The 55234-nt window shown below is 45.6% G+C and overlaps 1 protein-coding gene across 2 annotated transcripts; it reads left to right on the top strand.

The window, feature by feature from the left end:
• The first annotated feature begins 462 nt into the window (after positions 1-462).
• LOC111082289 (transcription factor Sp9) lies at positions 463-27648 on the top strand. 2 transcript variants are annotated; one of them, XM_022378477.2, is made up of 3 exons: positions 463-657; positions 25262-25608; positions 25824-27648. In XM_022378477.2, exons 1-3 carry the CDS (start codon positions 544-546, stop codon positions 27505-27507), a joined length of 2145 nt encoding a protein of 714 aa, XP_022234169.2. In that variant the 5' UTR covers positions 463-543; the 3' UTR covers positions 27508-27648. The 2 variants fall into 2 exon arrangements, with proteins under 2 accessions (XP_022234169.2, XP_022234170.2); XM_022378478.2 differs by having other exon boundaries at positions 25839-27648.
• Positions 27649-55234: the final 27586 nt, after the last annotated feature.

The following is a 55234-nucleotide window of genomic DNA, read 5'->3' on the forward strand; positions in this document are numbered from 1 at the left end:
AGCAAACAGCATACAGCATACAGAATTAGAGCAACAGTAAAAGAGTGAAAAGTGCCAGGGAAAAGCCTAAGAAAAGTATCCGTCGGCAATTACCATCCGTTGCAGCGGAGATACTTTTCAGCCTTTTTGTTGCATATTTTGTTGATTTTTCTTTTGTAAGCGACGTGCGTGCGTGTGTCCTGTGTGTGTCCTTCCACTCCATGTCCCTCTGTCTCTCCCTCCGCCCAGTGTGTGTCCAGCGATAACAATAGCAACAACAGCAACAACAGCAACAACAACAGCAACGATACAGTTTTCCCATTGTGTGGAAAAGCCAAGAAAAAAAATCAAAGAGACAACCAGACAAAAAAAAAGCAAAGAAAAGACACCATCATTGTGCGCCTTAAACTGACAGCCAGAGAAGCAGCAGCAGGAGTAGGAGCAGCAGCAGCAGCAGCAGCAGCAGCAGCAGCAGCAGCAGCAGCAGCCGCAGGAGAAGATACACCAGCAGCCGCAGCAGCAGCAGCAGGAGTAGATACAGATACAGCAGCAGCAACCGCAAAGATGCTCACGGACATGACGCCGACGGCCGGTCAGTTGTATGGCTCTCAGATACCGGCCATGGGCATGAACATCAGCAACATTGCCACACACTTGCAGAAGCCACAAGTTAATCCGGTAAGCCGCACACACAAAAAGATACATACAACTCCCATACAGTACGAACTCCCTTCAGATACGGCTGTATCTGCTTTGTAGCTTTGAATAGGGACAAGACAACAATTACCTCAGCTCAGAGTTTGTTGTTTGTTGTGGGGGAAAAGTAGCTAAAGTAATCGCTTTCGCTAGATCTCACAGATAGATGGATACATTTTCAGACGATTTATTTCAAGAGATACATCTATAAAGAGGTTAAATACAATAGATACAGCTGATAGATAGATAAGCAGAAATAACTTAGCGTATATCTCGCTTGCATACTAGTTGTAGTTGTAGTTCCCATGGATACAAATTAGTTTGCAGCACAAGTACACAGCCACTTGAAATTCCCCTTGGTGGGTTAAGGGACAAGGAGGCCTCGCATTGCATTGCACACTTGAGCTGGCATTTGTCAGGAATTTGTGTCTGCCAGTAGCTCCGAGATATATTTTAACTAGAGCAATCCGTTGCTTCGTACATGAGCAGCTGGCAGCTGACAGCATACATAATTTGCAACTGCATCTGAAAGATACATTTGCAAAAAGATACATATTTTAACCCCTAAATCGATTAGATACTTATGTTCTGCGGCGACAGAAATCTGACAAATCTGGCAAATCAACCACTTACATGGCATTATCACGACAATAACCTCACGGGTTAAGCAAACAATAGCAACAGAAATCGAAATCTAGACGCCGCCCCGCAGCGGATGCATGGATACACGGATACACAGCAGATTCACGGGATTCGCCAACAGCCAGTAGCCAACTGCCAGCACAGTAGTTGTAGTTCGACCCTTCGGAATGTGAATGTGAATCAAAATCAAAATCCGCTTCGGAATCGTTAACCGAGGCTCAGCTGGAATCCTTTTGTCTGTCGTCGTCGTCGTCGATGATTGAGCTGAAAGTACGAGTATCTAATGCTGGGCGGCAAACGGTAGAGAATGCTCACAAATCGATTAGATGCGGCTTGTTCAGTGCTCTGTGTGCAAACGAATTTCACGCTAAGGCTTAGCAGATACGCAGGCCACAGCCAGAGATACGGAGATACAGAGATACAGATAGCTGTACTAGAGGTTGGCCCTTCAGCCAGGTAAGCGCCGCCTCTCTCTCTCTGTCTCTCTCCATTTCGGTCTGAAATCAATTATTCAGGCTCACTTGAGGTGTGAAGCTAACGATTGAATGATGCCTTTCCTTGCCTTTCCCTGGGATTATTTTTCGCAATCGCAATCGCAATCTCTGGATCGTATTACGAATCCCTAGCTCCGACTTTGACTCTGGAACTGACTTTTCAACACATATTGTAGTCTTCCCATTGTGGCGGCTCTGGCTAATTGTTTCGATGGCCCATCGATGGCTCTTATCGAGCGGAAGCCCACACTTAAGGCCTAACTGAGATCATAATGAACTGGCCTCGATCTGAATTTCGCTCTTTGATCCGCGCCGAAACTGAAACTGTGGCATTTTTTGCCAAGAGATTTCCAGCAGAAAAATTTCCTGGTGCCAGCCGCTTAATATTAATGATGATTGTGAGGGCTCTGGGCCAGTCAGCCTGCCTGCCTGCCTGCTCTCGATTTCGGTTCAATTTTCAATTAGCGGCCCGAAGAGTTATGCTAATTTTTTCTCCAATTTCTAGCACTGAAATGCCCGATCGCCGCCATCTGTGTCCTTGATGATGATGATTGCATGACACTTTTAATAGAGTTAGCAAACGCCAAAGAGATTGAGGCTAAGGTAATCTACAGCTCGTACTCGTACATGTACTCCCTGCCACGCCTTGAGCGGCAAACTGCAGACGCCACCACGCATTTGCGTGTGCCCATAAAATATGGTAGAACCGCAGAACCACAGAACCGCAAAACATACTACTCAGAGTTGGGTCTAAACGGGTCCGAACTGGCCAACAGACAGGCCAGAGCAGCCCCTGTGCTCTGGCTCTGGCTCTGTCTCTGGCTTCACATCTGCATATTGATGGAGCTGACCGCGTGAGAGAGAGAGAGGGAGAGGAAAAACGTTTATTAAAATTAATACCACATCAATCATTTAACAAACGCGCCTGTCGGCCAAGTTCAAAGACTGCCACGGAGTTCGAGACTAGACTACGTCTATGAGGGATCTATGTGGCTGTAGCTGTGGCTAAGGCTGAGGCCCTGCTTAAGAAAGTTACACATGCGCATTGATTTTAATTAAAAGCGTTTAAAGACATCACAAAAAGATACAGCAGCAGCCATAGTCAGAGCTGAGGCTGAAGCTGATGCTGTGGCAGAAGCAGAAGAAAGATGATAAATTACCGAGACAAACTGAAATTAACATTTGTGCCTGGAAACAAAAAGCCAAGCCAGCACACACAAACACACAGAGAGATACCGGCCCAGAGAGAGGGGCAGGTTTTGTCAGGGGGGAAAAGCTTGAAGAGGAGATTATTGAAAGCCGCTGTTAAATTATTGAAAATCATGCAACGATCCCGTCCGTTTTTCCCATGAACATCTCTCAGTTGGCAGTGTGAGGCAGGCTGCGGCTGGCAGCCTCATTTGTTCACTGTTCACTGTTCACTGTTCAGTGTTCACTGTGTTCGGTGTTCGGTGTGCTGCTCGTCGGCATAATCAGCATAACAAAAGGAATTAAGCAATAAAATATTAATGAAAATACACTCACACATGGAGCGATGGGCAATGGGAATGGGAGAGAGAGAAGATCGCCGCGTCATTGACTAATTTGTTTGTGGTTCTCGGGCTTCTTTCTACCATTTGCCGGGACCGAGCGTCCACATCTCCCCAGAAGAGAAGAAGGCGCCAGGGCGTCGCTGAATAGCCCAGTGAGTGAGTGAGTGAGTGAGTGAGTGAGGGAGAGAGAAAGAGCTGGAGGGAGAACAGTGGACGGGGAGTGGCCAGCGGTAGCCCTGACAGGGCTCGAACAAAAGCAGCAGGCGCACCATAGATACAACGCTGAAAGAAATACCTTTAAGCAAATTAATGTAAAGGAAAATGTACTGAAAGATACTCCAGGGAATGTCCAGGCAGAAGAGGGAAGGATATTTTTTAAGGATCTTTAAGATAAGATACCTTTAATGTAGATACTTCGATGTATCTTTTAGTACAACTATCTTTTGGTTGCCTTTTATTTCTCTCAGTGCAGCTCTTACCTCCTTCTGCTGCTCGACATATTTACTTAATATGATTTGGCTTAATGAATGCGCCTTGCCTTTGTGCCCCCCGCCCCCAACTCTTCTTCCTCTCCTTCACCATCTCAATGCAGACAGAGAGCATTTTTCACCTTTGACAAAAGGCTGAGCCCAAAACGCAATTAACTTGCGTCATTTGGAAAATTAGTTGCCATGATGCTGCAAAAAAAATAAGAGTCCATCGAGTGAGTGAGAAAAAGAGCAGCACGAGAGAGAGAAAGAGAGAGAGAAAGAGAGAGAGAGAGAGCGGCGCAAGGTCGCTGCTGGCTGGCTTCAAAAGCGCCGCTTGAAAAAGCATTTTTCAATTTGGTTTTTCCTATTCTTTCCTTTTTGTTGTATTTGTATTTCAATTACAAAGACCACGCACCAAAAATACGTGTAGTGCAGTGTAACTGACTTGCAGTTTTCGACACATAACAAATAAAAACGGAATTTAATAGGCCGTCTGTCGGTCAGAACGTCAGTCAGTATGTCAGTCAACGCATTGCCTGTCACACGGTGCGTATACGCACCGCACTTGGGTCGCTTGAGGCCTATTTGGGGGGATAATTTGCATGCGAAAATAATGCGAAACCAGCAGCAGACCCTGACCAGAATTTCAAATTGAAATTGCGGTCACCAAATCAATAAATGAACTAAATAATTGATTGGAAAATTGGAAATAGAACTGCCATTGGGGCTTGGAACTGAAAGGAATATTGAGGGATTAGGAAGAGAAATGAAAGTCTTTAAGTAAAGAAAGTACTGACATTCAGTTGATAGATGTAAATAAATGGCAAAACCTTCTCAAAATTATCCACATGGATAATGGATGAAATGTTGGCCCTTCTTTGGCTACCATGAGGCTGCCTTGTCTGCTCCCTAATTGAGATTGCAACACGTGTTGGCTGCCATTCAAGTGGCCTCCCCATTGGCAGGCACATTGAAAGGTATTGTAATAAACAATTTAAATGCCAAATAGAATTTATGCAAATTAATCGCTCTTTTAAAATGAGAATGTTGCAAAAATGCAAATACTAATTGAAAATTGTAGCCGTATGTAAAAACATATGTGCGCAGGCCTGGTACTGGTACTGGTACTGGTACTGGTATGAAAATTTCCCTTCTTTCGCTGGCATTTCATACGGTCTGCTAATGAATATGAATTGGAATTTGAATACTGATTGACTGGAGTCCAGCGAGTGGAATGAGTTGAGGAATGGAATGGAATGGAGTGGACTGCCTGAGTGAGTGAGTGACTGACAGAATGACTGACTACCGGCCAAGTGCATATTAGATGGCAGGGCAATTATCTGCAACAACACCGGCCAAATGCCAACACCAACACACCGACACACCAACACACCAACAATACTCATTCATTGGTGAATGGTCTGAATGCGCTTCTAATGAGCGACGGGGGACGGGAGCAGCCGAGCAACGTGTGCGCTTTACACCTTACACTTTGAACATTTTCAAAGTATCTGTGTATCTGTGTATCTCTCCAGCGTGTGTGCGAGTGATGTGAATGTGAATGGGGGTACCCTTAAGCCTCGCTCTTCGACAGCACCCTCTGCTCGTTCTATTATTCACGACTAATTTGAACTGACATCGAATACGCTGCAGGTGACAACCGCTGACAATCGGTAGGAGCCGCCGTGTGAGGGTGCCAGAAGAGTGATAAGTCACGCCCCCCCAGGTAACCCAACATACATAGACCGTATCTCGGGGAAAAGTGTATCTAAGTGGTACAAAATGTAGCCCAGAATGGAAGTATTCATGGGAGTTCTAGGAAGTAGTACAATTTAAAGATCAAAGATATGCAGATACTCCCATTTATGGGTAAAAGATACTTGGATACTTCTATTTACGGATAAAAGATACTCAGATACTTCTATTTATGTATAAAAGATACGCAGATGCTCCAATTTATGAGTAAAAGATACTCAGATACTTTTATTTATGGGTAAAAGATACTCAGATACTCTCATTTATGGGTAAAAGATACTCAGATAGTCTAATTTATGGATAAAAGATACGCAGATACTCTTATTCATGGGTAAAAGATACTTAGATCCTCCTATTTATGGGTAAAAGATACGCAGATACTTTTATTTATGTATAAAAGATACGCAGATACTTCTATTTATATGTAAAAGATACGCAGATACTCTCATTTATGAGTAAAAGATACGCAGATACTCCCATTTATGGGTTAAATATACGCAGATACTCCAATTTATGAGTAAAAGATACTTAGATACAACCATATAACATCAAAGATACTACAGCTCCGAACTCATGTGTTAGATGGTTTGTTTTTGTGCAGTAAAATAATCAATCCATCTATTAAGCTGAAGCATGCAATATGTGGATAAAAAGATACTCATTTCAGGGCATATTTATGTGCATATACATACATCTGCTGAATATACATATGTATCTTCGTCCATTTGCCAGCTGCAATTGGAAGCTCCTTGTTTCACACCTTTCTACTGCCTGACTGTCGCTTAACCCCTGCTTGGGCTATCCCTTCGGTTTGGGGTTAATCGTAGCCCGCATTTGCAGCCAGCAGCTGGCCCAAAGAGACGAGAGAACGTGGGCTGGGGGAGTTCCACGCTTCATTTGCGTGGCAATTTTCATCTGGTTTCGGGCCAAGTGCAAAAGCGACGATTGCACAACCGGCAAACCGGCGGCTAACAGCCAACCATAACTCGTTATAAATTTTGTTGACACGAAGTCAAAGCGTTTTGAGGCAGCGTTGATTTGAATGCAAGTTCATGAGTTAATCAATTTTAATGCCCCGGCAACGGCAACGGAGCTATAGAAGCGGAGGCTATGGAGGGGGCTACGGCAAGAGTAAACCACATCAAGCAGCTCGGATCTGGGCACGTCTACACATCGATCGATGCCAGATCGATGCCACCTTCTCGTCGCGTCGCGTCTCGTCTCGGCTTGTCTCCTCCTTGTACCCTCTCTCAAGCAAGCAATCAATCGATCCAGCCTCGCCTCGCCTCGCCTCGAACAGCATCGAATTGTTTGATCGTGTTGTAAATTTCTGCTTATACGAGTACACCACAGTATTTCCAACTTGGTGACGGCAATGGCGATGGCTATGGCTATGGCTATGGCGATGGAGTCTGGTCTTGAGCTGGGGCTGGGCGCTGGGGCTATGCCTTATACGGTCTCCAGTACCCAGTCCCGCAGCAGTCTCTCCAGTCCACACAGCCGAGACATTATTTATTTATATGTATTTTTTATAAAGCCTTGTATAACTTGATAAAAAAGCAACAATGATGGAGGGGGGGCACGGTGGGGCATGGTGGGGCAGGCACAAGATTGGGTTACGTTTAAAAGTTTTGTGCGCTTGCAGAATGAAATGATTTATGGTCTGAATTACAGATAATTGTGATAATCATACCGAAAAGGTTCGGGCGCAGTTCGCATTTGCAGATATTTCTCCGAGTTGTCTGCGTTTTTTTTTTTTTTTTTGGCCTGAAATCGATATAAAAATCGGGCTAAAACACTCAAGGAGTGAGAGTGAGTGAAGAAGAGTGGAGTGGAGTGGTGGCAGCAATATAAAGCGGGAACTTCTTCTTTCGAGCGAGTGAGTGAGTGGGGGATGCGTGTCTAAAATGCATAAAAGATTTCATTTCTCGGAGCAAAAGGGTAGCCAGAGGCTTAATAGTTTTGGGATATATGATGGGGTTTCTGATCTACTTTGTTGTATATTTATTAACGAAGTCTACGGCACACAGAAGTATCCAAAAAATATCCTAAAACATTGCAGATACTTTTTGGGAGTTTTGTAGCTTGGATTCTGGGATTATTTCTTTGTGAATATTGACTTCATATATTTATCTACATCCCTCAGCTTAAGTGCGCATCGGGGGAATGGGGGGATCTCCTCTGCATCACATCAATGAGTATCATTTAGTCCGATTGTGCCTTTTGTGGGCCCTGCTGCCATTCTAAATAAAAACGATTTTTGCTAATTTCCCAACAAAAAAGCAAAAAAAACAAGAAAAGAAACAAAAAGGGAAACGGCAGAGAGAAACCAAATTATAGAGAACGAAGGGATGGATTTTTGTTGGGCCAGGGAAGCAGGGCAGAGATTTCGGGGGGGATTTCGGCAGGGATTTTCGGCTCAGAGGCAGAACTTAACAAGGCACACAACAGGGCCACAGCCAGAGCCACAGTCAGAGCCACAGCCAGAGCCAGAGCCACAGCCGAAGCGACAACGGCGACAACAATGTGTTGCTGATGATGACGATGATGACGGGGCCCATTGTGGCACATCTTTGTATCCGTAAGATGCAGTTCAGTTCAGCTCAGTTCAGTTCAGTTTTTGTTTTCGTTACGGCTATTTAGTGCTTGGAACTGGGACTCTGGCCTGTCTCTCAGTTCGGTTCGGTTCGGCTCATCGCCTGGCTCAAGCGCCTTGCCTTTGGTTTATTTGCTTAGGCGGCTTAGCAACTGCCACACTGAAGTGAAATTCTTATGGATTTATTCGTATTTTACTATCCTTCCCATCCCATCCCATCCCATATTTTTCCCGTCTCTCTCTCTCTCGCACTCTCGCACTCTCTCTCTCTCTCTCCCGGTGCCCTGTTGGCTCGTTGCATTTTCAGTCTTTTTATGTGGCCATATTTCTTGCAAGTGTTGAAGTGTGCCCCCCCCCTCCACCACCGGTTCGACCAAGTGCAAGTCCAAGAGATGGAATGGCAGTGGGTGAGGATGAGGATAGGGGAGTGGGAGTGGGAGTGGGCGCTGTGGCAGTGACAGGAAACGAGCGCCGAGCCGTAAAACTCTTCTCAACTTTTCAACTCTTCAACACTTTTAATTGCAGTTAGTGGCTTATGCCTGGAACTCAGGGCTTTCTTTCTTGCTTCCAAAAAAGTAAATAAATAAATGCCATTGAGTGTCAGCTGATTTCTCGGCCTGATTTATGGCCCAAAAGGTTGTGGCTTAGATGCTGTCATCACTCCCCATGACACCTAGAATTCAATGAATCTCTGAATGATCGAATCTGTGGCTCTCAGATCGATGTTGGAACTTGTTCATTTGCCGGTCTCAGTGCAGTGCACCACATAAAAAGAAACAGCAGCAGAAATCCGAGCATCGTTATGCGGCTGTAAATATTGTGTTAAACATTAAATGAAGTCGTTAAAATCATTTAATGATGCACTCGTTAGTCACTCGCGTTGACAAGTGAAGCGATGCCTGCCTGCCAGCCTGCCCCTCCCCACCCTGCTTATGCTTCTGCTTCTGCTTCTGCTTCTGTCTTTGCCACTGTCTCTGTTGAGGCGAGGCAGAGGCAGAGGCAGATGCAGAGTCAACGGGCATGACTGCGGCAACCTGCCCCGCCTACTCGGGCGGCGGTTGTCAAAAGGAATTGAAAGGATGTTTGATGGCATGCTAAATTGACAAATGCATGCAAAACACTTTTCGGCTGCCGCATTTGCGCATTCCGCCTCATTATTCATGGCTAGTAAAAATCGCATATCGCATATCGCATGTTGCAAGCACACACACACACGCAGTCTCTCTCTTTGGTTGCGTGTAAGCAACTCCATATGGATACCAGCACTCTCTCTCTCTCTCTCTCTCGCTCTCTGCCACTGCCTCTGCCACTCTGCCTTTCGTTTTTCACAAGTTCTGCAGCAATTAGGAAGACCATCAGCCCCACATCTAGCCATCATTTCCATGCGGTAAACGTTTTGGATAGAGCTGGCTGCACTTTCCACTCAGATGCTACGAGCAGGGGCTACTTCTTGGGCAGAGAGCGAGAGATACCTCTAAGAAATCGAAGCTGGAAACTTCAACGTTATTATATTTTCATATTGAGAATTTTCCTCTGATTGCTGCCCGCCCAACAAGTGCTGCAGTTGGTGCTGCATGACGACTTGTCCCAGCCCCAGCCTCAGCCTCAGCCCCCAGCCCCACCGTCAAAGTCAAATGGTTGGCTGGAGTCTAGTCATAAGGTCAAACTGTGGGCATTATCAACGCTGCAATGGCAACGGCAAACAACTTGCAACGCTGCCTGCCACATAGTGCTGCGAGCGATTCGTGCTTAAAAGCGCGCGACACACACACACACACACAAACACACAGACAGATTCTTACCCATACAATGAGAGATGGTTGCAGTGCAGATATTCCAGCGAAACATTGTTGCTCGTCGAGAGAGAGGGAGAGAGAGGCCCAAGCCCGAGCTGGAGCCGGAGCTCGAGCCCGCCAGCAACATGACTCGCTGTTGCGCCTGCGCCTGCTGCATGCCCCCATGCACCCATGCACCATGCACCATGCCTGGTGCCTGCTTAAGATGTATCTGCTGTGATTACCACCAGGCGAGCGTGTACTTAAGCATTTTATATGCTTTTTATGCCATCTTGTCCTTGTGCAGTGCAACATCCCGGAGTGGAGTGGAGTGCAGTGCAGTCGGAGGAAGCTCTCTCTCTCTCTCTCTCTCCCTCTCTCTGGAGATGCAAGTTGGAGCTGTAGCTGTAGCTGATGCTGATGCTGGGGCTGTTGCTGGGGCTGATGCTGGGTATGGAGCTCCGAAATTGGGTTTATAACTTTGCGCCGAGGCGCGCGTTGAAATGGCGTTGATGATGTTCATGTTTCATGTTTGTGGCTTGATGAAGCGCAACGATTATCCCCGGCAAACAGCCACAGCCACAGCAACAGCAACATCCACCGAGGAGAGGCAAAACAACTGCAACAACTGCAACACGGGGCTGTAAAAATATGCCACAAATTGATTGATTTGCCACGGCACGAAGCCGAGCCGAGCCGAGCCAAGACGTTGGCCACGTTGCAAACTCGTTTCAGTTTCAATTTCATTTTTAAAGGCATTTTTGCTGCAACACAGCTATAGCCGCAGAGCCGCAGAGCCGCAGAGCCGCACAGCCCCTGCCACACAGTCACCGCCAAAAGTGGGCGTTCTTGTTGCTGGCGTGCCAAAATCTATCTAAAAATGAGAGGGGAGCCAGCAGCAGCAGCAGCAGCAGCAGCAGCAGCAGCAGCAGCAGCAGGCTGGCTAGCAGGCCAGCCAGCCAGCCAGCGACACGGCGACAAAATATGCAAAGCCCCCAAATGCAATTGAAACGCAACGAAAATTGTGCAACGCCTACTTGCCACAAAAGAGCAGGCAGCAGGCAGCAGGCAGCACAACCTCCACTGCGACTGCGAATCAAGTATTTATTTTTACATTTTTTTTTTCTTTTCGTCGAGTTGCCTTCGTCTTCGATCTGATTTTCATTGCGGAAACTGCCACACAACAATTTCCCAATTGAAATGTGTACGCGAAAATTGTTGCAGTGGCAAATGGCCGTTTGACAAATAAGTTGCATGCAAATAGCAACAATTGCCACTGCAACAGCAACAGCAGCAGCAGCAACAGAAACAGCAGCAATTTGTTTGCAATGAATTAAATTCCAGGGCACACAATTTTCTCAATGGCAAACTACTGGCAGGCAGGCAGGCAAGCAGGCAGGCAGCAGAGTTTTCTGCTTCCATTGATGAAAATCACCAGGCTCACCTTTGACCATTGGAGTTGTTTGTCAGGCCGCCTGACAGGCGCCCCGTTAAGGGAGCCCCTGGAGACCGGAGACCCGCACAGTGATGCACAAAGAAAATCAACGCTGGATGTAGCAAAATGATTGATAAAATCACATCCGAATGTCCTGCAGACCACTGTGTGCTCCTGTGCAACAAATGCAATTAGCTGGCAGACACCAAATGAATTTTGTTGGGGCAGCAGCAACAGCAGCAGCAGCAGCAGCAGCTACTCGGAAACGTTTATCAAAATCCAAATTGAAAATTCAACTCAAAACTTTCGGGCAACCAAAACGCGGTTCCCACATTCGTCAGACGAGACGAGGCTGTGAAAATATCTGTCCGTCTCTGTCTTTGTCTCTGTCTCTGTCTGTCTCTGTCTGTCTGTCTGTGAGGGGAAAGCTGAGAAAATGGCCCCGAGGGCCAGCAAGTCAAACGCCAGACCCTGGACCCTGTACCCTGTACCCGGACTCTGACTCTGACTCCGATACCGGAGAGCAAAACCTTAAACGTTGTCTGGTCTGAAAATTGTGGGTAATTTTCGGGGTTACCTTCTCCCGGTTACATTAGCGTGTGTGCAGGTTGTAATTTTCTACTTTGCGCCTCGGAAAACCGAAAACTGAAATCCGAGACCCACAGAAGACCCCAACGAAAGAAAGCGCGGGGGGAAAAACCTTTTCCATAACCGATAGATGGCTGGCTGCAGTTGGCGAGGGATCATTATGTCCCCTCCACACCCAGGGCGGCGACTCATAGCCATGGCGGAACTTGTTAACTGCTCGTAAAAGTATTGTGTTGGCTCTGCAACGATGTCAGGCGATAGATATCGTATTGCAGATCAACAGATTCAGCAGCCAAATACTCCAAAATAAACTGTGTCCATACATGTTCGTGTTTTTCAATCGGACAAAACAAATCTCACACATCGGTACAGTCCGGCGGTCCGGCAGTCGCCCCCTAATGATATAATGAGGCTATACAATCCGATCTAATCGGCACTGAGGATGGGGTGCCATGCGGCGCTCTGGTGTTGGTGTTGTTGCGTTTTGTTAATTAGCCATTTAATGCCCAATAAAAAGAGGCAACAACCACAATGGCAATGCCATTAGCCCATCTACACAGCTCCACAGCTCCACAGCTCCACAGTTGGCATCACAGCAGCAGCCAACAGGCAGGCAGTAGGCAGCATCGCAATCCGAATCAGAATCGGTATCGGAGTCACAACACGATTTTTGATTTATTGAGTCATTAAATAATAATCATAATTTTCTTGTTTAGCAGCTTTAAGCCATACAACAATACAAAACAACAACAACAACAGCAGTAACTATAAAAAGCCATAAAAAAATTATACAAAAAACCATAAAAACAAATAAAAACAAATACAACAAAAATGTTGATAATTTTGATGGGATTTGTTTGATTATGGAAATGCCTCGAAGAGGTTCCGCCAACAAATCGCCAAATCTTAGTAAATATCATTTAAATAATTCTACAAATATTTGATTGATTATTCTGTTAATTTTAGCAAATTAATTCCAACGATTGACTCAGACAAAAAGTATTGGAAAGTTGTCTTCTAGTTAGGGATGTCTTAACACCTTTCCCGGGTATCTTTCTTGCACCTCCATCCCGATTAGCTGCAGCATGTAGCATCTGTCTGCTTTACACCTTTTCGAAGTGGGCAAAGTCGAAGCCATTCATCAAACAGAATGAAACAGAAACAGCTTCCAGTGATGGCATGGCGAGATCTCTGCGGATGCTTTTCCTAAGCAGAGCGACTACGAAATTAAAACGTATAACGACGCTAATCGATAGAGAAGAGTTAAAGGCGGGTGGAGAGAGGGGGGCACCCATCATTAATCAAAGTCAGCCCCAAAGGGGTTGGCCATCTTCGTTTTTGGTTGGACAGTGTCAACCCGTGGAGCGCGAGAAATGCCGCCGAATAAAGAAATCAATAAGTCAAATTGCCAGCTTGGGCTTGGGCTTGGGCTTGGGCTTCGGATTCGGATACGGAGGAGTCCCCAGTCCAAGTCCCAGTCCAAGTCCGAGTTGCTGGGCATTTTCATTATTTATTATTAAACGAATTGGTGCAACCTTAGCTGCCAAAGCAATTGGCTACCGGTCTTCTCCACTCTTCTCCGACTGGACTGCCTGGCTGGCCATTCGCCATTCCCGCTTCCCACTTTCCCACTTCCCACTTCCCAATCCCAAAAGCATCTGAAGTCAGTTCCATTCGAAATGAATATGCAAAAGAGCAGCAGACAACAGACAGCAGACAGCAGACGGTAAAGAATAAATATAAAAAAAAAAAAAAACAAAAAGTAAAGGGGGAAGGCCGAGGAGTCGAGCTGCGGATGAGGCCCAAAACCGGCAGCATTTCGGTGCTGCAGACCAGACAGCTGGACAAGCCCTCTTCACAGCGGGAGAAGCAGCAGCAGCAGCAACAGCAGCAACAGCACCAGACAGATCCGGAGTTGGCCATGGGGTATTGGGGTATTGGAGTATTGGGCCCCATGCGCTCTTATTTAGCTAATTTAAATGAGCTGCAAACAAGCAGTTCGGGCACAGAGCGGCAGATAATGCCCCAACGAATGTGGCATACCCTGGCAAAGGTTGTGATGATTGAGAGCTAACCATGGCAAAGTGTAGAGTATTCCAAAGTATTCTCCACTCGAACGGTTGAAACTCAACCCGAAATCTCCCGAACTCGAACGGTTGAAGGCGATTTTATGGGATGCGTTTTGCAATTTATCAACATTTTGGGGGGCAGCAGCAACAAATTGATTTGCATATCCAATTATAAACACATTCCGTATGAAAGGAGTTGAAGCCCCTGCCCCCTCCCTCCCAGTTCTTCTTGGCTCCTGGGCTATTGAGCTGCTGCTGCTTCTGCTGCTGCTGCTGCTGCTCTGTGTCTTTGGCTGTCCGACTCTTTTGTTTAACACAAATTGTCGCACTTTAGCAGCACAACAATGAAATGTTCCCATGTCCCACAGTGAGATATATAAATATATACACTGGATACGTACATACATATGTACGTTGCAGATGCCCATATTTATATTTATATGCCATTGGCACGAAGAGCGTTTTTGTCTATTTATTTAGCCATTTAAGCAGCTCTTTCGGCTCGGACCCCGAGCTGAGCTGCTTATTTGCTCCGCTAAACTGCTCAGATAATAATGGGATAATGCACTGTGTCTGGTCTGGTCTGGCCCAGTTAGATATCGCTATCCAAAACAATGCCAACCATGCCATATACAAAAAACAAATCTGATTGCACATTGTACAATCATTAATCGAGTCACGCCAGTCACCCAGCCACCCAGTCACCCAGCCACCCAGCCAGCCGCCAGGAATGTCTTTTCACATGATAGAAATGCATTAGTTGGCGTCGCAGTTTGTGCGTTTAAAAATCGGAATAGCAAACAGAGATATAACCCAAGGGGAGTGCCTGTTTGAGAGGGGAATATAAAATAGAAGAAACACAGCTAAAATTGCCTTTGAAGTGCCCGTTTTATTCTGTGTCGTCTCTGACTGGCATTGGGTGTTCTTCGTACGTTTGAGATTTATTAGGCAGATCTTTGGTGGATTATCTACATACCCTCTGAGCATATGGAATTCAGTTTCTACAGACAGAAAGACGGCAAGGTGTTGCAGGGGGGGCTTGGTGTATCCCCGGCACTTATTAAACACTCGTCACTTTTAATTAAAAGTCGCCGCCTGTTCCACTCTCTGGAGCTTCCCTTCCGACCCTGCCCCCCTCCTAGTGTGTGTTTGCTTATTGGCCAGGCTGTTTCCTGGGCTGTGCGGTGGTGCGGTTGTGGTGGGGTCTCTGCAGCATTGGGGCTGCATGCCACTGCAATTTGCAATTACCACAAACACGCGGCACAGGAGCAGCGCAGCGCAGCCCCGCTGCCGCAGTCAGGGGGGGCATGTGGTACGTGGCATGTGGCATGGCAAAAGTTTTGCAATTAGAACACTTTTCGCGTGGTTTTAATGATAACACATGCAAGGGGTAGGGTCCAGGGGGGCTGCTATGTGCCACTGCAGTTGGGGCGGCTGATGGGCGTGGCAGGAAACTAGCTTTTAAGTGTGTCTGCACTCGGGGCAACAGAACCACAGAGAGAGAGAGAGAGACAGGGAGGGAGAGAGAGTGAGAGAAAATGAGGAAAATTTCGAGTGAAAAACGCTCAAAGGATTTTCTAAATATATTTTCTCTGTTTTTTTTTTTTTTGCATCAGAATTTGCAGGAATTCCGCATTGGCCTAAAGTTTCGGGCCATTGCGATGTTGTTTTAGGCCCTGTCCCGGCTCTGGCTCTGGCTCCGGCTCCGGCTCCGACTCTGGCTCTGGCACAGTTTCAGAATCAAGTGCGCCCGAAGGTTCTGTTTACCCAAAAGCAAAACGAAAGCAAAAGAATAGAAAAGAATGGAAAAGAATAGAAGAATAGCGAGAGCCAGGAGCCAGCTTTTGTGCTGGCCCATTGTCCTGGGCACCGGGATTCCATTCTGAGGCTGTCGTTTCGAGTGTTTGTGCCCGTGTGTTGTGGTTCGGTCAAGTGGTGCAGCACAATGGAGGCTTTGTCCGCGTTGAGCCGCTTGTTTTGGGCACTGTGTGTGTGTGTGTGTGTGTGTGTGCTATGTTTGTCCAGGATCGCACTTGATGATCTCGACACTGCGTACCTCATTAGAGCGCAGATTTAGAGCAAATGTCCTTGTGCGTGTGCACTCGCATTAAAGGATTTTGCAGGATCAACTGCAGGATTATTGCCAGCTCTTTCTCGCACTCGCCAGCGACATCCTGCAGCGATAATCGTTGAGCGGATCAAAGAGAGGAACAGAAAGAGAGAGAGAGAGAGCGAGAGAGGGAGAGAGCGAGAGAGGGAGAGACATCCCCCCTGATGGACCGCTAATTTGTTACAAAAATTGCACATTTGGCTGTTGGCGTGCCCAGCACGCCATGGGGTGGCGCATCCGCATCCTAATTCCTCATAGCATCCCTCTTTCTGGCTCTCTCTCTCTCTCTCTCTCTCTCTGTCTGTGGGCCATCCATCCATCATGGCCATTTGGCAGTTGCCTCCTCTTTCTGATGCTCTCCCTGCATCACATCACATCCCATTCCATCCCATCCGATCCGATCCCATCCCTTGCCTTCATTCATTGTCGGCCCTGCCCTTTGACCTTGGTCTCCTACTGCGCCATTTCAAGCATTTAGCGGCACTTAGCCCATCCATCTCTCCCTCAGCCCTTCCTGGGTATACATATCTCCTGTTCACTCCGATGATTGCACGCTATAAACGGGCCAGAAGTACAGTCAGCGATAACATTCAAAATATCAGTGCATATGTTGGGATTTTTTTGATATTTTCAGATTTAGATTTCAATGAAAATTCATGCAAATAAAATTAAAATTTAAATAGTTATTTTAATCGTACTTTTATCGCCAGTAATCGATAGAGTGACACAACTGGCATTGTGCATTATTCAAGAGACAAAAATCAATCAATTGTCTGGCCATAAATATCAATATCAATATCCATATCAAGTTGGCTTTCAATCAAACTCATTATGCTAATGAAGACACACAGCTGCACACGCCTACACACACACACACACACACACACACCGCAGATACATGCACCTTGACTGGCACACAGATACCCATACCCATACCCATACCCAGACAGTCAGTCAGTCAGTCAGTCAGTACCCCTCAGTCGATCAGTCGCTGGCTGACTAAGTGAGTGAGTGAATCGATGAGCGTTGACTCGACTTGACTGACTCGGCTCGCCTCGCCTCGCATCTCATCGGATCGATTCAACTCTTGACTCTTGACTAACTTGTCGAGTCTGTGGCTCTGGGGGCTCACTGCTTAACCATCCATTCCAGTCATCCATCCAAGAATCCACTACCAGTTCCCCCTCCATTCATTCACTCCATCATCATGATGATGATGATGATCGTCTCGTCGAATGCCAATGCCTGACCATCGACATGAACATCGAGCATCGCAGATGCTTGCGGCGACGTTTAAATTTGTTCATACTATAAACAAAATGAGCTGAAGATTCTATCTGTTCGTGTAAATATTTGTTAAAATTAAGCTTTCAACTGAAAAGTATCAAAAATTTTAATTTTCATATCGAATCGCTCCACTCCGCTCTGGTCGCTGCCCAGGGACAGGCATTCCAGTTTCTCGTACGCTTTGTCGGAGTATGGAGCATAAATCTAGAATATATATACTCGTATATAGCAGTGCACTTGGATCATTGATTGATGTACTACTCGACTCGTAACAGTTGATCGCAGGTTGATAAGTCGCCCTACCCGATGGCTGACAAACGATTAGGCTAATACTCGGCAATTTCACTTAATTTGATTTGCACTCTAAATGATCACCCTATGACTGATCATTAGAGATCAGCAGCAACAGCATCAAGCATCAGCGTCAGCGTCAGCGCCAGCTGCCATAACTCTCTGGGAAAACACACACAACACAGCGGCAATGGAGATGCTAATTTGTCAGCGGTATTATAGGGGGGGATCGGAACTCCCCTAAGTGCCTAACTACTCGTATTTGATGGCTATGACATCATCGGTGTGGCATTCCCCGAAGATCATTGGGATGATTAAAACCACTGAATGAAAGATCACATTGCAAGATCAATGGGGAGATTATTCCAGCAGAGAGCATTCTCCCAGTAGCTCATTGGACTGTTGGGAAATATTCTTAAAACAAATCTTCTGTTTAGGTCCCTTTTTTAAGGGCTTTCCACGTTCGTCTAGCTCGGGGACTCGAATGAAATGTTTTTTTGTTTTTTTTTTTTATTTCCTTACTCAAAAATACCCCATAAAGTATATATATTCTTGATCAGCGTCAATGGCCGAGTCTCTGTCTGTCCGTCTGTTTTGATTTGCGCCTAGATCTCAGAGACTATTAGTGCTAGAAAATTTGTTTCCAGTGTATTTCAAAATTTCGCACGCCCTATTCCGCCCCCACAAAGGACGCAGTATCGTAGAGAATGATCATATCTACCAGATCTGCGAATCTTAATCAGATCGGCTAGAGTAAAGAAATTTATTTTCAGTTGCTTCCACCACCTCCTCCAGCACGAGACCCGCTACTAATTTTCTTTCTCGCTCGAACACACTCGCATCTATATTGTACACAAATTTAAATACTGACTGTGTACGGGTATAAAAGTGGAGTCGCGTCCATAGAAGCAACTCACAGGTTCCTTCTCGTTTTTTTTTTTTTTGCATTTTTAATGTATCTTTAGTTGTTGTTGTTGTTGTGCCTGTGGCAAATGTTTTGTCTTTATTTTGCTGTATGGTTTTTTTTAGTTTTTTAGTTTTTGTTTAGCCCGCAGACATGACGCAGACATGCAAACTTTGCCTCATTCTCGTTGAGGCAGGGGCAGGGGCAGGCACTCAATAGCAACAGAAAAACACAACGAATAAAAAGCAAAAAAAAAAAAACAACTACAGTGGAAACCAAAGCAACAGCAACAGCACAGGAACAACACCTTTGAGAGCTGCACAGCACACACATAATTCAATTAATTTGATTTGATTTAATTGCCGCAATGAAAGCGCCTCATAAATTGCATAAATTAGCCACGAACTACTGAGTAATTATAGGAGTAATCGTTCAGGTATGCATATATGCATATATGTACCTTCATGGTAAATCCGCTATGTGCACTCGGATCTGGGGATGGCGGAAACAGTGTGGCCAGCTGGCAGTGGCTCGATAAACTTTTCGAGTGTCGAGTGGGCACACCATTTGCTGTTGGTGTTGGTGTTGGTGTAGCTGTTGTTGCTGTTGCTGTTGCCGCTGTTGTGGCAAGCTAATGACGTTGCAAATGTGTGGTTCTTGTTGCCTGTCAGCGTTTATTTGGCTTCAGGTCTCCTTGCACTTCCCCTCCCTGCTGCTCCCTTACAATGTGCTGAAAGTTGTGCGAGTTTTATGAAGTTTTAAGCAGGCTCTAAGTGTAATGTGAGTTGAACACGTCATCAGAGGGGGAGCCTGAGAGCAGAGAGGGGTGCCACAGAGCAGAGAGGAGAGCCAGAGAGCAGAAAGAGGGGGAGAATGTGTGACATGGCAGTAGGGGAGAACTAACAGTTATATTACGAGAGAGAAACAGAGACCCTATGGGGATCCCCCCAAATTGGTTATAGGAAGACACTTCCTTCTTCCTGGTTGACATGTGGGGGAAATCCTAGCTTTCAGCAAGTCCACAGCTCATATTCCCCTCATTACTCGCCACCCCCCCTCCCCACACCCACTCGATGCGGCAAACATAATCAACCCCAATTACGGCCTTTGGTCCTGAACTTAAACACCCGAACAGACCCAGGGCCCAGGTCCCGGAGCACTCAGCAAAGTTCAGGCTCAAATTAATTGCAATCCGAGGCACATTAAATGTGACCCGCCGCTCAGAACAGACCCATAGAGAATGTCATGTGGCTCTAATGAGCGGTCAGTTAATCATGGATATTCCAGTGAGTGTGGGTGTGGGTGGGGGCGTGGGCGTGAGTGCTTGATAGCGCCAGGATATGCTGCGACTGATGATGCGCATCCGATGAGGTCCAGCCAGCCAAATGAGCAGCAAAGTGCTCGGACATAAAATTAAAGCATTCACGAAATTAAAATCCCTCTACACAAAGGGAGAAGGAAGAGGAGGAACCTGCCTCCTGCCTCCTGCCTCCTGCAGTTGTTGCCACACATTAAAGACACTTTAATGCACTTCATCGCTGCATGGGCCCAGTCCCTGGAAAGCGGCCATAATTATCTCAGCCTCAGCCACTGAACAGCTTTGCCATGCCAAAAGTCAAGAAAAGTCTACCAATTGCCGGATTTACTTCTGTTCTACGTAGCTCCAGTCTAGGCTTAAGCCATCGAGGCTGGCCTTCACGTGGTAGAGTATTTATAGATCACAGTGCCCCACAGCCCCACAATCCCTTCTCCCGTTTCCTTTTTTTTTTTGAAAAATTTCTCAAAAATAATAAATAATAATAAAAAAAATAAAAAAAGGAAGGAAGCAGCCACAAGAGACGCTGAGCAGATAAGGAAGAGCAAAAAAAAAACAAAAAAAAAAAACAAAAAATAATAATAAAAATTATGATGAAAAAGTCTGGGGCTTTTGGAAACTCCATTAATTTTTGCCCGGCTACTTCATCCTCGTTCGGCAGGGGCATCATCCTACTGGGCTCTGGCTCTGGCACTGGCACTGGGACTGGGATGTTGTTTTTTGGAGCGTCATTGTTAATGAGTTTTCGTGTATGGCTTACTTATGGGAACTTAAGGTACGCTACGGGTAGGGTAGGGTAGGGCACGATCCGCAGACCAGTTCCAAGGAACTCGGTCCTGCAGCCACGGCAAAAGTCCAAGACAAAGTCTCGGCCAACACAGAGAACGAAGGAACGAAGGAGTCCAGTCCAGTCCAGTCCAGTCCACGCCAAAGCTACTTAGTTCAGAGCTCTCTCTGGCTCTCTGCTCTTGAGTGGCGGAGTGTCGGAGGGTGGGGAGGGCTTCGTTTTTTAATAAACTTCTGAATTCTCTGGACAGAGAAGTTGCTCAGTTCCCACGCTGCTTTTAATTTGTGAGCGCTTCTCCTGCAGCCTCCATTCGGGTGCTGCTGCCCGGTTACGGGTACTGGGTACTGGGTACTGGGTACATGGGTGCAGAATCAGAATCAAAGCCATTAGTTTACACTTTACATGCTAATGGAAGGATGAGAGTTCGAGAGTATGAGAGTATGTTCATGCGAGAGGCGTGGGGAGTGGGGGCTGCATCCTTCTGAGGCTGCTTTCTGTGGACTGCCTGGAGCCCTTCTTCGTTCAACTGCGACTGACTGGCTTCCGAATGGTGGTTCCAGTGAGTAAAATCGAAACCAATGAACTTTTTTTAATTGCCTATGAAAATTGTGTCTGCTGCTGCTGCTGCTTCTGCTCCTGGAGTAGTCGGTCGTCGGTTGTCGGTCTCTGGCAGCGTATTCGGGTAGCGCTCTCTTGCCGCACCGCACCGCACCGCGCCGCGCCGCGCCTCGTCTGCCACAGCCAGAGATCTTTCCTTTATGCCTGATCTCCTACTCCGCCTCGTTTGCCGCAATTTAAAGTTTCTTTTATATTCGCTTCGACTCGCCAAACCGTTTTATGTTTTTATGTTCCGTGTTTGTTGTTTTATTTGCATTTTGGCGCCGGAGTTTTCGAGTTAAAAAATCATTTTGAGTGCCCCTGCATTTGCCTTTGCCTTTGCCTCTACCTCTACCATCTCTACCTACCGTTGATGAGGTGCTGCCCAAACACTGTGCCACAAAGTTTGGGGATTAGCCAAGCAGCCAATTGGCATGGGCTCCGCTCCTCTGCATATACATACATACATATGTATGTGCATATTGATTCGATGGATTGATGAATGGCCACAGCTGCTTGTCATCGATAGTTGGCTTTTTAATGGGTAGAAAGTTGTGTGTGTCTGTGTGTGTGTGTCTGGAAACTAGGAAGCAAAATACGAGTAGTACAGGAAATTGTATAACATTTAATGGCAAGGGGCTGGGGGCTGGGGGAGCTGCAAATAATTTAAAATTCGTAATTGATATTTAATTTATAATCAACAATTTATCAGGGAGTATTCTGGAGCAATTCCCTCCTCTCCCTAGCAGCTCTTTTCATTTGGTTTTCGTTGATTCAGTCTCTGATTTCTCGTCTCTCGACCGACCTGCCCCCTTGCTCCTCGGGTGGTCTGTTCTTTTGGCTAATTAAAACAGTTAAATGACATTTTTTCGGTGCCCTGCAGAGGTGAAAACGGAATCGGATACAAAAGGAGACCATCAAAAGGCGCGAGCTAAACAAATTCGCTCAGCGCAGCAGGTGACTGCCACAGGGGCGGAGCGGTGCAGGGTGCAGGGTGCAGGGTGCGGAGTGGCAGAGAGGGCACCGTTTCCCATGCTCTAGGGATCTCTCTTGGCGGATCACAGCGGGCGCTATCAGCAAATGGCGCTGCAGGTTGCAGCACCTTTTATCTACCTCACCTCTCCACACTGCCTCCGTCTCCCCATTTACACTCTAACTGCTCTCTCTCGCTCTCTCTGTCTCCGTTTCCCTGTGTGCATAGCGGCAACAAGTGGTGCACATCAATCGGAGGCGGTGTCATAATTTTCACAGCAGGTGTCGCTGCTAATGATTTACAATGAGGCAGGGGCCGGGGCCGGGGCCAGGGCCGGGCAGGGGCAGCATGCACTTTGTTGCATCTTCCACCTCCGCAGTGGCCCTGCCACTGCCACTCTTTTTCCCTGACCGCTGTCCGCCTGTCCGCTGTCCGCTGTCCCCCTGGCTGGTGTGTCGGCAAACAACAATAAAAATGTGAAAAATCTAAATTCGTTTTGGTAGACGGTCGCCGCTCTTTTGTTTGATGTTGCCCCTGTGTGTTGCAGCCACACGAGAATCGAAAAACAATTCATTATTCATCAGCCCACATTGAATATGGGTCTAGAGACCCCTTCTCTGCCTATGCCATTGGCCATTGTCCAGTGGGAGGGGGGTAGGGGCGTTGCAGTGGCTAATTTGGATGAGACTCCGGACCATGGCCCATGGGCAAGGCAGACTGGCGCCAGAGGCGCCCCCCCGTTGCCTGCATAAATGCCAAACAAATTGTTAACTTTTGTTACATTTATTTGGTGATCTGATTCGATTTGTGGCAATGTGATGGGGGGTGGGGGCAGATAGGCACACGAGGGATACCTACTGGAGTTTGGCCCATTTCCCTGCCCCTCTGTGCATCCTTCCTGATCGATTAATCAAATCATTTTGCATTTTAATTTGCTTCAACTCCACCGACTAACTCACTGACTGACTCTGACTCTTGCGCCTTGCCTCTTGCCTCTTGCTGCTTGCCTCTGTCCCGATATCATTTTGTATAATTTTCATGCCACATACATAGACACACACACACACAAACACACACAGAGTGTGAGAGAGAGAGAGAGAGAGAGAGATATACAGCCATTACTCATACGCGCAGTTGCACGACGTTGAAATTGCTCCAATTAAGTGTGTGCTGGTTTTATTTTTGTTTTTTCGGCCGCCACAGAGCCCAAAGTAGTTCGGTGGCTCTCGACTTTTGGCTTTGACTGTCTGCTGCTGCTGCTGCTGCTGCACGACTCCAATGGGTGATGTCATTAGGCTGCCAAAGCACCTGTCTGGCGGGAGGACGAGGACTCTGCTCTGGGGAGAGGTGGGTCCAAAGTGGAATTGAAAATTGGCAAATTGAGAATCAACGGCAGTGACATAAACGTGCCACAGAGCCCAGCCTCAGTGCAGCCTCCGTTGCAGCCTCCGTTGCAGCCTCCGTTGCAGCCTCCGTTGCAGCCTCCGTTGCAGCCTCCGTTGCAGCCTCCGTTGCAGCCTCCGTTGCAGCTCCCCACACTGCAATGCGGAAACACAGGCCAAGGATGGGGGCTGTGCAGTGGGAGGATCGGGGGTCGAGGCCGAGGCCGAGTGCAATTACTAGCCAAAAGAGCAGCTTCCGCGGAGGCTCTGATCCCGATTCCGATCCGATCACAGCCTGATTGCCGGTTGCCAGTGCCGCTCCCTCTCCGCCCCCCTCTCTCTCTCTCCCCCTCTCCTTCTTTTTCAACGGTAAAAGCGCCAAACTAGACAACTGTAAAGCCAGCAAAACTATTAACTTAATTTCACTCGACTTGGCGCTGGCGCTGCCGCTGCACTGAGCGAAAACAGAGCCCCCAAAGTGAGGCAAGGATTCATTGATTTCGCATCGAGTGAATATCGGATTCGTTTTCGATCAGTGCAAAGTACCCCAACCCTACCCCCCTCCCGACCCGATCGCTTGATTGAACAACTTTTACCATAGCAAGTGGCAAGTTGCAAGTGGCAAGTGGCAAGTGGCAAGTTGTTCGACTTGTTGTTGACAATATTCTCTCTCTCTCTCGCATCTCGAGGCATCTCAACTCAAGCAGCTGCCGTGCAGGCACGAAATGTGTTTGATGAGGATCAGAGACCACAGATTGAAGATCCTTCATTCGCTCTCTCTCTCTCTCTCTCTGTATCTGTATCTCTTCCTGCAGCACACAAACAAATCCTCGACCGTCGTCAATCAGGCAGCAATTAGTGTGGGAGCGGGATGGCCAGGCCAGGCGAGGCCAGCCATAGATGCCTGGCAATGGGCATATCGGGGGCCCTGGCACAAGTGTCGGGGCAGAAGCCGCTAGACAAAAAGCGGAATTGAAAATTAGTTTTGGGCCAAGGCTAAGCTGAAAAGGAGCCTGCGTCCTCTCCCAGGCAGCCGTTTTAATGACTTCCTTTCGACTCCAGAGAGGCCGATTATAAATGTCTGTCTGAAGTGGGACTCGGCCAAGTCGCACCAGGGATACCCTAAGGAAGCAGCCAGCCCCTGCCGCTGTCTGTCTTTGCCCCCAAGTCTCCCCCTCTCTGCCTTTCGCTGTCTGTTCGAGGGCATACGCAGACCGTAAAAAACGCAGCCCATTCCTTGGCGTTAAAAGCGAATTTCAGTTTTGATTTACGTGGCGAATTAATTTTGTGGGCTGCTGCTGGGCCCATCATCGTCATCGTCATCGTCATCAGCCGACGACCCATCTCCACGCTGCTCGCTGCTCGCTGCTCCCTGCTCGGCATTAGAAGCCGCTCTCTTGTGATATTTGGTGTCTGGTTTTTGGTTGCTGGGCAGCAGGAAGCGAAATTGAGCATAACTAATTTTGCATTTGAATAATTTGCAGTTTCACGCGAACCCCCAGAGCCCCCAGAACCCCGAACGAGACTTAATTAAGAAATGTAATGCCCGTTGCTCATCCGATCTCTCTGCTGCTGTTTTTGCAGGATCATCCCAGCCTGAGAGGCACGCCACTGGCCATGCTGGCCGCACAGTGCAACAAGCTGTCCAACAAATCGCCGCCACCGCTCGCCGATGCGGCGGTCGGCAAGGGTTTCCATCCCTGGAAGAAGAGTCCCAATTCCCCCGCTGCAGGCAGCAGCGGCAGCTCGGGTGGCGGCGGCGGTGGAGGAGGAGGAGGAGGAGGAGGCGGCGGCAGCAGCGCCGGCCAACATTCGCCCTGCGCCATCTCAGCGGCCAGCTCGTCCAGCTCCAGCGGCAGCGCCAGCGGCGGTGGACAGTCCTCGAGGAGTCTCTCCTCGAGCGCCAGCACCATGGTGAACATCACAGCTAGGTAAGAAGCGCCACGGCGCACAGTGGTCTCCCAAAGAGAGGTCCTGGGTAGGTCCTGGTGCATGGATCCACCCATCCAGCCATGCAGCACCCCACCCCATGCAGCACATCCATCTCCAGGCACCTGCCTGCAGGCACCTCCTCCTTTTGGGGACCACTGTGCGTGCGTGCATCGCCCACACAGCCTGGCTCTATACAACTCGCGAATAATTTCAGCATCTATCCTTACAGTCGCCCATTGGCCTCGTCGTGCGCGGCGGTGAGCGGCTCGGCCTCGGCCTCGGCGGCAGCAGCCGCGGCAGCATCCGTGTCGGCCTACGGCGGTGATTTGTACTTCCCGAACACGGGCACCTCGACGGCCGGAATGGTGGCGGCGGAGAACCATCACATGCACCAGGGTCTGCTGGGCAAGGTGGAGGGGGCGGCGTTCGGGTCCGTGTACTCGCGACATCCCTACGACTGGCCCTTCAACGCGGTGTCGCACAAGGCCGCGGAGGCGGCCAGCGTGAACAGCGTGAACGGGTGGTGGGACATGCACAGCGCTGCGGGCAGCTGGCTGGATATGGGGAGCGCGGCCGCAGCCGGGATGCATTCGACCATGGCCAACTACGCGAGTGCCGCTGCTGCCGGCTCCGACTACTCCTCGGCCCTCTCGCACTCGCTCTCGAACACCGCCCACCTGCTGGGCTCCGGGCAGCACCTGCTGCAGGACACGTACAAGAGCATGCTGCCCGGACAGGGGGTCGGTGGCTTCTCGCTGCCGCACAGCTCCCCATCGGCGGCGGCCACGGCGGCGGTGTCGCCACAGGCATCGACGCCATCGACACCGTCGCCCCGGTCGCAGCGGCGGTATGCGGGTCGGGCCACCTGCGACTGCCCCAACTGCCAGGAGGCGGAGCGGCTGGGGCCGGCGGGCGTGCATCTGCGAAAGAAGAACATCCATTCGTGCCACATCCCGGGCTGCGGCAAGGTGTACGGCAAGACGTCGCATCTCAAGGCGCACCTGCGGTGGCACACCGGCGAGCGTCCCTTCGTGTGCAATTGGCTGTTCTGCGGCAAGCGCTTTACGCGCTCCGACGAGCTGCAGCGGCATCTGAGGACGCACACCGGCGAGAAGCGCTTTGCTTGCCCCGTGTGCAACAAGCGCTTTATGCGCAGCGACCATCTGGCAAAGCACGTGAAGACGCACAACGGCACGGCGCCGAATGGCATTAAGAAGGGCTCCTCGGAGTCCTGCAGCGACTCCGAGGAGACCGCCAATCAGTCGGGTGAGTCCAACGGGCTGGGCGGCGCGACCAGTGGCCAACAGACGGGCGCGGCCGGTGGCGGCGGGGGTGGCCCAACCAGCGCCGGCTCCGGCTCGGGCTCCGGCTCTGGCTCCGGTTCGGGCTCCGGCTCCGTATCGGGGTCTGGCTCTGGCTCTGGCAGCCATCCCGGCACCCCGACCTCGCTGCACGCGCATAGCGCATCTAGCACGCCCAGCAACCTGCTGGGCGGCGGTCTGCACCTGGCCTCGCCGCACCAGATGGTCGCCGCGGGCGGGTCGCCGGTGATGCTTCACCAGCACCAGCAGCATCAACAACAACAACAGCAGCAGTCCCACCAGCAGCAGCCCCACCAACAGCAACAACAGCAGCAGCAGCAGCAGCAACACCACCAGCAGCAGCAGCAACAGCAGCAACAGCAGCAGCAGCACCTACAGCAGCAGCACCAACAGCAGCAACAATTCGCCCAGCAGCAGCAGCAGCAGCAGCAACAACAGCAGCAGCAGCAGCATCCGCACGCCCATCTGCATCACCATCACCACCATCATTTGGCGGCGGGCAGTCCGGGGCTGGAGCACCGCCTGGACCGACTGGACCCCAGCGCATTGGTGGACATTAAGCCACCGATGGTCTGAGGGTCGCTGGGACCCTTTCTGTTCACCAACTGAGCGGAAATGGGTTCCTTGTCGGAACTGGAATTGGAATTTCTATGCAACCCCAGCAGCTTACTAAACTATATCTACGAGTGATCAATCAGCCTGATCAGCCTGATCAGCCTGATCAGCTGATCGCACGCACTCGTATATCATATATATATATAAAATATATAATATAATCTGTAATGCATAATGTATAATGGTTCTTTTTTTTTGTTGTTGTTTGTTTGTTGTGATTTACCTAACATCTGGAATAAAAACAAAAAATACATTTGATGGCATCGAGGCATCGATGGTGATGCAGTGGGAGCAGGGCCGGAGTCTTGCCCCACAGAGCAGGCAAACAGAAGCTGAAGATATATATTCAAACTCGTATAATTGTAAATATTCGATGCACTCTCTATATGTCTATTTGTATTGTATGTCCGTAACCATCACACACACACACACACACACACACACAGCAGAACACACACACACCGACACACTTATCGAGCACTCAAAACAAACATTGCTTGTCGCTAGCTTAAGATCTGGAAATATATACATATATATATATATATGTATGTATACACAAGAAATAGTATATTCGATATATATGTATGTAGGATGTTATAGCGAGAACGAGAATCTATATATATATATATTTTTTTTTTCGATTTTTTTTTAATAGTTAGTAGAGGATAAAATATATATATATATATATAGTATATGCATAGTACATGGATATGTGTACGGCAGATATCTGTTTTTTTTCTTAGCAAGTAAGTAAGCTAATCCTAAAACAAATCTCTGAATGAATATTAACCAAAACAGAAAAAAGCTTCGAGCACACACACACACACACACACACACACACATTACAGTCTAAGGGGGAAATAAGTAAATTAAAAAAAATCTCAAAACTATTTGTTGAACATTTATGCAATTCTAAAAAAAAACACCCCTTAAAAATATATATATTATAGATATATAGATATACTATAGTTATATGGATATGGCAGCGAACAGAAGGAAGATAATATATTTCTAGTCCAATTACGAAGCGGCAAATGTGGGGGAAGAGATACAGACATACGGTACACACTGTATGTTGGATGAGGAATAGGATTTTCTACGGGGCGGCTAATGGATAATGTGGAAAATTGTATGTAAAAAGCTAAGCGAATACCTTTTGAGCGGCAGCATCGCCCCGTCTCTAATTCTAACTCTAACTTGTACATTAGAATATTTTCACGATCTATTTTTGCTATACCCAACAGACAGACAGGCAGAAAGACAAGACAGACGGGCAGATACAGCTACAGAAGACATAAATTTAGACGCTAGTGCTTTATCAGACAAAAACAAAAAACCAGAAGAAAAAACAGAAGAAAAAACAGAAAAAACAAAAAACTAAAACTAAAAACTAAATATGTTTTTTTTTTGTTGTTTTATTTGAACGTAGGCTTAGTGCAGATACTTAGATACTTAGCATACACACACACACACACACCACCTACCCCACCCACCCGCACAGCACACCTCCCCTACCCCACCCTGGAACACACACACACAAACACACAGAGAGACACTCCGATTAGTGCTTTGACTAGTTTATGGATTTATGTATGGATGGAATGGATGGATGGATGGATGGATGGATGAGCCGCCGCATCAGCAATTTATCATCTTCTATTATTATATTTTTTTTTGTCCATGTAAATTAATTATTTAATATACAAGATACAAGATACAAATACAGATAAACTAAAATATTTAAATTTCATTCAAAAATAAATGTACAAAAAAAACCCAGAGGCGACTCTCGATTGATTTTGGGCTTGGAACGGGGGAGAGACTGGCACTGGGGGGGAATCAATTTAGCCAAAGCGGCTCTGCTAAATTGTATCTTTGTATCTGCAGTTCATAAGCGTAAAATATGTCTCTGATTGAGGGTTGCGCTTTTTTGTTTGGTTTTGTTTGGTTTGGTTTGGCTTGGGCTTGGGGGTTGGATGCTCTGCGCTTCCTGCCAAAGCGACATTGCCATGGGTCGTTAACGACTTTTAACGCTCGCAATCTCCGTCAAGTGGGTGCCGGAGCCGGAGCCGGTGACCCGGGTACCCGGGAGACGAGTGTGTGTGGGTGATTTAAATTTTATTACCGTAGATTTGTGAACCGCACCCCCAAGGGAACCCCAGTGCCGGGGGTAACCCATAGAACCCCTGGTCAGACCCTGAACAGATTGAGATTGAAGTGGGTGCAGATTGTTTCTCTCCCCCCCCCCTGAATACAGATTTACAGCATACAGATTCCCGACTGAGTCCTGATTCCTGATTCTGGGAGTGGATTAAGCTGCGCAGTTATTTTCCCCGCCGCTTATGTTTTGACATTTACAATGGGGGTGTGGCCGAGGGCGGCCAAGGGGACGGATAGCAAAGGCAAAAACAATTTGCCAGGGCAATGAATTGAAGATACACTTTTGGAGGTTTGTTTGGATGGGCAAACTGAACAGGGGACTCGGATCAGAAGCTGGGAGTGGGAGTAGAGTATTTTTTGTTGCTATTAATCGCGAATAAAAAGAAAGTTAGCAAAGTAAATACTCTCTTAAGTCTGTGGTTTATCATTATTTAACTTTAAATTAATATTCCACTCCAGTAGAAAAATATATATTTATGGAAAGCTGCGGCGAGTGCCTTTGGTTTTTCGAGCAATTAAAATGGGACTGCCACAAGAACCTCAATGAAGATGAATCTGTTCCTGGAAGGAGGCCAGAACCAGAACCAGGACCAGAGTCAGAGCCAGAGCCAGGACCAGGGCCAGTGCCTGAAGTGCTCGCACATCCTTGTGCAATCGCTGACTTCTGTTTCGGGGTATTGTTTGTCACATGGTTGCCGGTAGCCGTGTCCTGCTGTGTTTCCCCCACTCTGCCATCTCTGCCTGCAGTCAAGCCATAGTCAGATTTCAAAAGAGTGCCAGAGCAAGTTGTAAATTAAAATAATGAAAAATACACAACACACAGAGAGACGGGAGAAAGGGACACTGAGAGACATAAAACAAAAGACGGGACATGCGTTTGGCATCGGTTTGCAAAGGACATGGATGGATAGTAGTGTGGAGTGTGTGTGGGGAAGGACCAGCACAGAACAGAACAGAACAGAACAGAACACCAGTCCACACAGTAGAACAGAAAAGGTAAGGTGAACCACGGGCACAGAATGAGAAAGAGAGACGCACAAAGGGCACACAGACACCCACACGGAAAGAGAAGGCAGGCAGCAGATGATAAATGGCCATCACTGTGGCGCTGACAAAATCATTAGCAGCAAAAACTTTAATTAAAATATGATTTTCACACATTTGAGCAGAGTTAGGCGCCAGAACGGCAGAGATCTCCATCTCCATCTCCGATTCCCATGCCCAGGCATCCACGAATCCCCGGATTCCCGGATCCCCGAATACCAAAAAGTGTCAACACTTTTTCCCTTTTTGGTGGGGCGAGAGAGAGAGAGAGAGATCCGGCGAGGAGGAGAGGATGCCAAAGGCATTTCAAGAATCTTTTAATGGTTGCCACGCCCTCGCCAGGCCCCCAGTTCGTTCACAAATCTTGTTCACACATTGTTTTCATTAAGCACGAGAAAAAATGAAAGGCGCACAGAAAATATTTGCATACCCTGTACGACTCAGGCAGCATCCAGGGGGTTTAGGGCAAGTGACAAAGGAAGCGTAGAGACAGGGGACAGCACAGAGCAGTAGAGTGGCACATTGAAGTTGTGCAGATAAATGGATAAGTAACTGAAGATGCGGCTCTGATGTGCCCACTTATATTAAATTATATTATATTATATTATATTATATTAAATTATATTATATTATATTATATTATATTATATTATATTATATTATATTATATTATATTATATTATATTATATTATATTATATTATATTATATTATATTATATTATATTATATTATATTATATTATATTATATTTCAAATATTTCTTTTCACAGCTAATAAATACTGGAGTATTGAATCAATAAATATTTATTTTTATTTATTTTTTTTTTTTTTGGTTTAATTATATTTTATTAAGCAATAAATTAAACAATTAAGCAATACAAATTATCACAAATAATAAAGAACAAAATTACGTAACCTGCAGTTACTGTTTTATATGTTTAATAGAAACTTTTGTTAAGGGTCGAGGAACAATTTCTATTTGCTAGATTTTCACTTAAATGCGAAGTCTCAGGGCATGCCCAGAGTCGATCATCATGTGCCCCGGCCGTGTGTGTGTCGGGCCGACGGCTGAATGGAGACTCCGTGATTTGCTGGTCTCCGGTCGGGAGTTGTTCTCGGAGTTGTTGGAGTTCTCTGGTTGTTGGTTGTCGGTTGTCATCTTCTTTCGACATCTGTTTGCATTTGACACGATTATTTATGTTTATCGCGCGTTAAATGCGCGCTATTATCAGCATAATAATCGTAATTAAAAGCCAACTAATTTATGGCAGTGATTTATGCCTCACATTCCTCGCATTCCCTCTGGCTGCGCTTCCTCGAGCCCTGAGCTCCGGTTCCGTTCTGCTTCTACTTCTACTTCACTCCATCAGCTCCGACTGCTCCGTCTGCTGCTCCGTGGCTCCGTCGTCTCTGTCTCTCTGGAGGCTGGGTCTCAATCTACGCAATACGGGGGACGTCCCGCCGGGCCAGGCCAGGCATCACATCAGGGATCAGGGTACGACCAGCCGCCATCCAGTCAGAGCTAACCCCCCCACCCGCTGGGTATTTTAATCTCATTAACTGTCGACGCGATTTCGGTTTCATTCCTTGTGATTCTGATTCTGATTCTCATTCTGATTACAACTGTGTTGTTGTGGCTGCAATAACATTTAAGCAAATTGCATTTGTTGTCCTGCGGCTTCTGCTGCTCTCACACTCCATTCCAGTAGGGGAGAGTCGCAGAGAGGGTCCTCTGGGTCGCGTGCGACACGATGATAATGCAATCGCAGCAATTTTGTTGTCGCTAAAACAAGGGGGACACAGCAGCAGAGCAGATACTTTGTCTGGCTGGCACTCCTTCCAAGGAGCTTAAACATTTATGCTGCATAATTTCGGGGGTTTTTTGAGAGCCCACGATATGTCGCAGGCTTAAGCCAGGCTTTACCAGGTTGGATGTGGACAGCTTGTCCCATGGATACATCGACTATTTACCTTCTGGAGATTCATTAAGAATTCTGGGCAGGTCTTCCAGCAAATGGCCTCGATTGTTGCCTTTTTAGCCACTAATTGCTCAATTAGACGGTGCCACGGCCTGAACCTGAACCACACCCTGTCCCACTCTCACTCCCACTCCCACTCCAACCACTCGCCCACTCGCCCACTCATAAGGCTAAAGAGAACCCTTCTTCTACTCCCACTCCTCCTCCTGCTGTTAACCCCACCATAAACCATAAGGCAATTATCTCTTGTACTCGAACTGTACCTCAAAGGCGGTCATAGACATGTTCCGGAATATGTTTCTATTATAAATACAAGTGCATATGCCTTGGACATACATATATGCATATGCGTGTAATATATGTATGAGTATATACTGGCAGTGCAGATGGGACGGGGCACGCCTAATAAGTTCGTTAACAAGTCTTCGAATTCGAATGGTTGGTTATATTTAATTCCGTTTCTACGTTTCTACGCTTCTCCGATTCCCGAACCTATCATTTTGGGCTGCGTGCGGAAGTTGTCAAAGGGTTGAGGGAAGGTTTCTCCTCCTCCTCCCCGTTGTACCCATTCGGATTTGGACACAGTTGGCCCGAGACTTTTGGGCCTGGCATGGCCTGTGAAAGTGCAAGTACACTGCCCGCTTCTCATTTCAGTATTTGAATAATTGAACGAGTATTTTTTGGGCATACCCAAACCCTTTTCTGCGTACTCCAAATGCCATTTAATTGTGGCGCGCACAAACCCCAGAGCCCGAACCAGAGCAGGTCCTGGCACGCAATCGACGGGATGGGCGATGGGCGACGGGCGACGGGCACTGCCAGGCCAGACGGTTGGCTGCTGCTTCGATGGATGGGGAGATATGACTATGACCCGACCCAAAAGTTGCATTTAATTATGTCAGATTGGATCTGTTCGGGGATCTGCTCCGTGCACGCTTCATTGCAGCCAACTGGCGCACGGGGACGCAGGACACGCAAGGGCCAGAGGACAAAGGAGCCCAACAGCCAAAGGAGCCAAAAAGAGCAGCAAACAAAGAGTTGAGTTGAGTGGAATGGAATGGAGAGGAGAGGAGAGGAGACAGGAGCCAGTTCCTTAACCTCGGCAGCGCATCAAGGACTCGTACACTTGCCCATGCGGGGCCCAGCGTCAAGTATCCTTAGACAATTACCGCGTTTCTCTCTCTATCTCTATCTCCAACTTCAACTCCAACTCAAACTCCATCTCCCTGAGCACTGAGCACTGAGATGATTATCTGCTAGAGTTAAATTCGATACCGTCTATTAGCCTCGTTATTATCCCTTTCTGCTGCCCTGCCCTGCCCTGCATGTGTCTCCTGTCTCCTGTGTCCTGTGTCCTTCGCGGCCTCCATGTGTGCGCCCTGAGTTCCTGCCATTTCTGGCATTGCCATTTGAAGTGGTATCGTGTGTCAGCTCAGCCCTTCATTGCTTGAATCGAATCGAACAGAATCTTCCTTCATTCATTCATCACTGGGTGCAGCTCTCACTCTCTCTCTCTCTCCTCGTCTCTTCACACAGAGTTCCTGTGTGTTGTACCTGTTGTTGTCAGTCCTTCCCACGCTGCGAATAAGGAATAATAGTTTCCATTGACGAAATGGGAGACGCTGCCAATGCCAATGCCAGTGCCAGTGCCAATGCCTCGGTACGAAGACCACAGGAAGTTGCTGTGAGAGTGTTGAACTATTTGTCGGCTTATCATCCATCATCCGCACATTAGATGATTCCATTCCGATGCCATTCCCTGCCATTCCCTGCTAATATAAGTTTTCGGTTTCACAGCCAAAAAACAAAACAAAAAACCCAGGCAAAAGGTGGATAGAACAACGTTGCCAACATGTGTTAGAGCCGGAGACAGCAGAGACAGCAGAGACAGGAGACAGGAGGAAGCCCGGTAGTTGGGGGGGATCAAGTAGACTTTATCAGATTTCCCTTTGGCACAACTTGCTCGATTCTCACAATTAGCCGCTCCCTCCCGCTCTCGCCCTGCTGTCCTTTTGTCGGTTTCTGTTCCAAATGCTCCTCCTTTTTTTTTATATTCTGTTTCCCATATCGAAACACGCCCACTTGTCAACATTGCATTCGTGAAAACTGGAAAAAAAACACCGAGAAAAAGGCGAAAAAAAACCACAAACTAAACTAGAGCCTGGGCAAATGGGAAACCCCCAGAGCCCAAAACGAGCATCAGATATTCTCTATGAACGCAGCAGCTGCTGCTGTCCACAAAAGTTGCTTACTTTATAATTAATATTTTTCAAATGAAAGGTATTACAATTAGTTTCTTTTTTTTCTGTTTTTATTCTTTGTATTCTTTTTATTCGTTTTTTGTTTTTTTTTTTTTTTTTTTTAATATGATATCCACCGCATTTTTGCGGTTTCACGCTGCTGTCGTGCAGCTTGTTAGGAGAGCCACAGAGTCGAGTCCCGGAAAAGTTTCAATACTTGTAAAAAGTGTGGCCAACAAGTGGAGTAAACATGTCCCCACATATGACCAATCGAGAGGTAAGTGCCACATGATACCCTTCCAACGCGTTGCCATATATTCGATGGAGGAGCATCAGATCCCTCAGATCCCGTCATCCATTTGTAGACTCACGAAAAACCAATCAGAATGTCTATTGACTCATGATGCTGTGTGGCTTTGTTTCTCACACTGCCATGATGAATCCGCAAGCTCCCAGAAAAACCCCTCAAACACCTCCCATATATTGTATCTCCTGCTCAGGTGTAGCCTTATGCCCACTGCTGTCGTGTAGAGTGCAATGGGAAAATGTAAATCCTGGCGCACATGCCTTTCGCACCACAGCCACAGGACATCATCAATTATTCAGAGAGCTTTGCATGGGAAAAGGAGCTGCTCGCTCTCTCAACGAGGTGCCACAAAAAAAATATTAAATAAAAAAAAGAAGGAGGGCAGCAACGCCAGGAAGCCATCAGAAACGATTAATAATTATTGTATTTTTTCCCTCGTTTCAGCTTGTAATTTTTTCCCATTGTTTTGTGTTATGAAAATTATAGAGCTGCAAAAGTTTTCGATTCAGTGGCAGTTCCAGTTTTCAGCTCCTTGTCAATACGCCTGGGAATCCGGGCAAGCGGCGCCAGTTGTCGCTCGCTACCCACTCGATGGTTGTATGGTTGGATGGTTGGATGGATGGATGGATGACCCCCCGTATCCGTGTCCGTGTCCGGTGTTTTGTCAACAGATGTGTGGGTTCCATGGGTCCATGCGTGCCTCGCCTGCAGTCAACAGCTCTGCTTACGTAAATAGAATTGTGCAACAAATTGTTGTCCATCGAAACGAAGGGAACCTGAACGCCCACCTGATCAGGTCAGGAGGACGTGTGTTGTGTTGGTGCTGTGTGTGGGAGAGTGCGAAATTCTGATTGCAAAATCTGTGCAATATCAGTAAAAAAAAAAAAAAACACTTGAAAAAAGAGCAAAAATCGACTAAGGCATGCCGAGGATGAAGGAGCTGAAGGAGCATCCATTTTTTGGTGGAAATTCAGCCCTCTGAGAGAATTCAACTCTTGCGAGTGTAGTACCCCTTGCTCTCAAGGGAAGGCTGGCGCGAATTCCTAATGAAAATCATTTGTCGCTATCCACTCGAGCAGAATAATTTACTGGTGAAGACAAAACAGTCTGTATTGCCGCCAGCCTACAGATTGTGTGCCCAAAAATTGTGCGTGCTAATTTAAAGGAGACTTTAAACCATAAACGTAAAGGAAACTACTGTATATTGCGACTGCTGACTGTTTGGCTTAATTGAATTTGCCGGCGGACAACAATGGCCTCGGCGGGAAGGAGCAGTGAGTCGCAGCAAACGCTGACATTTACGCAATTTGACATAATCCATTTAGCATTAATCACAGAGGAAAAACACACACACAGGGGTAGAGTTACCTGAGGCTGAAGCCCGTACCCGTACCCGTACCCGTACCCGAGCCCGAGCCCGAGCGCGGTGCTCTGACCAATGTCCTGTGAGCAATGGCAACCCTTTGCCCTTTGCCACTCGTAGCTGTGAGTTCTGTTTCATATCATTGGCATTTTACCGAGTATTTGCCGGACAAGTGGTTATTAAAATTAATGATTTAATTGCAAAATGATCAGCAATTGTCGTACTGCCAGTGCCATTGGCACTGCCACTGCCAGTGCCAGTAGTTAAGTCGAAATTTGTTCAATCGATTCGATGCGATGCGATGCGATTCGATTCGTTTCGATTTATTTCCATTCGATATGCTGCGCCTTTCAATTTGCCAAAGTCCGACACATATGTACATACATATGTCTCTAAGTATCTGTATCTGAGTATCTGCGTATCTGTATCTGTGGCTGCTTGGAATGGGAAATGCAATTGTTACTGGCCCACTGGCAATGTGTGCAATTTGTTCATTAATTGTTGTCTGGCACTGCCACTGCCACTGGCACTGAGCTTGGTGCAAAGTTTGTTTAAGCCAGAGAGTGTCTCTCTCTCTACTCTCCTCTCCTCTTCTCTCCTCTCCTTTCCTCTCCTCTCCTCGAAGAAGACGAACTTTTCATCGTAATAGAGACACTTCCAGGAAGTTGTTACCAGCAGCCACACAAAGGAAGTGCCATAAATTGGCCAGGTCCAGGCACAGGCCCAGGCCAGGCCAGGAGAGGCTCCTTACTGAAAAAAAGTTCCACAGTGGCCACAGGACAACAATTGTGGACAGGACCCGGTGTCCGGGGCTCAGACTCTGAATGGAAAAACGACAACAAAAAGTCAGTGAGGATAAGGAAAAAATAAAGGGAAACCCAGAGAAGTCAAAGTCCATTCAAAGCGGCAAACGTGAATTGTCGATTGTTTGCCCAAGTAATTGATACGCTCACTCAATGGCGGGAAGAGAGAGCAGAGAGCCGAGACCCCAGACCCCAGACCCGAGGACAATAACACGCATAAATGTCAACTTTATGTAACTGACAATGATGCCTGGGTGCTGCGTCCTGGCTACTGACTCCCGGGTCCGCAGATCAACAATGGGGGATGCGGTCGGGCGTCGAGGACAACGCAGCATGCGACACAATTTATCAATTAAAGGAAATTTTCCCGTTTTCCGTTTACCATTTCCCACATGTCCCCTGTGCCCCTGCGTCCCTCAGTCCCTGCGTCCCTGCGTCCCTCTGTGTTGTGCGACGAGGCCTTCTAATTACGCGACATGCGCTGACAAATTTTCACAGCGACAACTTCTGTCTGCCTCGGCCTCGGTTACTGGTCGTAGTTCTGGTCTCCCCCTGCCCCGTTCCCCGTTCCCCCGTACCATGTTCTCGCTTTGGACAATGGCACAGGGGCTCGTAAATCCCAATAAACGATGATAATGGCTGTCAATTTTCGGTTGCTGCAGCAGCAGCAGCATTTGTCTGATCGATGGATCGATCGGGTCCGTTGCCCGATCCCTGGATCACAGCCAGATTGCATGTGGCATGATGATGCGGCACCATCCCATCCCATCCCGTCTCCCCTCTGGCTAACCACAGAAGTGTCGTCCAAGGGCCAGCCGGGGCCAGCGCTCCGCTCTCCTCCTCGAGTATTTCAGTCAACAAAGGACCCAGGTCCTCAGCATGTGGTCCCCGCACGGACCATCCATCCAACGCGTCCTGCGAGCACAAAAACATGCAAAACTCAAACAAAACAGAAAACAAAAAAACCAAAGAGGAATAATACAACTTTAAATTGGAAATCGCGCCTGATGTGTTTGTGCGTTAATTTTCGATCCGACAAACAATCGGATGGGGAGAGTGAGGGGAAGCAGGGAGAGAGGTCCTCTCGTGTTTTGTCAAACTTTTTAATTGCTTAACGAACTTTCTGCACAATTGGCATTTATCGAGTCGAGCGACTACCTCTGAATGGCCCGCGATCCGACCTCCGATCCGACGCATTAGCCACACTCCACTGCCCACTGCGCCCCACAGAAAACTCTTTACACAAATTTGCATAATTCGTAATTCGATTTTATAAAGGATCTCGATGTCGATGTCGATCTCGATCTCGAGTGCTGTGTTGTTTTCAATCAATTCTGAGTGTGCAAATGTTTGGCAACAATTCTGCAAAAAAGAATAATTCAATACTTGCTGATTGATTGCTTGGCTTTTATTTGCATCATGAGTTCTATATATATATACTGTACATACATATGTACAGTCATGTGAAAAATATAACCGAAACTTGGCAATGCTTGGCAGCATTTACTCTATAAAATGACAATTTCTATAAACTTTTTGAGGTAATCTTAATTTTTATTAGTTGATTGATGTTTGAACTCTATAAACAAAGAGTAAAAAACACAAGTGTAATGGTGAAAAAATTAATAACAAATTTGTTTTGGCTATTTTATTGACATTGGGTTGTGTGAATTAAGAGGGACACACAAATAAAACATGTTTTATTTCGTGAATATATGTAGCGTGTTTCTAAGAGTTCTTTGGGTTTTTACTATTGATAATAATTAGTTTTAGCAATTTTAGGGATGGGAAGGTACGTGGATAGCAGTGCTCAGCAATGCATGGCATGAAAAACATCCACAATAAACGATTTTTGTACCGGAAAATTGCTAAACTATTAAAGTTTGCCAAGATAATGAATAATAGAATAAAAAATAACATTCAAGAGGAAACACGGCAGCAAAAATTAAAAATATTCGAAACTCTTGAGAAAAATGTGCTGAGACCCTTTTAATATTCTAATAATTAAAAAACAATTAAAATTGGATATGGATATTTACTTGGCGGAAGAATAGCTTAAATCAACATGATATCTACATATCTATCTTAGCATATCTATGTATAGCCTTCCTTAAAGAATGCTCTGAGTTGAGTCCATGGATCCTCCCAACTACAAACCGATCGAGATGCAGATGCAGTAGAATAATCCTTTTAACCATTGGTTTCCCTCAGCGCATGGCTATCTTTTCCAAGCAATGATAAATCCTCTCCATGTTCACCTCAACTACAACCTGAATAAACCTGCAATAATTTGTATAGCTTTTTGTTTGATTTCGCATAGCATATAATTTCCACAAACTTCGCTCAAAACACAAACAAAAAAGAGTAAAATAACACAAGTACAAGTATATCGAAATAAAATTAAACGTTTTGTGCAAAAATGTTCAACAAAACGCTGACCAAAGTGGGCGTGGCACGGCCCCCTGATTACATTACAACAAACACAGACATACAGACAGACAGACAACAATGAGCAAAAATTAAATAAACATTGGGCTCCGTCGTATGTGATTACCGCAAAATAAACGTTGGAAAAAAATACACACAACAAAAAAAGAAAAATGAAGAAAAAAAAAACGATGGAAAAAGAACGAGAAATTATAATGGAAAATGTGAAAAATGCGAATGGGACAATAATCAGCTTTTCAGGTGGGATATCAATACAATGGCCACAGAAAACAGAAAATAGAAAAAACAGAGAGAGAGAGAGAAAAAAAAAACTGTCAACGGAACGAGGGCCACGCCCATCGGGATACGCCTTCGACTATAATTACGCGGTTAACGCTAATAATCAGTTTATATGTAGTACACACATATATCTATCTATCTGTTTAATTTTTTATTATTTATTCTGGCTGTGTCCCATGAACGGATGATACGCATAGTTGGAGACACTCGCAACGGTCGTAGAGCGGGCGCGGAGAGGGATACACACAGAAAGATGGAGAGACAGAGCGGGTAAGATTGGAAGCATTCAACCCTCTCCTTGGCCTGGCCAACGATTGTTTTGTTGTGGCCCAAAAGCCACTGCCGATTGGCTTCACTTCACTTGGCTTTTGTCTGGCTTCTGTCTGTCCATCCTCCTTCCCTTCCGTATAACAATCCAACAGTTTGGCCATCTGCGAAGAGCACCGCCTCCTCTCTGACCCCACTCTGGCCACCACTCTGGCCACCATTCTCATCTGCCATGGTCGATAGACCTTGGTAATCGGCTTGGCTTGCGGTCACCATGGTATTGCCACGAGTACGAGTATCTATCTGTCTCCATCTCCTCCAACTTCTCGGCTTGCGTGCACTTTTCAAACTGCCATTTAGCTGCAAATTGAATAACGTATCGGAATAAAATAAAATGATGAAATATTATGGAAAACAAAGAAAACAGCATGCGTGCAGAGTTCAGCGGGTGACACCAGGGGAAACGTCACCCATGGCGGGGCCAGGGGGCACCAGAACCTACTCGTAGAACCCTAGAGTCGCCATCTTCTTGGCAGTCACGCACATACGCCATGGCAACCCTTTTTTCCCCTTTTTATTTGCTGCTGCTGCGACACACACACGCACTTTTCAATGAAACTTGTAACCTGCCAGCGTGTAATTGGGATAAGTACAGGCCAGGCCAGACCAACTATTGGTTAGAAAAACTTGGCCCAAATGCCACTGGCAATGCCACGCAGCGTCAGAGTCACAGTCAGAGTCAGAATCAGTCAGCGGTGAAGGATGTGTGTGGGAACCATGTATCGGAATCCCATGGCCATGATTGGCGTTTGGATTGGTCTGGTTAAGTGAGGATAACATAGAAATATTTTTTATGGATTAAAGTCTCTAAACTTTAACAAAAGCAGCTTCAAATTTAATTCAAATTTAAAAAAAATTTAATTCCTTCCTTTTCTTATTTCCATATTTCCAATTTGTAAAGGAGTGCGTTTAATTTCGATCTGTCTTACAAATACTAATCTGTAGTTAAGCTAAACTGCTGAAAGAAACATCTGCTGGAAACCTTAAAACCTTTGAAAACTTTGGAAATTCCTCTGTGAGGAAATAAGAAATATTAAATGTAATCCTAGCAAAATGATTATAAATATTGTACTTCAGTTTTCATACACTGATAGAAAAAAGGCACAGTAAAAATAACTACAATCATATTTGAATTTAAAATGCGATTTTTAAATACAAACATAGTAAAATTAAATAGAATTCACTTTGATTTAAATATAATTGTATTGAAATGCCTTTTTTAATACGGTCATATTTAATCTTAATACAAAACACTTTAAAATAAATATAATATATTAAATTTGTAGTTTAAAATGTTTCATATTTAAATTGAATATTACTATGACTAGATTTACAAATTTTTGTTTTAAAATCAAATGGAAACCTTTTTATTTTAAATATTCCATATTAAATGAAATTAAATATTTTTTGTATTTATTTTAAATATGTTTATATTATTTTTTTTATGTCCCTCGAATTCCCAACTGGTTCACGCTGCTGCAGCCTTGAATACACAGTTTAAATTATCTTTGTGCAGGGCCATAATCACAAAAAATGCAGTTCTACTCATGTTGCGATTATTTCTAGTTCAAACTTTAACTTGGTGAATTTCACACCATGAGGACTTGAAATGTAGTCCGCGTAGGCAAAATAATAATCGATTAGTTTAAAAATGAAATATACTCAATATTAATATGAAAAATATTAAATTTAGGCATAAAATATTTTTAAATTAAATATGAAACATATTAGATTTAAATATTAAACATATTAAATTTAAATATGAAATATATTCAACTTAAATATAAAATATATTAAATTTAAATATTTTCATTTTAATATCAAAGTTTAAGTGAAAAATATTCAATTTTAATACAACCCATCTTGGATGAAAATCAACGGCATAAATATTAAAATCTAAGTGAAAATATTACAATTTCAGGGCTTTTTTCTATCGGTGTATAAATTACGCATTTAATTCATTGATTTCTCATTGATTCTGTCACTCGAATACATTTGACCTAAGCATATATTTTCGTTTCTCTTTTCGTTTCGCAGCTGCATTCCAGTAAGGAACTTTTCTTTCTAGCGTATTTTATGAGAATTTTTTGGGAATTTAAAAATAAACTAATCCAAAAATAAAACCACTTAAATTAATGGCCAAATCCATTCAGTTGATTTGCCCACAAAACAATTCGCAGAAGATTTTCCCACTAGAGTTGCCCTGTAATCCTTTGGCCAGGATACTCATTAGGCTGTCATAAACGGGGGCCCCACCCATACCCATCCGCTCCATACTCGCACCATTGAGAGCGACTGATCCGCATTAAAATCGAGTGCGAATCCTCTTAGAGATCGGCAAATGGCTTCGTGGGTTTCCTACCAAATTTTTAAGTGTATCAGCGCCCACACAATTATGTAGCCTGGCGGGACACGCCCACTCACAGCCGTGGATGGGGGGGGCGAGCATTATGAATATTTCCCAAAAAAGGATTACAAGGACGCGCAGCTGATTAGGTTGACACGTTCCGGGGAAGGTTCTGGGTTCTGGGTTCCGGGTGCCGCTACCGCTGCCAATACCGCCTCCTCCTTCCTCGTAATTGTGTGTGCAGCCAAAGGCTTTGCTTTGTGCGGATTGCCCAACTGCAGGCCAGGGCCCAGGGCCAGGATGCAGCGCAGAACAATGGGCATTCCTGCGATGCTGTAGAAGGCGGCAGCGGAGGCGGGACGGGCGTACCAATTGTGCGACGACGAGCGACAAACGCGAGCTCTCTCCATGGAGGAGTAGGAGCAGGCCCGGGACGTGAGCCAGGACCACAGCCAAGAGCAATGACGAGGTGCAAAACCCCGAATGCTGCCTTCTGCCTGGTGCCTGCTGACACGCCCCCCAACAGTAGCCAGAACCTTCGGCAGCCGGCCCATTTCTGGCGCGAGTTTTTATTATTATTATATTATTTTCTTGTTTTATTTTTTGCATTCGATGCCTGGACGCGGAGACGGGGGAGCCGTTCCGGGTGCAGCGATTCATTTGACGGGCGGGCGTGACACGCCCACTCTCTGCAAGGGAGCGGCGAATGGGACGGGGCGGGGGCAAGGACACGTTGCCTGTCACATGTCAAACCGGAAGTGTGCGAAAAACCAAAGGCAAATAAATACACTGCGGCGAAAAGAAGATTAAAATATGCCAGCAAAGGAGAGCGAATTTATGTGAAATTTAATTTGGATTTAATCCTTAATTTGATTAATTAAATAAAATAATATATATTTTCTTTATTTTGGGTAGATTTTCACTGCATTTACTTGCCATAAATAAATTATTTTGTTGCATTTTAAACAGCAATAATAGTTACTAGTTAATAATAATATAGAAAACAAAAAGGAAAATGAATTTATTTTAAAATATTTTTTATTACTTAATCCATTGTTAAGTATTTAGGTTTAGAATTTAAAAATAATATTTTGTTGCATTCATTTTCATAGTTTAAAATAATATAAAAATAAATGTGAAATTTAATTTGGATTTAATCCTTAATTTGATTAAATTAAATAATATATATTTTCTTTATTTTAGATACATTTACACTGCATTTATATCTATAAACAAATTATTTTGTTGCATTTTAAACAGCAATAATAGTTAATATTTTTCATAAAAAAACAGAAGGGAAAATGCATTTATTTTTTTAATATTTTCATTACTTAATCTCTTGTTAAGTTTGGAATTTAAAAAAAAATAATTTTTTGCATTCATTTTCATAGTTTAAAATAATATAAAAACGAGAAGGAACGTGTGAGTCGCTTCTGGGGACGCGACTCTACTTATACCCGTACTCAGTCAGTATATACATTTTTGAGCTTATGATTTTTAAGAATTTTAGAAAAAAAAAAAAATTTTACATTTTACATTTTTTTGCTACGTATGATATCTACATCTACATATACAATGTATATTCTACATCTAACATGTAGACTTTACATGTTCCAATTAGATTCTACATCTCCTCCGCTAGGGGTTGCTCGCGCACTGAACGCGGCAGAGTGTGCGAGCGAGAAGGAAAATGAGTTGTGTTATTGTTGGCGGGAGGGGGAGGGGAAGCAACTGAAAATTAATTTCTTCATTCTGGCTATAATTATGATCCGATCTGATTCAGATTCGGCAATCTGGTAGATATGGGCATTTTCTACGATACTGCGTTTTTAGTTTTATCGTATCTTTAAAACTGTGCCTGCCACAGATTTTCGTCCTTTGTGTGGGCGGAAGGGGGCGGGGCGAAATTTTGAAATACACTTGTAGCAGTGTGATATCACATGAGTCTGGAAACCAAATTTGGTTTCTCTAGCTCTTATAGTCTTGAGATCCGGTCACGGACGGACGGACAGACGGACAGACGGACAGACGGACGGACAGACGGACATGGCTATATAGACTCGGCTATTGATGCTGATCAAGAATATATATACTTTATGGGGTCGGAAACGTTTCCTTCTCTGCGTTGCACACATCCACTTTTACCACCAAATCTAATATACCCCTTAACTCTTTTTTGAGTACGGGTATAAAAATGTGAAATTTAATTTGGATTTAATCCTTAATTTGATTAAATTAAATAATATATATTTTCTTTATTTTAGATACATTTACACTGCATTTATATCTATAAACAAATTATTTTGTTGCATTTTAAACAGCAATAATAGTTAACATTTTTCATAAAAAAACAGAAGGGAAAATGCATTTATTTTTTTAATATTTTCATTACTTAATCTCTTGTTAAGTTTAGAATTAAAAAAAATAATTTTTTGCATTCATTTTCATAGTTTAAAATAATATAAAAATAAATGAGAAATTTAATTTTGATTTAATCCTTAATTTGATTAATTAAATTAACTTCGTTAACTAAAATATATTTTCTTTATTTTGGGTAGCTTTTCACTACATTTACTTGCCATAAATAAATTATTCTGTTGCATTCTAAACAGGAATAATAGTTAACATTCTTCATAGAAAACAAAGAAAGAAAAATTCATTTTTATTTAATTTTGTAATCCCATGTTATGCTTAGAATTTAAAAATAATATTATTTTGCATTCATTTTCATAGTTTAAAATATTATCAAAATAAATGTGAATTTTCGGCACGTGTACCGCCTGTCTCTTTCTCTCTCTGTCATTCTTGTGCTCCTGCTTTATGGTTGGCCGTCTGTGATTTGTCGTAATTACGCAGAGCACTCCACGCAGGACTCTAGGCAGGACATGGCGGCACCCTTTTCTTTCATTGAATTCCGCACTAATATAATTATAGAGCCGGGGCCGGAAGCGCTTTCACAGCACCCAAATCTCGCACCAAATCGCAGATGTAGATGCAGATGCAGAGGCAGAGGCACGGGGTGCCAGCAGCCGAGGAGAGCTTTGTGCGTCTGCAACTGCGACTGCGTCCCGGCGTGTCCTGGCGAGCGGAAGCCAGGTCCCTGATTGATGGAATGCCATTGCGCAGTCCTAGAGCCACTCCAATCGCACGTCGAAATCTTCGCCCGGGATCTGCCAACATATAATTATCGCCACAATCCTTCGAGTATCGTTTTTCAAGCATCCTGTCCACGTTCTCGTCCTCATCCTTGCTGCAGCTGCCTCTATTTGGCTCCTGCCACTGCCACTGCCACTGCCACTGCTCCTCCTCCTCGTCCCACTTCTTTCCCGGGGTGCGACAACAGTTGCCAAATAATTTGATTTCCAAAATTGTAAATGAAAATTATTATCGAGGAAAACGCAATTTCTGCGCGCAGTTGCAGCAATTGAAAGATTGATTACCTCACAGGGGGGTGGGGTATGGGGCAGCCAGTGAGCACGTGCTAGGACCTTTAGGTCCTCTGGCTCTCTGGCTGTCTGGCTTTCTGAGGGGTCCTTCAAGCGGTTCCCTCAAATTGAACAATGTGCAAATAGTCGAGTCAAGAGCCAGCCAGCGATGATGGATCTACTCAGGAAGTCATCTGCTCAGCAGGCATGAACACAGGAACACCGTCTGCCCTTGTGTGTGTGTGAATAAAGTGCGAGAAATTCATTGAATTTATTGGAATCTATCAGCAATAATTAGCTGGAAAACGATTCATAGAAGTCTGGCATTCATAATTTGTGCTTTTATTTGGCTGTCTTTCCCCCTGATTTCTATTTAAATAAAGTCATTTCGCTGCGCCTTTCATTTAATGTCTTTATTCGCCATTTCAGCTGTGTGGCATTGTCGGCCAAAAAAGGGAAACTCAGGTGGAAACTGCAGCAAGATGTGCAATTACTTGGCCTAAACAAAGTAATGATTAGTAATTAAGGCAAAACAACAAATTAATATGCATTTATTCACACTTTTGTGGTGGGTGGTGCAGCGGTTCAGCGGTTCAGCGGTGCGGCGTTGCGGCTGTTGGGGGAAAACTACTAAATGTATCTCATATCTGTGACTGTGTATTTGTGGGCTGTGGCTGTGGCCCAGTTGCACGAACAATGCCAAATGAAAATTGCCGAGGTATCACTGTATCTCTGTAATGCAGTAGCAGCAGCAGCAGCACCAGCAGCAGCACCAGCAGCAGCACCAGCAGCAACAACATACTCGTATCGGAGAGCTGCAATAACCAGTTGCCTTGCCTTATAAGTAACAATTTCCACGAATGCCAGAGAACTTAATAATACAACGAAATCCATTTAATAAGCAACTGCAAATGGCAGCGGCAGCCAAAGCCACAGCAAGTGCAGCAATCAGTGGCATGAAAGTGGCCTGCAAGGGGAGGCGTATGGGGGGCTGCACATGCAACTGAAACTCAAACTGAAGCCATTCCAATGTGCGATGATCGCTTCCTGTCGATAAGATGCACCTAATAACAATGCTACGTCCCCGGCACAGTCTTCGATGCAGCAGCAGCAGCAACAGCAACAGCAGGAGCCATCGATGCCCCCCGATTCATGATTCATGCCCGGGGCCGGGGCCTGGAAACTGAACTGGAACTTGAAGCCACTTGGAGCACCTTTTGGAGCCCCGGGGCCAGGCCAGGACAGGACAGGACAGGGTCCAATGCTTGTAATCACGCTCAACGGCAGCAAACAAAATTCCTCAAATTATCATAAAATTACAATAACAACAGCAGCAGCAGCAGCAACAGTCGATGCAGCCAAAGACAGAGCCAGAATCAGGCAGAGACAAAAAAATGCCAAGTGGATTGAAGCCAAAAGCAAAGCCAAGACGAAGCTGCAGATACCCTAAGGAAGCTGCGAAATCTAGGCATTTATATACGTAATATATGAAACGAGAATGCATAAGTTCGATGCAACATGCAGCAGAGAAGCAGCAATGGAAAGCAGCTATCAATAAATTCTGGAAACTAAAATATTTTCAAATAAACAGAATGAATGTTGTACAAAAATCTATATATTAGCTTATTTATTTTTCTACTATCTAATATAATCGTAGTTATGTGTACTTAGAAAGGATCTTTGAAAATAAAAAGGCGAAACCTTCCTAAGTTGAGATTCAATATTCCTTTGGTTGATTTGCCGAATAAATATCTCTATGCTAAAACAATTCTTCAACCACTTTAAAGAAGACAATCTGGAGACACAGTTTAATCTGTGCCATCCGTTGAATCTCTTCAATCACGTTCATATTTTCTACATTGTGTTATTTCACTCTGGCATACAATATTCATTCAGCATAGAAAATGTCCCACGACTCTCAGTTGATTCAATGTCCCTAAAATGTAATTTTCGTTGGATTCTGTGGTTATCCTCGATCCGTAATTGCGTACCCCATTGATCCACCCATTGATCCACCCATCGATCCACCCATCGATCCACCCATCCTCGACAAACCAAACCTCTCAACAAAGTAGCATATAGATACGAGTATACCCTTCCCCTTCCTGCGCGGATAAGTATATGGCATAGCCGAACGGCAGCAATGGCTTCTGCTTAAAGTGTAACAACAGAAGTCAATCATCGAGAGTCGAGCATCTAACAGACAGAGGCAACACCGCCACCGCTGAAGGGGCAGCCACAGCCACAGCCAACCAGTTTTCTTGTGGCGCAACGACAAGCGGCAGAGCGGAGGGTTGGGGAGGTGGGCCAGCGGTGGGGAGTGGCACGTTTGCATGCCAGCAGCAAATAAAACGCAGTATCGTACACCACACGCACAAAATGGTATACAACAACAACCACAGAGCCCGCAGAGCCCGCAGAGCCCGCAGAGGGAACCGCTTTTGGACGGCCATTTGCTTTGGCGCTGGCTGTGACGTCAACTGCGACTGCGCAATGGCGACCGGTGGGGCATAGGAGGGCCGATGATGGTGGGGGGGGGGGGGGGGGGTATAGAGCTTGGACTGCAGTAACTCTGGTAACGCTGGTGCCTCCTCGCTTTGGCTTGCGTGCCAAGTGGCAATCAGTCACGTTGAAAGGCGTTGTCCGTACTCCGTACTCTGCCTTTTGTTGTTGTTGTTGTTGTTGTTGTTTTTGCTTTTGTGGCTTTTTATTGTTGTTGTTTTGTTGTTGTTGTTGTTGTTGTTGCAATTCCCGCGGGGCCGGTTTCGACTTCTTCTTCCAATCGCAAAACGTTGTTCGCTCTTGCGTTTCAGCCTGTGCCTCTCTCTTTCTCTCTTTCGCTCGCCCTGGCCTTCGCCTTTGCCCCTCTAGCATACCGCTCTCTCTTTCTGTCCCTCATAGCGACCTCTCCCCCTCTCTTTCCCACTCGATTGTTGCCATTTTGAGGGAACGAAACGACAAAATGCGTCATTTCGAGCGAACTCAACTACTAAAAAGCTACTAAAAAGTAATAATAATACGACACACAAAACAACAGAACAGAAACTGAAACAGAAACAGAAACTGAAACAGAAACAGAATAATAATAAGCTCAATTACCAGCACAGGACCGTTAGTTTGGGTCTTAGCCTTGGCCATTTCTTGGGGCTAACATTACCAATGCAGGTGGCAGTCCGACATCCGATTGCCACTGCCACTGCCACTGCGATGCTATCGCTCCGACAACGACTACGTGACGGAATGCGCTCTCCGTCGATCGAGCACCAATGCCACAGATACAACTCTTCTCTCCGCAATGGATCTCTGAGGCTCTGTCACGGACATTTGAGTGCCAATTGAGGGCCAGTTCTAGCTGCGCGAATTCATTTTAGGGCGGAAAAACTATTTCACACTCCCAAGAAAAAGGCCCAAATAATACCAGAGACAACAATTCTTTGCCCAGAAGATTTTCTTAGAAATTGTAATACAATTAAATATATAATATAACGTCTTTAATGTACTGAAAACTCTTAAATAAATTGCAAGAACTGTGCAGATAGTCTGCTGTAGATTCAGCAGGAAATATCGCAGCTTATGCTACGTGGAATTCTATACCCAGAACTCTACAAAAGCAGATCTTCACATTTTTTGGGTGTCCGAGCAGCAGGATCTGGGACTCACCAAAGTACGTGTCGCAATGTCATTAAAGGCCTTAGCACACAGGGATCTTCCTTCACAATAATCCCACTGGCTGACTGCCCTACTGGCTATAAATAGATACATATATCCCACTATGAGTAAGGCCTTGTCATAATAATAATAACTCATTCCACGCACTAATTCCACGTGGTTGCAAACCTTCAACCCACATTAGAGATATTAAACACTGTACTTAGATACTTGGATACTTTCTATTTGCATATCCACAGCCAATTAATTTGCCATACATATCTGCCATTGGCCTGTACTTTTCCAATCGAATCGACACCAAGCCAAGCCAAACCACATCAAATCGCAATCGCAATCGGATCCCAATCAATCGATTCGGTTCAGCTGTCAGTTTCGCATTACAATTCAATCAGAAGACGTGGCGGAACCTAGCCGGAAAGTTGAAGAAATTGTTGGGCTGCACCCGGGCTGGCGCTTCCTCTGCTCTGTCCGTTTGCCATTTCCCCTGGCCACTTCCACAATTTCCATTTGCATTTCCATTCCCATTCTACATTCTACTCTGCTCGTTTGCCATTCGTCCTATGCGAATGACTTCCTTGTGGGGGGGGGAGGCGCGACGGCGGGCCACAGCTCCGTCAATTAAAAGGTGTGGAAAATGTCGAGTTCACATGCAAAACAACAATTTAAGTGACCACGGCCGCGGCGCCTCTCATCCTCCATCCAGGGGACCGGGTCCCAGTGTCCAGGGGAGCAAGGACGGGCGGAGAGTGGGGAAGGGGCATATGGAAATCGAGATATGGCGATATGTTTTTTTTTTTTATTCCACACACACTTTTTCTGTAATTTTGTTTCTTGTTCTCTGTAATTGGAGCAGTATTCATTAATGATCATGTAATATACAAAACGTATGCGGGAACCCGAAGATGGGGTGGAAGGAGTGGCAGGCAGATGGCGACAGGAAATGCAACAGCACGAAGGCAATAACAAGGCAGAGAGAGAGAGAGAGAGCGAGGCAGCCAGCCAGGCACGGCCCATGCAATGGTCAAAAGGGGAGCCAAAAGCAGGCCAGAACCAGTGCCAAGACTCGGGGAGAAAGATGGGGAGATGGAAGGAAGGCAGAAGGAAAATTGCCGGCGATTTGCAAATTGTTTGACGATTAAGAAAGAGAAGGCGAAACTTTTGGGGCCAAACGAAAATTACAATTTAGCTGAGGAGTTGAGGAAAACCATTCCACCCCACCATGTCCCCTGTGGCTACTCCCCTCTACTCCCCACACACAATCCAACCAAAATGGCGCGCGTGTTTTCCCAGAAACTAATTAGTGCGGGGCGAGCAGAAGTCCGCATAGAATGGGCCAGGGAATCGACCACAGAGGATGCCCTGTAAGAGTCTGAGAGAGAGGTGCCTTTGGAACAGAACCTCAGTGGATTTGTGATAATTTTAGGCGACAAATTAAATATATAAATAGTATAAAATATGTATCAAAACTGTTGCGACTAATTTGGGGTTCATATTTAGCTCGAAAATCTCTGCATTTTGTTAGCTGTAATCTCAATGGTAAGTTCTGTAGGATTTTATGTACTCCTGCTGCTTGGATGCAAGTACCGGAACAATAGAGACGTAAGAGCTCGGAATTACATCTCGTAGACATATCGTGAATACCCATTAATACCCTGCCATGGGAGTGCTGCTGCTGCTGCTGCTCCTTTGGGGTCTTATTTCTTTCTTTCTTTGCGTTTGGCGCTCATTAAAGTGGAGCTACCGGTTTTCTCGCTCCCTCTCTCTTGCTCTCTTTCTGTCTCACTTCCTCTCTCATCTTTCCTCTGTTCGGGGGTCATTTTACATGGCCAGTTGGATGGCCAAACTCCCTGCTCCCGCCTTCCCGGCACGCTCCTCCTGTGCTCTCCTTCTTCTCACTTGGCCAATTCGTTGGCCATTTTAATGGCCGCCGACCGTACGTCGCCGTCTCTGGCTTTGGCTTTGGCTCTGGCTGTGGCTGTGGCTCCTTGCCCCTGTCCCTGGCACCCGGCCCCACCCCCTTTTGGGGTCTTCAACCAACTGCAATTATTTTCTGTTTTTTTTTTCTGCAGGTTTTTTTTCGCTGCTGCTGCTGCTGTGGCGGCTGCTCTTCCAATGTGCCTGCCACTGTTTTTTTTTTTGCGAGTTGCTTTTCTTTTAGCGCAATAATTTGCCTCTCTGTGCATTAAATGGATTTAATGAATGCGGTCCTATTAACTTTTTTTTGCCTGCCCAACCCCCTCTCCCTCCATCCACCACACACCAGTTTTTTTTTTCTCTTTCTTCAACTGCAACATGTTGTTGCTCTTGCTGCTGCTGCTGCTGCTGCTGTTGTTGCTATTATTAATAATAATTGGGCAAGTCGTCGTCGTCGTCGCCGTCGCCGTCGTTGGTCGTCGTCGTCATCTGAATTTCAAATTCAGTTTCAACTTAATTTTTATTGCCGCACAAAAAACACAAAACAACAAAAAAAACGACAGAATGAAATGGGAATGCGTTCGCTGAAAATTGTTGTGGAGGATTGGGAGGATCAGTGGCAGAGTGGTAGAGTGGCAGAGTGAAGGTGGTGAGCGGGGGGTGACCACACTCTGCTGAGACAGGTTCCAGGTTTGGTTGGCTGCTGCTGTTTGCTGCTGTAATTGCTGCTGCAAAAATGGCCGCTCCAAATGGAAATTATGCGCCATTCGCCCCCAAGGGGCAAGACTGGAATTGGACGGGTAGGTGGGGGTGGGAGTGGGAGTGGGAGTGGGGTATTGTTGTGTTGGTAGCATCTCTATGGCGGTGTCAATCGATTTCCGTCTGTGCTGGATGTGTGTACACTCTAAAATTAATGGGAATAATTTTGTATATCAATTTAAAAGATCTACAAAGGAAACCTCAAGTTTCGCCCCATCCTAAATATATATATGTGCCAGCAGAGTGATACTTAAAACTCTTACCATTTACACCCCAAGCACCAAGCACCCAGCACCCAGTACTGTCTTAGAGCTCTGCTGTTTAGATATGAAAATCTCCTGGACTGACTTCTGACTCCTACAACAAAGTAAAGCTGCCGTTTCGCATCCCATTCCCATCTCATGCCATCGATCGCTCTCTTTCTGATCCCCAACTAAGCCGCCGACATTTGCATAACGATCCCATCCGATCCCATCCGATCCAAGGATCCATTGGCTCGCCAAGTGCATTGCCAGAGCAGAGCCCTAATGGCCGCGACCGTCATGCAAATTGCAACTGCTGCTGCTGCCGCCGCCTCAACGATGTGCCATCAATGCATCAGCTGCCAAATTACATGTTGCAAGACACCGAAGGAATTATGAATTATTACAATAACAAAAAAATACTCGCAAGATACAAAAAAAAGATGCTCATAGCAATGGCTCGGAGACAAAGAGCTAGGGATCCGAGCATGTGGCAGGGGAATGGAAATGGAAATGGGAATGGGAATGGGATGGTGTGGGGATGCTAGAGGAAGTGGAGATAAGGGTAGGGCTGCCACAGTGAGACACAGGCACAAATTGAATCGAAGGGCCAAAGGTGCTACACGGAGAACGCAGACAGGAGAGAGAGAGGGAGCGAGAGCGAGAGACAGGGTCTGTGTCATTGTTATAGAAAAAGCTGACACCGGAACGGGAGAAAAAAAAATATATTTAAGTAGGAATGGAGGAGAGAAATGGAAGAAAAATATAATATGAAATATAAAGGGGGCGGTGCCCGGGCCACTCCCCTTGCCACACGGCTCGAAAAATGGAAATCGTAATAAACGCAATAATAATCATGAGCTGGGAAAATAACAATGCTACAAAAAGCGGCACAGGCACAGGCACAGGAACAGGAACAGGGAGCACAACAAAAAAAAACACACACACACACTAGCCGAGGAGGGGGTAAATGGAAATGGAAACCCACCCTTGCCGCTACGCGATGCGTCGCAACGAACGGCATCCTGCGGCATCATCTCGTAAATGAATTATAAACACATAGGTGCACCCCCTGCCCCCATGCCATGATTTATACCCACTCCACACTCCTCCACACTCCCCTCTCTGCCTCTCTCTCTGCTCACTTTGTCAGCTTCCAACACGTGACTCCCGCCACAGCTGCCCCGTCCTGGGGCGTCTAGGCTTGGGTGCCCCGCCTGGCGCCTTCATTCTTTTCTCCCCATTCAACTCTCTCTCTCTCTCTCTATTCTCTCCGATATCTGTTGTTGTATTAAGCGATTATCACCGCAGGACACTAATCGGGAACCGGGAACTGGCAACTGGGCGCCGGGGTAATTGTGGAGCGTGCTTAGCCCAAAGTTCCTTACCATCGGGCAGCTGTGAGGGCTCTGATCCAAATGCAATGCGAATGCATTCTAGAATTTTCCATTCCAAGGATTCATCTTAATTTGGTTTAATTTTTTAATTAAGTTTTTGGGCTGAAGGCCAACCAATAGCACTCTTGAATGAAACTAGAGCGGAAATGGAAATGGAGATGTCGAAAATCTTCCTTCAAGCGACTCTTTCACTGGTAAAAAAAAGGTATCCCACTTTCTTAAAATTGAAGCTAGTATACTTGTTAGGATAATAAATCATTCTTAATATTTAGCTTACTTTTTTTTAGATACTGTATATCATGGGAAAATTAAACATCAATCATTATTTTAATCAATCATTAGAGTCAAAGTTATGATTGGGAAGGAAAAGAATTTGCAAAATTCAAATGAAAACATGTCATTGCTTTTTTGGAAATTTAAGTTATTTATAATGCAGTAAAAATGCATTAAAAAATAGCCTACACAGTACATTTGGGAATTAGATTAAATCCGATGCGAAGAACTAGCTGAAATCTGCAAATAAGAAATGTCGATGGTGTTCGTTTGAGTTGAAGCCAATAACTATTCATTAGGTTTCTAAGTGCACGAGCACTGAGCATAAGCGGGCCTCCAATGTGGTAATTTCATTAAAAATGTAGTGGGGGAGAGAGGAAAACAATGAGCGTAGTGCAAGGGTCAATCGAGTAATTATTTCTTAATGCAAATATAATATAATATTATAATATAATACATTATATTATTATATTATATATTATATTATAGTACATTATATATTATAATATTAATATAATATTATATATTATCATATTAATAATATTTTACGACGGAAACAGCCAGCAGTTTTTACTTCATTGTTTAAAGGGTTGCGAAATGAGAATATAATTTTTTAGCATTTAAAAGATAATACAATACAATCTATACTATAAATGTGCAAACAAAAATCTGTGTGTAAGCGGCTATCTCCGCAACGCGTGCACCAAATTG

Source organism: Drosophila obscura, unplaced genomic scaffold (assembly GCF_018151105.1).
Source record: "Drosophila obscura isolate BZ-5 IFL unplaced genomic scaffold, ASM1815110v1 contig_73, whole genome shotgun sequence".
Taxonomy (NCBI): Eukaryota; Metazoa; Arthropoda; class Insecta; order Diptera; family Drosophilidae; genus Drosophila; species Drosophila obscura.

Excerpts from the sequence above, each read along its gene's own strand:
- LOC111082289 (XM_022378477.2), top strand. The coding sequence starts at position 544 with ATGCTCACGGACATGACGCCGACGGCCGGTCAGTTGTATGGCTCTCAG. Across the intron at positions 658-25,261 it reads AGAAGCCACAAGTTAATCCG|GATCATCCCAGCCTGAGAGG; the intron begins GTAAGCCGCACA and ends CTGTTTTTGCAG. Across the intron at positions 25,609-25,823 it reads ATGGTGAACATCACAGCTAG|CATCTATCCTTACAGTCGCC; the intron begins GTAAGAAGCGCC and ends GAATAATTTCAG.